The sequence below is a fragment of the Aedes aegypti genome, chromosome 3, assembly GCF_002204515.2.
Source record: "Aedes aegypti strain LVP_AGWG chromosome 3, AaegL5.0 Primary Assembly, whole genome shotgun sequence".
Taxonomy (NCBI): Eukaryota; Metazoa; Arthropoda; class Insecta; order Diptera; family Culicidae; genus Aedes; species Aedes aegypti.
Window position 1 is genome coordinate 178,998,616 of NC_035109.1, and position 72,089 is coordinate 179,070,704.

The following is a 72,089-nucleotide window of genomic DNA, read 5'->3' on the forward strand; positions in this document are numbered from 1 at the left end:
CGAGCCGAATTACGAAAGAAAGACAAACCACCATTACACATCCCCGAGGAAAAAGCCAAGAAGTCACCATCGCAAATCAACCGAAAAGAAGTGAACTCACCGTTTCCAACTAGAATTGAACAAGCCAGAGATCAATCATCGTCAACCAATTCCAACCGACGAAATCCAATGGGAATCTGATGATTATCGTTGCGATATCTTCTTCTTTCTGGCGTTACGTCCCCACTGGGACAGAGCCTGCTTCTCAGCTTAGTGTTCTAATTAGCACTTCCACAGTTATTAACTGAGAGCTTACTATGCCAATGATCATTTTTGCATGTGTATATCGTGTGGCAGGTACGAAGATACTCTATGCCCAGGGAAGTCGAGAAAATTTCCAACCCGAAAAGATCCTCGACCGGTGGGATTCGAACCCTCAGCTTGGTCTTGCTGAATAGCTGCGCGTTTACCGATACGGCTATCTGGGCCCCCGTTGTGATATCACCACATCCAATTAGGCTAATTGCCTTGGTTTATCCAGGTAAATACGTGAACTTGTATATGTCCTGCCGTAGCTAGACCACTTTTCGGTTCTACATCATTCTTTTCTTCGTAACAACAAAACCACTATCGACGTTCTACGATCAACCAACACTGCACTACCGAGCGAGGAACCAAAACAAAACAACGATAACCCGATAGCACCAGCTAATGTGAAGCCCATTCAAGACTTTCTTCTTCGTCATCATCCATTCGACAGCAATTGAAAGGAATTTCAATGCCACTGGAATACCACTGATGATCTGATAAATCACATTGTGGTATTATCACCGAGAACTCGTCAATCACTCCGATCACTAAATCATCTGGATTTATTCTGGAGTTTAAGGCACGACGTGATATCGATACCAGCGCCAATGTTCTGCTACCGATTTTGCACTGCCGCATCAAATAATCGAAAAGGTGAAAACCAACTACCGATGGCACCAAGAAGGAATCATTCATCGTTTGAAGTTTCATACACTGGACCACTAAACAAATTGATGACACTTGATTGCAACTGAAAATTATTAATTTTGATCACAATAAACTAAAACGATACTGACGGCTACTGGAACGATCGACCGTTAAAAATAGCACCAGCGAAAACAACACTCACGACCGGAGAGAACGACCAAAACAACCACCACCGGAGGAGACGAAATCGCACACTGTGTGCGATTAGGATTGACTGGGACGATTGGTGTCAGCGAGTTGCTTGCTTGTACAGGTCAGTGCTTAATGTATTACACCAATCGTACACGGAGAAATATTTTTACCTAATTTTTGAGTTAACTTTACCCAAAATTAAGTATATCGATTATAGTTTCAACCCAAAATCTCTCGGTTTTCTCTTTCTCTCACACGAATGTTGTCAAAAATAGAGAGAGCTGCATCTACCCAATGGGGGTACTTTGGCCCAATAAGCCAAATTTGGGTAAATGCAACTTTTCTTATTTTTGGGTCGAAAGAACTCAATTTTGCGTTAAATCAACCCAAAATTGAGTTTATTTTTCTAATGGAATTAAAGCCAAACTACCTAGTGGGGACCTTGGAAATTTAGCCAAAATTGAGTTATTGGGCTCAACTACGGAATTGCGTTGAAACAACCCAAAATTGAGTTGAATTCCGTCTCCGTGTATAAGTCTTGTCGGAGCGTGAGCAAATAGATAGCTACATTTGAATATTTTTTCGTCACTGTGGATGTGGTTGCACCAACATACTTTTCGTGGAGCATAATCGAGGGGCCCGCAAATGCGAATTGGCGATTGATGCTTTCACTATTGAGAAAAAACAGTTCTGTACCGTGATATTCCGGCACACAATTCGAGGCGCAGAAACAGCCTTCCCAGGACGTACCTGTGGAGAGGGTGGAAATTCCTGCTTGTTCAGGTAAATATAAGAATTATTCTACAGTGTATGTCTAGCCGAGGCTAGGATTAGCAGAATTCTACATCCACGTTTTCTTGTGTCCAAAACTATCCGAGCATACAAATATGTTTGTGGACAGATTGAACGAGGTTACTAGTGCCGGCCAGGTGACGGTTCGGCTGGAAAAGCTAGATGAACTGTGGGAGAAGATCAACGATGTGATCCTGGACATCGAGACCCACGAAGAGTTTGCCGAAGAGGACGAGATCTCTTTCAAGAAGCGGACTTCGGCAGCAAGTATTACAACACCAAAGCCTTGCTACTGGACAAAATCAAGGAGTTAGAGGAGCCGTTTGGGAATAATCAATCTGTTCAAAACCTGAATGTGTCGTAGCAACCTACCATCGAGCACGTGCGGCTGCCTCAGATCAAGTTGCAGACCTTCGACGGCAACGTCAATGAGTGGTTGAGCTTCCGTGACCTGTATACGTCGCTCATTCATTTGAAGGTAGACTTGCCGGATGTGGAAAAATTCCACTACCTGAAAGGATGTTTGGAAGGTGAAGCAAGGGCGCTTGTGGACCCTTTAGCAATCACGAAGGCCAACTACCAAATCGCTTGGGACATCCTAACGAAGCGGTACAATGATAGCAAGCAGCTGAAGCGGCGGCAGGTTCAGGCATTGTTTAGTCTTCCGAAGCTGACCAGCGAGTCGGCGTCGGAGTTACGGTCCCTACTGGAGGGATTCGAGCGAACTGTTCAAACGTTGGACCAGCTAGTTCAGTCCGGCGATTATAAGGATTTGTTGCTACTGGATATCCTATGCTGTCGCATGGATCCAATAACGAAGAGAAGCTGGGAGGAGTTCTCTTCGACCAAAGAGCAGGATGCCATCAACGATCTGATCGAGTTTCTACAGCGAAGAGTCAGAGTTCTTGAGTCCCTTCCCGTAAAATTAACGAATGGCAAATCAGAGTTTCCACTACAGGAATTGGGTCCTAAAGCCCTGTCCCAATTTTAGTGCCAAACGCTTAAGTTTAGGCCAAAAACACATGTTTACTCAATTTTCTAATGTTTTCCGTTGGTTTAAGCCCAAAATTTTTTTTTTTAGATTTTGTCACATCCTTTGGCTTAAACTCAAATTTTGGGTGTATTTTGTTTTCCGTGTCCCTTACGAAATGTCAGATAGGAACAACCCCAGTGGTCGAACTAAAGCCCCTGTGGTGTTTTTGCCGACTAAGCGAACGTCAAACATGATCAAAAGTGTCAAGGTTCATTTATGGACCAAATTTTTAAATTAAAGTTTAAACATGATACAGCCATTATTTGAGCGCGAAAAATTGCTAAAGTAATTACAGTAACATGCTTTTTCGTGTTATTAAATAAAAACAAGATTTCATTACACATTTTAGGACCCAATTAGAGCCGTTACACTTCCGAACGAGTTACAGCCAACTCCAGTCAACAATTCGAAGCTGTGTAGCGTGCTATGAAGACCACCTCCTTTACGAATGTCCAACTTTCCAATTGATGATCATAACGGATCGTGACATGTTGTTGCGAACCAACAAACTCTGCCGAAACTGTTTCAGGCGAGGACATCGAGCAGAAGAATGCCATTCTCGGTTCAGATGTCGGACATGCAATGGTAAACACCACACTATGGTCTGCTTCAAGCCTACCGACAACGTTAGTAGCAACGGATCCCCATTCGTCCAAACTTCTACAGCAGGCAGTAGTAACCGATCGCCAGGGAGGCCGAAGATTCCCCATGGAACGCCTACCCTGGTAGAATCCAGAGTTGTGGAAGGACCACAACCAAACAGATTCATAACCAGTAACATGGCGATATGTTCGAAAGAACTACCAAGGGGCGGTCCATTAATTACGTAAGGGTTTATGGGGGGAGGGGGGTCTGAGATTTCTTACGTGCTATACAATTTATTTTTAATTTTCATACAAAAAATCTTACCATGGGGGGAGGGGGGGTTGAAAAACCCCGAAAAATGTCTTACGTAATAAATGGACAGCCCCCAACCTGGCTTTCTCATGAGAGAATATCGCGGTACCCAAAAAGGTTTTGTCGAAGACAAGAGAATCATCAGCTGAGTCCTACATCCGACCATTGGCGTACAGAAAAGGAATCAGACAAAGGGGTATACCATTGCAGAGTATTCTGGGGCACTCAGAATTCAACAAAGAGAAAGAATAGCAAGCTGGTAAGCTACCCGAATGCAGCAAAGACTGCAAATGAACGATATCCAAGAGTTGATAGTAAATCCAGCGGCATTGGTGTTGTAAATCGGAGAAGATAGACTACCTAGATTTAACAACGAGGTGTTCAGGACTAGTGTAGTATCTATCTGGGAATACAATGACGACCCAACAAAGACATCGATGAAGAGGAGAGTGAGTCCCAATCAGATGAGTTGTAGCGAAGAAACCGATGAACCGGAGTTTCCAAATACCACCGGTTATCAACTGGAATAATGGTCAACCCAATTAAACAAACCTGAGATGGCCAATCCGACAATTCAAGCCAATTCGAGGAATCAAGGCTAAACCCAATCCAGGAAGGAAGAGGAGCCTGCAAGAGCAGACAATCCGAAGGAATACGTAGAAGGAGACCAGTCCACATGTGCACGAGAGTTTGTTCTTCTTTCATTTCAGAAATCCCAGTCATTTCAGGGCGGGCGGGGATGTTCGAGTATCACAACGATCGGGAATCCCTTTGAAGAACCCCCCGGTGTAGCATAACCGATCTTTGAACGAATTACTTCGTCACCCAACTATCATCAGTGCGAATTACGTCGACAAATGGCTCAGACGGAGCCTAGATCCCGGTTCAGAATCGAATCCCCTATATATGTGTAATTGTTAGTTAGTTTAATAAATGTAGTGTCATAAATAAATGTTGTGTTTATGTGAAATAATGTGTAATGGACTTAATAGATTGTGAATTTGCTAATTTGATGTGTTGAGTGGATAAAACCCCGAGAAACCCCATCAAGAATCGTGATTGTGAAGCACTGTTTTTCATTATTTTGGATACACCAATACATTTTGGACTCTCAAAGTATATATTTTGGACACCCGGCATTTTTTATCGTTTGGCGACAAAGCTCACGACACTGATTGTATAATATGCTTGCCCATAGTCTAACCAATCGAATGACAATGGAAAACCGAAGAAATTCTACGCTTTTAGTTTAGAAATTTGAAAAAAAAATTTGTTTGCATTAGAAAAATTTCTGACGGCTTCAATTTCTGTGTGTAACGTGTTGTAATGGTTGCATGGATAAACAGATTAAGTTATATTAATTTCAGATAAAATAAACACATGTTCTAGGTACAAACGGTTGATGCAAGCGCGGAATAGTCCCATCTTTCAAAATGACAAGCAAATAGAGTTGGTCTTTCGATTTAATGGCTGGTCGCTGATCATGAGTACTGTGCAAAAGGATAGGGCAAAAAACGGTCAAGGAATGATTCCGCTACCGAAATTACTTGAGCTGTACGCTGCTGAGAAGTAGAGCTCATTTCATTACATCGGGAACGCCTGCTGTACAAATCAAATGAAGCTGTCACTTTTCCGTACGGAAAAATGTGCCGCTCAATTATTCCGCAAGTAAAAGTGACATTTAGCTTATACTAGATCAGCTGTCAAAATAACTTTGGTAAAAGGAGAAATTTTACTTGAGCACTTTACGTTTCAGGTGCATACCACGGCTAAACTAGGAAATTTTGCAAGAAAATGGTCCAGGGGGTCCAAAATATATAGGGGTCCAAAATACATTAGTTACCCTATACAGGGAGTTGCGCGAAGAGACTTCTTTGAATGATTGTTCTTCTTTGTCTTCGAAAATAGCCCCTATGTTTTTCTGGTCTGCTCGATAGGTATACCTATGGGTATAATCACAAATTTCATTACGCTGAAGGGGGTGGGTGGGTGCCCTTAAGATGTTACATGTTATTCATACAAAATGCGTTACGAGGGAGTGGGTGGGTATCGAAAATGACCATTTTTGGCATTATGAAATTTGTGAATAAACCCTATAGACTGTCAAGCCGTTCGATCACGGAGAAAAACAAAAAAATGGTAATTTCAACCAATTTCCAATTAATTTCAAACAAAATCTTAGGTTCAATTTTGCACAAACAAAATTCAAGTTTGATTTTACCGCTTACATTGTTTAAAACAAACTAAGATTCAATGTTATTTTCAAAACCATAAAAGATTTGAAAACAACAAAAAATTGTTTCGAACAACCATAATATTTGTTGTTTCGTTTGACAGATATAAAATCAACCAATTTATTGGGTTGTTTCAAACTAGTTGGACCGGTTTGAAATAAACAAAATTTATTTTGGAATAAACAAATTTGGAATAAAAAAAAATATTTTGGAATAAACAAATGCGTTGTTTAAAACAAACGAGTAGCTTGTCTATATTTTGTTTTCTTGTTTTTATTTTATTTTTATTTCAAAACGCATTATGTATATTTTACTATCTGATTTATTTTTATAAAGGTGAAGAATTCAACTTACAAATTTAAATACGATTATTACCATATAAAAAATAATGTCCATGAACTTTAACATTACTCTGAATTACAAGCACCCTAGAAATTTGCAGTCGTTATCGCCTATTGCCATATTCCGATGCGAAAGTATTATGTGGAAAACTATATGTTCGAGTGCCATCAGTTGTATTATCTGCAAACAAAGTTCAATAATAATAAATTCCCATTACGGATATTATTAAAACTATATGCTTACCTATCGGTATTTCTTAGATGGGGAGACTTAATTACGGTAGCATTTTGTAATGGAATACGATGGAGCTCTGGAGATTCTTAACACCTGTTATGACCAGCTATGGCAATTGAATTATATTTACAGAATTTCGCTGTAGTTATTTACTAGTTCAATAGAGGACACCAATTTACAAATATTGAACACTGTTCCTCGTTCAGTCTAATTCAGTATTGGATTGAAACTGTTGAGTTCGAGTTGAATTGTGATTCTAAATAACACAGCAATGTTAAGAACGCGCAAGTTTATTAGAAACAACAGAAATTTTAGTTAGCAATAACTAAAAAGCTCATTTTTAAATAAACACATATTTTAATTTAAAAATACCTTAGAAAACAATTTATTTTAACAAGCTTCAAGTGAGATGAACAAAAAATTAGGTTAAATTAACCAAATCTTTAACTTGAATTTCAAACAAAATTTTAGTTGTTTCAAACTACATGGTTTTTTCTCCGTGATAGGTAGATTTGGTTTCACTCTTCGCGCAACTCGTCAGACTCTGAATCAGAGATATACCTCTATAGACCATTTTATTAAGCTAGTCACAAACAAACAGACAAAACAGTTAGAACAATTCTGGACAACCATTTCAAAAGGGCACACCGACATTTGTAAACATTAGCTTTGCAAGACGCTGTTGAGCCCAATTCAACTCGATCACGCTCACCAATACCTCTACCAGAAAGAGCTAACACCAATCTTCCTGGTAGTGGTATTGGTTTGCGTAGGCAGGCTGAAAAGGGCCCAATAGCAACATTTCTGAAAAAAGGCTCAAGACTTCTTGGGCTCTTTTCAAATATTTGTCCAGAATTATCAAATTAAATTATAGTACCGTAAACATTAACGCACAATACTAAGAATACTGATATTCACCTTATAGAAACTATTACGTCAAACTCGAACCAAATTTTAACGATTAGCGATTCTCTGTACGAAAAAACAAATGCAAGCCACAAATCAACCCAACTTTATTTTTTTTTTTTTTGGCTCAATTCGGCTCTTTCATGGGATACCCCAAATTTGGGTTGGGTTCATTCATTAATTTCATAAAGCCAAAAATGGTCATTTTCGATACCCACCCACCCCCTCGTAACGCATTTTGTATGAATATTTCGCGAATTTTGTATGGGCTGTAACATCTTATGGACACCCACCCACCCCCTTCAGCGTTATGAAATTTGTGAATATACCCTTAACTGACATATAGCTACCATTAGGTAGTTTTCGTTTGACAACAACGAAAAAACAACTCAATGGCTCGCACAGTAGACCGGATATACACCTGCATCTACGCCAGTTTATGCGGGAAGGTATAGGGGTGATTTATGGCAGAGGCTTGCTGTTTGGTTAGCAGACTGCCTATGTATCAGGCGTAAGGAAAGGCGTGCTATAATGATGAAAGAATGGAAGCCATCGGAAACGTTTCAGTCTGTCTCTGGTTCTAGCAAATGCAATGACGCCTTACCTTCTATCAAAACAAACCATATTATACAATAATCTCAAACAAATCTAGAATAATGGGAATTCAGCAAATTTGTGTAATGGATCGCCATATTTTTCGCTAAAATTCTCAATTCAGAGCAAATAAAAATAAAAATCTGAATCTTGGGATGAAGAACTAATTGTTCGGGAACTTCAAGAAAGATGTCAATTGGGATTTCCGGTAATTAACATAAACATTTCATATACATGATGTTATTATAGGTTGTTTATTTAACTCACGTAGAAATAGGAAACGGATTTTACTGATCGCCTTCTTCACATACTGAGTGGCGTTTCATGTGTGACTTCAACGTACTTTTCAGCGTAAAACCTTTGTTACAAACCGTGCACACGAAGTTCTTTTCTTTTGTATGAGTTAAGCTATGGGTCTTTAGATTTGCTTTTTCCTGAAAGCATTTACCGCAGGTTTCACATTTGTACGGCCGTTCTCCTGTATGAATACGCATATGCCTTGATAGGTTGTTACTACAGGGAAAAGCTTTGTCGCAAACTTTGCATTGGTAAGGTTTTTCCCCTCTATGAACGCGTTCATGTATAACATGTGAAGCTTGATTGTTGAAGACTTTTCCGCAAAATGAGCAAACGTAAGTTTTATAATATTTATATTTTTTGCGTGGACGATTATCAAACATTAATTCAGGGTTTCTTTCTTCGGGAGGTAAATGCATTTGTTCATGACGCACGAAGAATCGATATCCTTTGAATACAGCTTCACATTTTGAACATTTGTAATGCACTCCAGCGTGAACGGATTCATGAAATTGTAAGTGTGTTTTTTGCGTAAATTTCCGGCCACACAGTTTACAATCAAAGTTTTGTATTTTATCGTGAATTTCTGATATGTGTCGAAGTAAAGCTGCTCGACCGCTAAAATCCTTATTACACTTATCACACGGTAACCTCTTGTTAGTACCCGCATGGATTGATTCGTGCTTTTCCCATACCGTTCGACGTGAAAACCATTTCGAGCATGTTCGGCATTGAAATCGTTTAGAACCGTGTATTTTTACGTGTTGAAAATATTCGATTCCTTTCGTGAACTTTTCATGACAAGTATGGCAAGTGTAAACTTTGGCTGTCTTTTTATTGATTGTTTCAGAGCTAATTTCAGTCAAGATTTCAGTATTATTTTTAAAATGGTATGATTCGTAAACTTTGGGCGTCTTATTTTTATCGATTTGTTCAAGGCTGATTTCAGTCAAGATTTCAGTATTATTTTCAGAACTGTTTGATTCGTAAACTTCAGCCGTCTTATTTTTATCGATTTGTTCAGGGCTGATTTCAGTCGAGATTTCAGTATTATTTTCAGAACTGTTTGATTCGCTCTTGATATCCACCGTATTTTTTGTATCAAAAAGAATCTCTGTTTCATATACCATGTCAGACTCATTTTCAATCAAATAATCCAATGTTTCAAACACTTCGTCATCTGTTTCCGATTTCGACCTTATCATGGATTGCATTATCTCGTCTTTTATTGGAACACTGAATGGTACTCGTAACTTGGCATCAGTTTCCTCACATCGCTTACGAAAACCATATGCTATTTGCAAATCTGCATAACATTTAGTGCAGATATGTTGAGGCAGGCCATCGTTTTCAGAAATCTGAAATGAAATAATGTATAATCTAATGTAAAATTCCAGAAATCTGAAATGAAATAATGTATAATCTAATGTAAAATTCCTTATTTCAGAATAACCTAATTCAATAAACAATAAAAAAAAATTGATGTTCTAACCAAATATGGAATGCATTTACACTAAACGATTTCTATATCGTATCGCGATTTCAGAATAAATGAGCATGAGCATGAGCATGAGCATGAGCATAAATGGCCGTACAATTCGTAGTTGCTACTCCGTGATTGACCAGAGCAATCAAGGTTGCACAGAGATTTGATGAATGGGGCTTGGGATTAGCTTACCATTCCTCAATGTGCACAAATTGAGAGCTCAAATATTCAAAGTCAATAACGACGCCGGCCACGTCCTTACGGTCATTGGGGAAGGGAAGGAATGTTAGATAGACAACCATTGTTACTAGAGACCGAAGAATCTTCTGCATCTCCACAGTTGTCATGGGAAGGATATTGGGTTAATGGGATAAGGTAGAGATCTGGGAGTCACCAATGTTTGGTGATGCGATCCATAATATAATCACGCCTAACCGGATTCGCGATATTATTCGATAATCACATTGTACGCCGAACACGCCACGCGAGCGACGCGCAGCATGATTGATCCTGCTCACATCACCCGCCCCGAAGGAGCAAGTGACGCGAGCAAAAGACCAAACACTACTAACCCGATTCTCGATCCGCGACACTATTATATCACGCTACGCGAGCGACGCGCAGCATGATTGATCCTGCTCACATCACCCGCCCCCGCAGGAGCAAGTGACGCGAGCAAAGGATCAAACACTACTAACCTATCTCGCGATCCGCGACACTATTATATCACGCCACGCGAGCGACGCGCAGCATGATTGATCCTGCTCACATCACCCACCCCCGCAGGAGCAAGTGACGCGAGCAAAAGATCAAACACTACTAACCCGATTCTCGATCCGCGACACTATTATATCACGCCACGCGAGCGACGCGTAGCATGATTGATCCTGCTCACATCACCCACCCCCGCAGGAGCAAGTGACGCGAGCAAAGGATCAAACACTACTAACCCGATTCTCGATTCGCGACACTATTATATCACGCCACGCGAGCGACGCGTAGCATGATTGATCCTGCTCACATCACCCACCCCCGCAGGAGCAAGTGACGCGAGCAAAAGATCAAACACTACTAACCCGATTCTCGATCCGCGACACTATTATATCACGCCACGCGAGCGACGCGTAGCATGATTGATCCTGCTCACATCACCCACCCCCGCAGGAGCAAGTGACGCGAGCAAAAGATCAAACACTACTAACCCGATTCTCGATCCGCGACACTATTATATCACGCCACGCGAGCGACGCGTAGCATGATTGATCCTGCTCACATCACCCACCCCCGCAGGAGCAAGTGACGCGAGCAAAAGATCAAACACTACTAACCCGATTCTCGATCCGCGACACTATTATATCACGCCACGCGAGCGACGCGTAGCATGATTGATCCTGCTCACATCACCCGCCCCCGCAGGAGCAAGTGACGCGAGCAAAGGATCAAACACTACTAACCTATCTCGCAATCCGCGACACTATTATATCACGCCACGCGAGCGACGCGCAGCATGATTGATCCTGCTCACATCACCCGCCCCCGAAGGAGCAAGTGACGCGAGCAAAAGACCAAACACTACTAACCCGATTCTCGATCCGCGACACTATTATATCACGCCACGCGAGCGACGCGTAGCATGATTGATCCTGCTCACATCACCCACCCCCGCAGGAGCAAGTGACGCGAGCAAAGGATCAAACACTACTAACCCGATTCTCGATTCGCGACACTATTATATCACGCCACGCGAGCGACGCGTAGCATGATTGATCCTGCTCACATCACCCACCCCCGCAGGAGCAAGTGACGCGAGCAAAAGATCAAACACTACTAACCCGATTCTCGATCCGCGACACTATTATATCACGCCACGCGAGCGACGCGTAGCATGATTGATCCTGCTCACATCACCCACCCCCGCAGGAGCAAGTGACGCGAGCAAAAGATCAAACACTACTAACCCGATTCTCGATCCGCGACACTATTATATCACGCCACGCGAGCGACGCGTAGCATGATTGATCCTGCTCACATCACCCACCCCCGCAGGAGCAAGTGACGCGAGCAAAAGATCAAACACTACTAACCCGATTCTCGATCCGCGACACTATTATATCACGCCACGCGAGCGACGCGTAGCATGATTGATCCTGCTCACATCACCCGCCCCCGCAGGAGCAAGTGACGCGAGCAAAGGATCAAACACTACTAACCTATCTCGCAATCCGCGACACTATTATATCACGCCACGCGAGCGACGCGCAGCATGATTGATCCTGCTCACATCACCCGCCCCCGAAGGAGCAAGTGACGCGAGCAAAAGACCAAACACTACTAACCCGATTCTCGATCCGCGACACTATTATATCACGCTACGCGAGCGACGCGCAGCATGATTGATCCTGCTCACATCACCCGCCCCCGCAGGAGCAAGTGACGCGAGCAAAGGATCAAACACTACTAACCTATCTCGCGATCCGCGACACTATTATATCACGCCACGCGAGCGACGCGCAGCATGATTGATCCTGCTCACATCACCCACCCCCGCAGGAGCAAGTGAAGCGAGCAAAAGATCAAACACTACTAACCCGATTCTCGATCCGCGACACTATTATATCACGCCACGCGAGCGACGCGTAGCATGATTGATCCTGCTCACATCACCCACCCCCGCAGGAGCAAGTGACGCGAGCAAAAGATCAAACACTACTAACCCGATTCTCGATCCGCGACACTATTATATCACGCCACGCGAGCGACGCGTAGCATGATTGATCCTGCTCACATCACCCACCCCCGCAGGAGCAAGTGACGCGAGCAAAAGATCAAACACTACTAACCCGATTCTCGATCCGCGACACTATTATATCACGCCACGCGAGCGACGCGTAGCATGATTGATCCTGCTCACATCACCCACCCCCGCAGGAGCAAGTGACGCGAGCAAAAGATCAAACACTACTAACCCGATTCTCGATCCGCGACACTATTATATCACGCCACGCGAGCGAGGCGCAGCATGATTGATCCTGCTCACATCACCCGCCCCCGCAGGAGCAAGTGACGCGAGCAAAGGATCAAACACTACTAACCTATCTCGCGATCCGCGACACTATTATATCACGCCACGCGAGCGACGCGTAGCATGATTGATCCTGCTCACATCACCCGCCCCCGCAGGAGCAAGTGACGCGAGCAAAGGATCAAACACTACTAACCTATCTCGCAATCCGCGACACTATTATATCACGCCACGCGAGCGACGCGTAGCATGATTGATCCTGCTCACATCACCCACCCCCGCAGGAGCAAGTGACGCGAGCAAAAGATCAAACACTACTAACCCGATTCTCGATCCGCGACACTATTGTATCACGCCACGCGAGCGACGCGTAGCATGATTGATCCTGCTCACATCACCCACCCCCGCAGGAGCAAGTGACGCGAGCAAAAGATCAAACACTACTAACCCGATTCTCGATCCGCGACACTATTATATCACGCCACGCGAGCGACGCGTAGCATGATTGATCCTGCTCACATCACCCACCCCCGCAGGAGCAAGTGACGCGAGCAAAGGATCAAACACTACTAACCCGATTCTCGATTCGCGACACTATTATATCACGCCACGCGAGCGACGCGCAGCATGATTGATCCTGCTCACATCACCCACCCCCGCAGGAGCAAGTGACGCGAGCAAAAGATCAAACACTACTAACCCGATTCTCGATCCGCGACACTATTATATCACGCCACGCGAGCGACGCGCAGCATGATTGATCCTGCTCACATCACCCGCCCCCGCAGGAGCAAGTGACGCGAGCAAAGGATCAAACACTACTAACCTATCTCGCGATCCGCGACACTATTATATCACGCCACGCGAGCGACGCGTAGCATGATTGATCCTGCTCACATCACCCGCCCCCGCAGGAGCAAGTGACGCGAGCAAAGGATCAAACACTACTAACCTATCTCGCAATCCGCGACACTATTATATCACGCCACGCGAGCGACGCGTAGCATGATTGATCCTGCTCACATCACCCACCCCCGCAGGAGCAAGTGACGCGAGCAAAAGATCAAACACTACTAACCCGATTCTCGATCCGCGACACTATTATATCACGCCACGCGAGCGACGCGCAGCATGATTGATCCTGCTCACATCACCCACCCCCGCAGGAGCAAGTGACGCGAGCAAAAGATCAAACACTACTAACCCGATTCTCGATCCGCGACACTATTATATCACGCCACGCGAGCGACGCGCAGCATGATTGATCCTGCTCACATCACCCGCCCCCGCAGGAGCAAGTGACGCGAGCAAAGGATCAAACACTACTAACCTATCTCGCGATCCGCGACACTATTATATCACGCCACGCGAGCGACGCGTAGCATGATTGATCCTGCTCACATCACCCGCCCCCGCAGGAGCAAGTGACGCGAGCAAAGGATCAAACACTACTAACCTATCTCGCAATCCGCGACACTATTATATCACGCCACGCGAGCGACGCGCAGCATGATTGATCCTGCTCACATCACCCACCCCCGCAGGAGCAAGTGACGCGAGCAAAAGATCAAACACTACTAACCCGATTCTCGATCCGCGACACTATTATATCACGCCACGCGAGCGACGCGTAGCATGATTGATCCTGCTCACATCACCCACCCCCGCAGGAGCAAGTGACGCGAGCAAAAGATCAAACACTACTAACCCGATTCTCGATCCGCGACACTATTATATCACGCCACGCGAGCGACGCGCAGCATGATTGATCCTGCTCACATCACCCGCCCCCGCAGGAGCAAGTGACGCGAGCAAAGGATCAAACACTACTAACCTATCTCGCGATCCGCGACACTATTATATCACGCCACGCGAGCGACGCGTAGCATGATTGATCCTGCTCACATCACCCACCCCCGCAGGAGCAAGTGACGCGAGCAAAATATCAAACACTACTAACCCGATTCTCGATCCGCGACACTATTATATCACGCCACGCGAGCGACGCGTAGCATGATTGATCCTGCTCACATCACCCACCCCCGCAGGAGCAAGTGACGCGAGCAAAAGATCAAACACTACTAACCCGATTCTCGATCCGCGACACTATTATATCACGCCACGCGAGCGACGCGTAGCATGATTGATCCTGCTCACATCACCCACCCCCGCAGGAGCAAGTGACGCGAGCAAAAGATCAAACACTACTAACCCGATTCTCGATCCGCGACACTATTATATCACGCCACGCGAGCGACGCGCAGCATGATTGATCCTGCTCACATCACCCACCCCCGCAGGAGCAAGTGACGCGAGCAAAAGATCAAACACTACTAACCCGATTCTCGATCCGCGACACTATTATATCACGCCACGCGAGCGACGCGCAGCATGATTGATCCTGCTCACATCACCCGCCCCCGCAGGAGCAAGTGACGCGAGCAAAGGATCAAACACTACTAACCTATCTCGCGATCCGCGACACTATTATATCACGCCACGCGAGCGACGCGTAGCATGATTGATCCTGCTCACATCACCCGCCCCCGCAGGAGCAAGTGACGCGAGCAAAGGATCAAACACTACTAACCTATCTCGCAATCCGCGACACTATTATATCACGCCACGCGAGCGACGCGCAGCATGATTGATCCTGCTCACATCACCCACCCCCGCAGGAGCAAGTGACGCGAGCAAAAGATCAAACACTACTAACCCGATTCTCGATCCGCGACACTATTATATCACGCCACGCGAGCGACGCGTAGCATGATTGATCCTGCTCACATCACCCACCCCCGCAGGAGCAAGTGACGCGAGCAAAAGATCAAACACTACTAACCCGATTCTCGATCCGCGACACTATTATATCACGCCACGCGAGCGACGCGTAGCATGATTGATCCTGCTCACATCACCCACCCCCGCAGGAGCAAGTGACGCGAGCAAAAGATCAAACACTACTAACCCGATTCTCGATCCGCGACACTATTATATCACGCCACGCGAGCGACGCGTAGCATGATTGATCCTGCTCACATCACCCACCCCCGCAGGAGCAAGTGACGCGAGCAAAGGATCAAACACTACTAACCTATCTCGCAATCCGCGACACTATTATATCACGCCACGCGAGCGACGCGCAGCATGATTGATCCTGCTCACATCACCCACCCCCGCAGGAGCAAGTGACGCGAGCAAAAGATCAAACACTACTAACCCGATTCTCGATCCGCGACACTATTATATCACGCCACGCGAGCGACGCGTAGCATGATTGATCCTGCTCACATCACCCACCCCCGCAGGAGCAAGTGACGCGAGCAAAAGATCAAACACTACTAACCCGATTCTCGATCCGCGACACTATTATATCACGCCACGCGAGCGACGCGTAGCATGATTGATCCTGCTCACATCACCCACCCCCGCAGGAGCAAGTGACGCGAGCAAAAGATCAAACACTACTAACCCGATTCTCGATCCGCGACACTATTATATCACGCCACGCGAGCGACGCGCAGCATGATTGATCCTGCTCACATCACCCGCCCCCGCAGGAGCAAGTGACGCGAGCAAAGGATCAAACACTACTAACCTATCTCGCGATCCGCGACACTATTATATCACGCCACGCGAGCGACGCGCAGCATGATTGATCCTGCTCACATCACCCACCCCCGCAGGAGCAAGTGACGCGAGCAAAAGATCAAACACTACTAACCCGATTCTCGATCCGCGACACTATTATATCACGCCACGCGAGCGACGCGTAGCATGATTGATCCTGCTCACATCACCCACCCCCGCAGGAGCAAGTGACGCGAGCAAAAGATCAAACACTACTAACCCGATTCTCGATCCGCGACACTATTATATCACGCCACGCGAGCGACGCGTAGCATGATTGATCCTGCTCACATCACCCACCCCCGCAGGAGCAAGTGACGCGAGCAAAAGATCAAACACTACTAACCCGATTCTCGATCCGCGACACTATTATATCACGCCACGCGAGCGACGCGCAGCATGATTGATCCTGCTCACATCACCCGCCCCCGCAGGAGCAAGTGACGCGAGCAAAAGATCAAACACTACTAACCCGATTCTCGATCCGCGACACTATTATATCACGCCACGCGAGCGACGCGCAGCATGATTGATCCTGCTCACATCACCCACCCCTGCAGGAGCAAGTGACGCGAACAAAAGATCAAACACTACTAACCTATCTCGCGATCCGCGACACTATTATATCACGCCACGCGAGCGACGCGTAGCATGATTGATCCTGCTCACATCACCCACCCCCGCAGGAGCAAGTGACGCGAGCAAAGGATCAAACACTACTAACCTATCTCGCGATCCGCGACACTATTATATCACGCCACGCGAGCGACGCGCAGCATGATTGATCCTGCTCACATCACCCACCCCCGCAGGAGCAAGTGACGCGAGCAAAAGATCAAACACTACTAACCCGATTCTCGATCCGCGACACTATTATATCACGCCACGCGAGCGACGCGTAGCATGATTGATCCTGCTCACATCACCCACCCCCGCAGGAGCAAGTGACGCGAGCAAAAGATCAAACACTACTAACCCGATTCTCGATCCGCGACACTATTATATCACGCCACGCGAGCGACGCGTAGCATGATTGATCCTGCTCACATCACCCACCCCCGCAGGAGCAAGTGACGCGAGCAAAAGATCAAACACTACTAACCCGATTCTCGATCCGCGACACTATTATATCACGCCACGCGAGCGACGCGCAGCATGATTGATCCTGCTCACATCACCCGCCCCCGCAGGAGCAAGTGACGCGAGCAAAGGATCAAACACTACTAACCTATCTCGCGATCCGCGACACTATTATATCACGCCACGCGAGCGACGCGCAGCATGATTGATCCTGCTCACATCACCCACCCCCGCAGGAGCAAGTGACGCGAGCAAAAGATCAAACACTACTAACCCGATTCTCGATCCGCGACACTATTATATCACGCCACGCGAGCGACGCGTAGCATGATTGATCCTGCTCACATCACCCACCCCCGCAGGAGCAAGTGACGCGAGCAAAAGATCAAACACTACTAACCCGATTCTCGATCCGCGACACTATTATATCACGCCACGCGAGCGACGCGTAGCATGATTGATCCTGCTCACATCACCCACCCCCGCAGGAGCAAGTGACGCGAGCAAAAGATCAAACACTACTCTATATCGTATCGCGATTTCAGAATAAAAGGTTTTAACTACGCTAACGCTAACGCTAAAGGTTTTAACAAACATTTGAAAATTAGGTAAATTTGTTGTCACAAGTTTTATTAGGTCCTAACACCGATAAGGACTTTCCGAATAGATTATTGAAATACCCAAAAACGGCCGCTATGAAAAGCATAGATAGCGCCACGGTAGTCTTGTGTGTATGACAGAACAGCAATGCTGTCACAATGCTAAATCTCATATACGGTGGCGCCGCTGTTCTGATTGCCGCAAGAGCTACCTTCAATGATCCAGTGTTAGAGTAGGCGAAGACAACGAAAGGCACCGTCGATGGGGGTGACAATGGGTCTAGGGGGTGAGATTGGGTCAAAACGGAAAAATATGTTTTGTAAAATATTTCAGCTAATAACGCTGATATTACTAAAATTAATATTTCATATGTTAGGGAACATATTATTACACATAATTCATAACAATATACATTTTTAGAAATAGTAGTTTTTGTTTACTACATCAATAAACTTGCATGTTGAAACAGGATAAAATTTACAACATTAAATTTCTCCTGTACAAAGTATCACGCATGTACTCTAGCCTCTATCGTTGTATTAGTAGAATGTTGAAAGTCTTTTCATTACACATCACAGGTATTTTCTGGAATCTGTTTGATTTTCCCACAAAAAAATATTCTTTTTCGGTACGATGTCTAAAACATTGAAAATGGGGGTGACATTGGGTCAAGCAAGAACGATAGTAAATGAAATTCCAAGTCCATTTTTTTGACATTTTACGGTGCCGGGTGTTCTCTTTTTTCATTAGGATGTGATTATTCTTTCTATATACAGCATCTCTGAAACATCAAACAAGTCTACTTGAGTATTCCGTGCATTGAATAACAATACAACGCATTTCGACAACTTCTCAAACCAGCAACTGTGTTTCGTGCGCAGCAACATCGTAAATTTTTATCAAAAGGGTGTTTTTTTCTAAATTTGATTATTTATCAGTATTTTCATATTTCATAGAAACATCTCACGCAAGTACAAATGAGTTGGATCGCTGAAATATTGGGATTATGACGTCAACATCTGCCTGAATTGTAGTGATCGTGGAATGTCGCACCGAAATTTAACTATTTGCGAAGATTTAAAATAATCACTGTTTCAGTACACCTCTGGGGAACTGAATAGGCTTCATGGCAATGGTGATGAGACTTTGAAGACAATTTGAGGGAAAAAATAAGAAAATTTATTTAAACTTGACGATAAATGTTAGATTTACATATTTTTTCTCATAGATCTTCAATTTTTTGGTATAATCGTTCTTTAAAGTGGGTTTATTATATTTGTGAAACATCTTGGATATCTTTTTAACTTGTTTGCATCGTATTCCATCAATATTTTTCAGCTGTGAATGGTTTTGCAATCATTTTCTCAAAAACAAGTTATTTCAATTTCAATGACCCAATGTCACCCCCTCTATGGGGTGAGATTGGGTCATTTTTCATTCACTTGTGGTGCCGCTGTGAATAAATATTTGTCTTTAATCTTTTGAACAGTTGTTAATGTACCATCAAAGTACATACACACCAAATTTGAAGTTTATTGGAGTTAAATTGCGATAGTTATTCAAAATATAAATCGCACATATCCCTTTTTGACCCATTGTCACCCCCAACGACGGCAATTAATATGAGAAACCATTATCAATTAAATACTTTTACTCAGTCGCATGAAGTTTCGAAGCCTTGCAATAAAACCATATTAAAATACGTTTTATAATGTTTATTTACAGATAAGATTTCATCAATTGCTAGACTGTTGATTTTCTTCAAAAATTGAATGGCATTTCATATGCGATTTCAAAGTACTCTTCAATGTAAAAGCTTTCGAACAAATCTGGCATGCAAATTTCTTTTCCTGTGTATGGGTTAAATGATGGGTCGTAAGATGAGTTCTGGATCTAAAGCATTTGCCGCAAGTTTCACATTTATGAGGCTTCTCTCCGGTATGTATTAGGTTGTGCTTTTTCAACATCTGTTTGCAGAGAAATGCTTTGCCACAAACTTTACATGGATAAGGTTTTTCACCTCTATGCGCGCGTTCATGTAAAATATGCGAAGATAGATTGTTGAAAACTTTTCCACAGAAGGAGCAAACGTAAGTTTTATTTTTTGGAACGGCATAAGTCTTCGATTTTGGTTTAGACATTAGCTTAGGATTCCTTTCCTCGGGAAGTAAATGAGTTTGTTCATGACGCAAATAAAATATGCGAGTTTTGAATGTTGCTTCACATTTCGAACATTTGTATTGTGCTCCGGTGTGTACCGTTTTATGAGCTTGTAAATGTGTTTTTTGGGTGAAACTTTTGCCACAAATAGGACACATGAACATACGCCGTTCTTCATGAATTTGTACTATATGCCGTCTTAAAGCCTGCCTACAGCTGAAATCCTTTGAGCATAGCTTACACGGTAGTCTTTTTAGTGTACCCAGATGAGCTGATTCATGTCTTTCCCATTCCTTTTTGCGAGAAATCCATTTCAAGCACGTCCGGCATTGGAATCGCTTGGATCCATGCGTTCTTACATGTTGAAAATACTCGGTACTTTTTGTAAACTCTTCTTGGCATGTAATGCATGTGTACTTTTTGTTGTTTTTATTTTCACTACTTGATTGCTCTCCTTTAATACTAGCGCCGCGATTTTTATCGATTGTTTCAGATAATATATACTCATTATCATCTATTTCAAACGCATCTATCTTTTCATTTGTTTCGGTTGTTATGCAACCTTTGAAATCAATAGAATAGTCCGTATCTGCCAATACTTCAGCATTAACTTTTCCTTCAGGTTCTACTGTTGTTTCCAACATCTCAATTTTCACTGGTAAACTCATCAATGTCCTTAGTTTGGCATCTGTTTCCTCACAACGTTTGCGAAAGGTATAGGCTATTAGTAAATCTGCATAACATTTAGTGCAAATATGTTGCGGTAGGTAGTCGTTTTCAGAAATCTGTAAAAAATGTGATAAAAACAATTCTAAGTAAGCAAAACAGAATTATTGTTTTTTGAAAAAATATTTATTGTTTATTAGAAAAATTGTACCTACTCTCAGTATGAAGAAATATAAAACAGATTTTGTTGATTTGGTATATGGGATGTTATAGATTTTTTGGGTATTCATTAATTACAATTCATATGTAACGTCAAAAGTGACATCAAAGTGCATTTGATAACTGTGTTTTTTACAGAAAACTGACGATTGATTGCTTTTTAATTGTAACATGTTGCAGAGTCGCAATTAATTTTTTTTTTTGCCATAAACAAAATTGCAATGAACGAATGATCACTGTACAGTCTATTAGAAATATGAAATTCTGTTAAACTACAAAATAGTTTGCAAGTCATGCAAAGACGTCTTTGGTTCATGTATTGTACATTACAATCACAATGAAAAAACATTATGGTACCATTTGTTAACCTTCGGGCGCTGTCACGCTGTTGTACTTTGTACAACAGTTGTTAATTGTATGCTATCATATTGTAACCAAAATATATTCCTCAAGAATCTTCTTAAGTACAAAACTCGACAGTTTTGTTTACAGTATGACCCTTTATTATGCGGTAAAATCGACAAATATACATGGAAGCCGCATAATAATGAACGCACTGGACGCACAATATACGGTTCGAGTAGAGATTTTGAAATCGGTATTCTTAAAATCCAGATATTTTCGAAACTTGGGATCTTCAGTAAAATTGTTCTGCAGGTGGAGCGCTATCTGATGGTACCTCATTCAATTCGGAATTTGACCGCTAGGTGACACTAGTGAGTACTTTTGCCTTGCGGATAACTCAGGAGCTTGTATGTTTAGAAAAATGAAACTTTTGTTTTGCATATATTTCAGGAGCCTGATCACATAGAAAGTTGGCGTCCTCGGCAAAATTGTTTTGTAGTACAAGATCTATTATTTTTCGAGCAAGTTGATTCGAAATTTTATAACAATGTGGCGCTAGTGAGTATGACAATTTTGTTTTGCGGATATATCAGTATCCTGACCACTTGAAAACGAAAATTTCATGTTCACTAGCGCCACCTGATAGCAGAATCTCGAAATTCTTGGCTCAAATAATGATATCTCTTGAGCTACTGAACAACTTTGCCTAAAACGTTATCTTTCTAAGTGGTCAGGTTCCTGAGATAAACAAAACATAACTTTCATGCTCACTAGCCGCCTGGTGGCGGAATTTCGTATCTGAGTGACCACCTCATGTCAGCCTTCAATCTCCTTAACAACTTTGCTGAAGGTGATTTTTCTATATTTAATCTGGATCACGAGGTATTTCATGTTGAACATGGATAATCAAGGGTGTTGTACAAAGTACAACGCGCGACTACTCGCGTTACAAAAATTGGCGCGACGACCGAGAGGTTACATAGTGTAACGATAATAAAATAATAGTCTGGAGTAAGAAAGTGTGACAGTACGTGTATAATGTATTGGAAAAAGCGTGGCAGAGGAGGATGGGGAGGTCTAGAAATCCCGAAAAACGAGGGACGTCATATTTGAATAGTCTCTAATTGAAAGAGGGGTTTAAAATTGATGTCGAGTCTGACGTATGTATGCAGTTTATTTTAGAGAGCCTAAACATGGATTTCGGACACTAGAATTTACATTCTTCATTTTTAACGTATTACAAAAACGATATTTTTTTATTCACAGTCTCATTCTCCTTCCTGACAAACTAGATGACTTTTCATGTGTGATTTCAAAGTACGTTTCGAGGCAAACGCGTTGGAACAGATTTGACATGAAAATTTTTTCTCGTGTGTATGCGTTAGGTAGTGAGTTGTCAAGTGTGCTTTTATTCGGAAACATCTACCGCAAGTTTCACATTTGTGGGGTTTTTCTCCCGTATGAATAAGCATGTGATTTTTCAGCATTATGTTAGCTAAAAAGGCTTTGCCGCAAACTTGACATTTGTAGGGTCTTTCACCTGTATGTCTTCGCAAATGTAAAACGTGAGAATTAATGTGACTGGAAATTTTTCCACAGAAGGGACAAATGTAAATATCATTGGAGGATTTGTTTTGAGGTTTAACAGCTTTTGCTTTTGTTGAAGTATAATTCCTTTCTGATGGAGGTAAATGAATCTGTTGGTGACGTTTATACGATATATAGCTTTTGAATTTTGCATCACATGTTGTACAACAGTATTGTGCTTCGCTATGGACACTTTGATGAGCTTGCAAATGCGTTTTTTGAGCAAATCTAACCCCACAAATAGTACACTCAAATCTTCGATTATTTTGATGCTTTTCTATTATATGCCGAACCACAGATTGTTTGTGACTAAACTCTTTCCCACAAAGATTACACGGTACTCTTTCGGGAGTACTTAAATGTTTCGCCTCATGCCTTTTCCACACTGTTTTGCGTGAAAACCATCTCGAGCACGTTTTACACTGAAACCGCTTTGCACCGTGCGTTCTAATATGTTGGAAATATTCCATTACTTTGGAAAACTGTGCCTGACATGTATCGCAAGTAAATGTTTTTGGCGATTTCTTTATTATGCGCCGTCTGCGTTTGTTCGTAACATCTGGTTCTACGTTACATGACTCTTCTTCAATGACCAATTCCTGTTCCAATTTGCATATACCCGTATTCGGCTCTGATTCGGGTAATGATTCATGGTCGATATCGTTGAACGAGTCCAATGTTTCAAACATTTCAGGAATATCCGATTCTTTGCTGAATGACTCGCTTGCTACCAACAAAACATTTGCTATTTCACTAAGATTTGAATCTGCTTCGAGAAATATTCCATTTTTGCATTCATTAGGAGAATCTAACATTTCAAGAACTTCAGGATTATATGCGACTTCAGGTGACATTATCGAATCAAGTATTTCTATTTTTATTGGCACTTTTGAAAAAGTTCGTAGTTTTGCATCAGTTTCCTCGCATCGCTTCCGAAAGGTGTAGGATGTTTGCAAATCTGCAAAACAATTGGTGCAAATATGTTGAGGGAGACCATCGTTTTCAGTAATCTGAAAAATGGAAATAGAATACTATGAAGTTGATAGTTTTGAGCTTTATTTTGAATTGTGAGAAAAATATGGTGAAAGCTTAAAGTTGAGAGCTCTTTAATTGTCATAAATTTCCATTAACATATATATTATCGATACAATGGGTCATTAAAATAACCAACATGTTCGCTATGAAAAGCATAGATAGCGCCACAGTAGTATTGTGTGTTTGACATAACAGCAATGCGGTCACAATGTAAAATGCCAAAATTGGTTATCACGCTCAATGGTATGGGTTTCCTGGTGTAGATGTGGTTGTGAAACTCAGAGGAAAACAATATGCACTGTCTCAAAAACACCCAGAACATGAGGGATTTTTTTCAAATTGCCCCACATTTCCATATACATTTTAATGAGTCTAGTTTCTCTGGGGAAAACATAAATAAACTGTGTATGACGAGCGTATGTAAGTGTTCGCGCGTTTAAATGTCACTAAACTCTATGACGACGTCGTTGTGTTGATGCGTTAAATGCCGAAAGAGTTATCCAAGTAACATTGGTTGCTGAATTACAGCTTATTCAGCTTAAGGTGAAGATGAATCGAAGCCAAACTTCAAATTTTCAAGAGCACAAATCTGGAGAACTAAACATCCATTTTAGTTGAAAACTTAATCGATTGGTCACTCGCTGGTTTGAGTTTTCAGTTCTCCAGACTTGTGCTCTTAAAAATTTGAAGTTTGGTTTCGATTAATCTTCACCTTAAATGCTGTTTATACTGCCTCTTTTCAGCTGAGTAAACTGTTATTCAGCTACCATTGTTACCGGGGTAACTACAACAAAGCTGGTAGCAAAAATGGGCACCGAAAAAAGTTATTTTAGTGGCCAGATTTGAGAAATAAGTGACTAAAAAGTGACTTTCGATTTTCGAAAAAGTGACTAAAAGTGACTTGAAAATCAAGTCATAATCAATTTTATTTCAATTCTATTATACTGTTTTACGATCAATATCAATTCAATTCCAAAATTAAAAGATATTGCCTACATTTGTTTTAAACTTCATTGTTAATATTTTCGTACATAATCCTTTTATAGCAGATTTTCAATCTTTTCAAAATTTTGTGTCTTTTATATTACCAAAGTATGTTATTTTGTAAATTTTAATAAGAATTTGGAACATTTGTAAAATTAGAATTTTTGTCATTTCACATTTCCATTAAAACTCCAGCTCTTCTACCTCATAAAATCAATATTTTTATGCATTAATCAATATTTCAAATAAAATATGATGACAGAAAATCGAATTTGAATGTAATACTGCTTAAAACCGCGTCCTTTAAACGACGACTAAGGAAGAACAAATGGTTGATATAAGCCTGGATGACAATGCAATTTTTCATCAGTAAGTTTAATGGGAGGTACGTGTGGTCGAATTCACATTCTAAGACTTCCTCGTGAAATTACGACAAGTATCTGCTCGTTTTGCCGTAAATTTCTTATTACCTTAAAACCGCGTCCTTTAAACGACGACTAAGGAAGAACAAATGGTTGACTTTGGAATTTTGTGTATTTTTTTTGTAGCTCGGAAATTAAAATGATTTTATTTTTGGCTTAAACCTTGACTCATAACATGCATATGAGAAAAGTTTTTTATGATTTTTGAAACTTTTTTGTATTATTGAAAATTGTTTGAAAAATTGTATTCTTATATAACCTTCAAATGCCTGGGATTCATTTAACGTGTATTATAAAAAATCGTACCTTTCATATTTTTCTACGATCAACCTATCACAGAAGAAGAGCCTGATGGTATTGAAATGATTTCAAATCTGTTTTTTCCGTTAGTTACACGGAAAATAAAAAAAGTTCCAGAAAAAAATTGAAAAAATCATATTTTCAAAAGTATAGTAAAAACTCTAATTTTTATTATTGTCAAAAATCAGTAACCAGAAGAGGCTTCAAAAAAAAAATTGAAAAGGATAGGGATGTTCAAAAATAAAAATAATAAAAATCAAAAACCAAAATTCATAAATTTGCGAAGAAAAATAAATCATTGCCCAAACCGTGTTTAGAATGATTTTAGACAACGAAAAATTATATTTAGATCGAAAACAAAAATTTGGGTATTAGAGGGTTAAATTATAACAGATTTTGTATCAATTTTGTTCAGTGTGGAAGGAATTGTATTATATTTTTTTGTTATTTTAACTACTAACCCGCCAAAATTATAACATATTTTGTTCGAAAAAATGCGCTAACTGAGTAACAAAATCTGTTACAACCCTTTTGGGTTGTCTTCAGGGAAATGCCAAGAAAAAAATAATATTTATTTGTGAAAAATTTTGAAAAATTTGCGAAGAATTTCTAAAAAAAATCTTAGTGTAATTTCTGATGAAACTTGTGTGAGTAATAATGATGAATACCTACGATGATCTCTGAAAGATCTCTTGGATTCTTGAAGAATATATTTCTTGGTAAATTGTTATGATAATAAAAAATGCTGGAGAAATTTCTAGAGGAATCTAATGATGAATCCCAGATGCCATTAATCGAGGAATTCTTGGAAAAGATTTTATCCAATAATACCTTGAATTTGCTTAACTAGCTTGAGCAATTCCGCAGAGTAATTGTGGATGAATTTTTGAGAGAATCCTTATAAAAATGCCTGGATTAAATATAAAAAGACGTAGGAATTATTATAGGGTTTCTTGTAAAAATGACGATTTTTTCGAAAACTCTGCAATAAACCTTTGGGGAAGAACTTTTGTAAGACCTGCGGAAAGAATCCTAGAAGTAACGCTTGGAGAAATCTGTGAAAGAATCAGTGGAAAGACATCTGGAGGAAATACTGAGATTTTTTCTTCAGAGTAATCTCTGTGCAAATTACTGGAGGTAGTAGCGTAGGAATGCTCTAAAATGTTTAGTACCAAATTCAGAAGAAATTCCTCTAAGCTTCTATTGAAAAACTGGTGGCGTTCCTGGTGGAGTTCTTGAAATTATTCCAGAAGGAATCTCTGGATAAATAGTTACGTAATAGTCTCTGAAGGTTTCTCTGGAGCCTCTAGAATGTTGCACCAGAATTCACTGCAAGCAGATTAACTATCGCTTTCCGACGACTTCAATCGACAGTTTCTTTATGAAAAAGCGTTTTTATAAAGAGTAATTCAATAAACAATGTTTCAAATAGTCTACTTTTTCAAAACCAGTTTAAATTTTTTTGGTTATTTTGCAACAGTAAATTGATTGGTTACCAATAGTTTTACAATTCAAAAAGTTAGTTGACTTTGGAAAATATAGAAATAATCTAATAGTATTCCTCTGGTTCGGTTTGCTTCAAGTTCGTCAAAAATTAATGGAGCTCTGGAGCTACCATGGGAAAGACAAGGTTAAGGCAAAAAAGTGACTATAGATACCATATTGATTATAATATCTTTGGAGACCTTAACTAAAAATAAACACTTTTTAGAGATATGCATTGAACTAGTATCCAAGCCTTAAAAAGATCTGCTTTCCTGAAAATATACTATTTTTGCAATTCTAAGTCATACTTCCTTATTTAAACAAGTCTTATTCGGAATAATAAAATTAACTAATAATTAATTGACTGAATATCTCAAGTAGTGTTGTAATAGCGGCGTAGCCAAAAGTTTTTTTAATTGAACAAATTTTGTTTACAAAAAGGACATATTCTGCCATAATAATTACTGGTTCAAAGTAATTTCCCTGCATATAGCCGGAATCTGTTGATAATTCTAGGTTGAATAAAATTCCCTGATAATTCCAGGTTTTACCAGGTAGTAGACACCCTGCTAACTTAAAACTTAGCTTAAATTAAACAGGCCGATTCATAATTTTCTCCCAAAAATGTACAGTGAGAGGCAAAATAAAGTGCCCACCTTACCAGTTTTCGAATTTCTCTCATTGATTTGGTTCAAATTAAAGTTAACACACCTAAATCTTATGTGATATTTTATTTTTGATGTTCTTTTAAAGTTGCACTTACGAAATTTTGATTAAAAAAAGAATTTTACTTAAAGAAAAAGAAAATCAATTTGTATTGAAAAAAAGTAGTGACAAAAATAAGTGCCCACTTCCTTCTTGGCCCCAGAAAAGATGATTTAAGAAAAATAAAAAGCAATTTAATAGTTAATGTGTCCTCCTTTGGCCTTAAGGACTTGCTGGAGGCTCTTCGGCATGCTTTTCACCAGGTTTTGTAGGTGTTGTGGATCTAGTTCTTCCCAGGCGCGCTCCAAGGCTTCAAAATAATTATTTTTGTTGGTAACACCAGTTTTTTCAACCCTGGCATCGAGAATCGCCCACAAATTCTCGATGGGGTTGAGGTCTGGGCTTTGTGGAGGCCATTCCAGCGGTTTAATCCGACAAGACCGGAAAAAAGACTTGGTCTTCTTTCCAGTATGCTTCGGGTCGTTGTTCTAGAGAAATATGAATTTCTCTTCAAGGCCCGTCTGGATCAGCGAAACCTCCAGATTTTCCAGCAAGATGTTAATGTAGGAATCTGCCGTCATTATTCCGTCGATTTTCACGACGCTTCCTACTCCACTCCATGAAAAACACCCCCAGACCATCACATTTCATCACATCACACTTCCATGCGTCACCGTTCCTTGGATGTGGCGCTCCTGAAGCTCGAGCTGTCTAACCGAGAGCGGCGGGCTCGTGTGTGATGCAGAGCACCACATCCAAGGAACGGTGAAGCATGGAGGAGGAAATGTGATGGTCTGGGGGTGTTTTTCATGGAGTGGAGTAGAAAACCTCGTGAAAATCGACGGAATAATGATGGCAGATTCCTACATTAACATCTTGCTGGAAAATCTGGAGGTTTCGCTGATCCAGACGGGCCTTGAAGAGAAATTCATATTTCTCTAGAACAACGACCCGAAGCATACTGGAAAGAAGACCAAGTCTTTTTTCCGGTCTTGTCGGATTAAACCGCTGGAATGGCCTCCACAAAGCCCAGACCTCAACCCCATCGAGAATTTGTGGGCGATTCTCGATGCCAGGGTTGAAAAAACTGGTGTTACCAACAAAAATAATTATTTTGAAGCCTTGGAGCGCGCCTGGGAAGAACTAGATCCACAACACCTACAAAACCTGGTGAAAAGCATGCCGAAGAGCCTCCAGCAAGTCCTTAAGGCCAAAGGAGGACACATTAACTATTAAATTGCTTTTTATTTTTCTTAAATCATCTTTTCTGGGGCCAAGAAGGAAGTGGGCACTTATTTTTGTCACTAATTTTTTTCAATACAAATTGATTTTCTTTTTCTTTAAGTAAAATTCTTTTTTTAATCAAAATTTCGTAAGTGCAACTTTAAAAGAACATCAAAAATAAAATATCACAAAAGATTTAGGTGTGTTAACTTTAATTTGAACCAAATCAATGAGAGAAATTCGAAAACTGGTAAGGTGGGCACTTTATTTTGCCTCTCACTGTAGCTCAAAATAGTGAAAAAAAAAGTGACTTTTTGACGAAAAAAGTGACTTTAGTTGAAATGGCTTCAAAAAAGAGACTTTAAAGTGACTGGCCTCAAAAAAGTGACCAAGTCACTAAAAAGTGACTCGCTACCAGCCTTGCTACAATGATCCATTCTAAACCAGGTTCAAATGAATTCCAATAGGGTCCTAAAACCTAATAAAATATTGATTTTATTAAATAACACTATAGAGCGTTTTCGGGCTACTAGTTTGGAAAATTTTCAACAGTTCCATGCTGAAGATGTTTGGAAGATTCCCGGTCGATCCAGAATCATTTCGTAATAGAAATTTCGTATTTTTTACACGGTGTACGAATGCGAAAATGGCAACTTTGGCAAAGAAAGCTCTCAGTTAATGGAAGTAGTGGAAGTGCCCATAAGAATACTAAGCTGAGACGCAGGCTCTGTCCCAATAATGCCAAAGAAGATGATCTTGCCCTAAAAGCCATTGGTAACCGAATGTGTAGCTTATTGTTACTGAGCAAACGAATGAAATAATACATTATTTGACAATGCTATGATGAATATAAAATCCTACATCAGATAAACAAAAGTCACACTTTTATCATTGTCCATCGACCACCATTTGAAGGTGAAACAATTTGGAATCAACTTCCAAGATTACAATAAAACTTCAAAGGCACAAATCTCGCGAAGAAAGCATCCAACAACAGTGTACTTTTTATTTTGGTTTTGTGCTAGTGCTAGGAAGCTTAAAATAGGGAGGTCAGAAACGTTTGTCAATTATTTATCCAGTTTAGTGCCTTTGAAAACGTGAGTAGGCACACAAGTCGGCCATTGTAGCGACCATATTTGGATTCCGAGATGTTTCGCATGGGGTTTGTTCGCGTTTGACGTTTACACACTACCGCCATCTGTTGGCCCATCGGCTAAACATACCAATTTTAGCATTGGGCATACATATCCTCGTGACTATGATTTTGATCGCGTTTTGTTCTAAGTGTTACGTCTGTTTGTGTACATTTAAAAAAAATCCAAACATCATTGCTACGTGAAAAAACACGTAAGCGCCAAAACATGTTCATTCCGTCAAGTTTACCTGTCGAAGGTAATTACTACCGGACAACGAATGAATGTGAAATTAAACACCGGTATCTTGCATCGAATCTACCTGTAGACCTTACGTGGAAAAACACGTACCTACTTTCCAAGTTCATTGTATGGTATTCATGCGTCAGGTGAACTGAAAACGAAATCTGGTGTGGAATAACGTATGCTCTCGATGCTCTCAGGTTCATTTTGACAGCTTCGATTTCTTCATTCAGTTTGTTTTGTACTAAGTGTGAAAAGAACGGGCTGGCGCTAAGTGTGAAAATTTCTAATGTTGACAACAAAAATGCATAATGCATAAACATAAAAGAGGTAATAATTGATAAATTATTACCTAAGATCATGGTAAGCTTTGAGCACGACGTTTATGTATAGATTTGTTTGTCTTCTTTATTAGGTAAAGGGCGATTTTCATCGGATTGCACCCGCTGTTTGCTTTATAACGATTCACCTAGGATACTCGAATTCTCAACATGGCTCCGCAAGTTTATACTCATCATACAACTAGAGATAATATGTATCGACAAATTGTAATAAATATTTGAAAGTGATAGTGTTTCAATGACATATTTTTATCAACAACAACAAAAAAAAAACATTGCAAAAGAGAAAAATAATTCCGAAACAAACATTGCTACTATTCAAAGTTTCAGTAATATTCACTAGGAAAACATCTACAATCCAATGTAATGCTTTGTAAAAGGTACTAATAATTCACGTAGCTGCTTCGTGAATCTTTAGTAGAACGGAAAAAGTTCATCAGTACAGGAGTTCATTCTGTGTCACCTATGATTCACGTAGAGCCTACGTGAAAAGTGCGATGGAAAAATACTACGCATGTTTCCACGTAAGCTTGACGTGTGGATTATTTTGAGTGTATGATCCTACTCCATCTCTATTGTGGTCCATTCACTTGCCAACGAGTTACATATTCCGTTACCGATGGCTTTGAGGGCGAGATCATAAATTATGCGAAATCTATCACATCAAACATGGGGCCTTCCTTAGCCGAGTGGTTAGAGTCCGCGGCTACAAAGCAAAACCATGCTGAACGTGTCTGGGTTTGATTCCCGGTCGATCCAGGATCTTTTCGTAATGGATATTTTCTTGACTTCCCTGGGCATAGAGTATAATCGGTATAATCCTACCTGCCACACGATATACGAATTCGAAAACGGCAACTTTGGCAAAGAAAGCTTTAAGTTAATAACGGTGGAAGTGCTGATAAGAACACTAAGCGCAGAAGCAGGCTATGTCCCAGTGAGGACATTTAAAGCTAAGAAGAAGATAACATCAAAATTAGGATATTGAAGCGCAATAAAATTGTGTTATACTTAGACAAACATGTTCTTTCGATTGAGGGTTTCCCAAACTTTTTGACTTTCGCCCCCTTGATATGTTATTAAAGAAACGATATATTGTGTTTAGATTCTGATTTGCATCTTATCATTGATCAAATTATCAAATTTACGTGTTGAGTACTTGAAACGTGTTCAAAATGTTAGGAACAATTAAAATATTAAGTAACGCAAAATTTGTCAATTGAAGACCCTCTCCCTCCCCCACAAGTAACAGCTATTGTATGGAAGGTTTAAAATTATATTGAATTGTTCCTCCCCAAAAGTAGCATATTTGGAGTCAACAGTTCAGCGTCTTCAGGTAGATCACTCGCAACGTGCGTCAACGACCTATTGTTGACAGTATTCATTACTTCACATAATGTAGTACGCAGCATCAAATCTGTTGGGTGTCTTTCTTAAAGCATCGCACGTAGAGCATTTTTTACAGAGCGCACGAACCGCTTCCAACATCCTCTAAAGTGCGGAGCACCGGGTGGGATGAATTTCCACTGTACACCTCTAACACTCATCGAATCCTCGATCTGCAGTTGATCTAATGTTTTTACTAGCCTTTTTAGTTCTTGATCTGCGCCAGTAAAATTTGTCCCGTTGTCTGTCATAATGCACTGCGGTAACCCACGGATTGACATAAAGCAACGGATGGCCATAATGCAGCAATTTGTGTCCAGCAAAGGTACTACTTCAAGATGTGTAGCTGAAATCTCGTTCAATTTTGACAGATGAGCGATATTGACATATGCAAATCGACGAAAATCGGTAGTTTATATAAATAACCGAGACTCGGCAATCTATTTTTCCGGAACATTCAGCAAACAAATCTTTTTACTGAATTTCGGCAAATTGCATCTGTCAAAACCGAAAAATCAGAGCTGCCGGACACAACATGTGCTTGAAATGTTTTAAAACGTTCTTAGAAAGAGGAAGAGCACCTACATGTAAGTATTCACATGAAAAATGTTTTATGGCGTATATTTGTGCGTAATAATGATTCATTCAGACGAGTCAGCTCAGTTAATGCTATTTTTATTACATTTTCAGAAATATTTCCTGGAACTTCTACTCCTCCATGGTCGTGCTGCGATTTCTTCTTTCTTCTTTCTTTCCTGGCGTTACGTCCCCACTGGGACAGAGCCTGCTTCTCAGCTTAGTGTTCTTATGAGCACTTCCACAGTTATTAACTGAGAGCTTACTATGCCAATGACCATTTTTGCATGCGTATATCGTGTGGCAGGTACGAAGATACTCTATGCCCTGGGAAGTCGAGAGAATTTCCAACCCGAAAAGATCCTCGACCGGTGGGGTTCGAACCCACGACCCTCAGCTTGGTCTTGCTGAATAGCTGCGCGTTTACCGCTACGGCTATCTGGGCGTGCTGCGATTATGTGCTTGAAATGAAAAAGAACGAAATTTAATCTAATTTAATTAATGGTGTGATGTTTTGTAACGCAATAATACATTTGTTTTGAATAAATTTGTATTGATGATTGAAATTTGTATGTTTTTTTAATTTTTTCTTCTTATTCTTCTTTCAATTAAAAATATTATCGTTTTGTCGAATTTCGGTAGTGGTGTGCCGAGATTTTCAGCAATGGATTACTGATATTTTCGTCAAATTTTGACAGCTGGGTTGATTTAATATTTTGCAGCTCAATCGGCACTTTGAACTTTTACCGAGATTTTTGCCGAAATCTCAGCTGTTGAGTTCTCGGCAATTGGGTCCTAAAATGTTTAATGAATTCTTGTTTTTATTTAATCATACGAAAGAGCATGTTATTGCAACTACTTAAGCAAGTTTTCCAGCTCAAATAACGGCTATCACATTTTTAAATTTCAATTTAAAAAATGGTTCCGAATATGAACCTTGACACTTGTGATCTTGTTTGATATTCACTTTTTCGACAAAAATGCCACAGGGCATATAGTTTTAACACTGGGATTGTTCCTATCTGACATTTCGGAAGGGACACGGAAAACAAAATATACCCAACATTTGAGTTTAAACCAAAGGGTGTGACAAAATCTCAAAAATCATAAAAAATCTCGAAGACTTATTCAAACAGACTCAAATCAGAAAAGTTAACAAACTTTCTTTATCAATCCTACGTGTGTCACAGACGAAATTCTACACATTCCGCTCTAAACCAACTTGATTTTTCAATTTTGGAACGTTTAATATCCGGATTTACAAAACGACGAAAGTAAGATTCCCCACTTTCGCAACCTAACCGCTACTTTCGCCGCTCCGTTGTATGGGAAACAAAGTGACTTAACCACGAATGAAAACAAAACACTACTTGAGTCGATTTTACAGTGGTACAAAAACGTCGTAAGTAACTGATTGAAACGGCTTATCATTTTGTCATACAATTTTTGTGGGAAGTGATAGGAACTACCTTGAGTTTTAACGCGAGTTGATTGCATGCAAAATTTAAGCTATGTACACGGTAAAAAATGTTAAAAAGGGGATTCATTTTAAAACAGTTTTAGAAGAAAGGTTGTGATTCTTCTTAATTAATTTTCTCAAAACCGTATGAGAGTTACTTACGTCGATTTGAAAAAAGTAATCGAGAAATGTTGTTGTACTTAAACCAGTGGAAATCATTTAAAAATTGAGTAAACATGTGTTTCTGCCCTAAACTTAAGCCTTTGGTACTAAAATTGAGACAGGGCTTTAGGACTCTATTATTTTTGCCGGCCTCGGCGAAATAAATTAAATGTGTACCTTGCAAATCTGTTTCACCAGATCCGTCAGCTCGACGTCGTCATCTTCAGCACATAAAAAAGCGTGATTGTCAAAGGATGCAGTATCGCTTGGTTCGATCAAGCCATGAACCGTCCAAGTGAATATTGAATTGTTTTCAGTGGTACAATCAAACCTGCGTTGTTCGAGCCTATCAGCATACAGGGACGAGCACCTTGCACAGCAGCCATTGGTGGTAGTTCGAGATTTTGCACAGAACGAATGTAATTTGCTCTGTACCATTTTGCTTGAACTGCAGGACCAGAGATATCTAATGAGAGCATCATCGAATCTTCTTCCTTATGATATACCGTTCGTCCAACGATTATTCAGAGAAGACGTTGGCCTTTGAAGTCCAATCTTCGCAGCAACGGTAGCGTCCATCATTGACAAAGATGAACCTTCATCAAATAGCGCGAAGACTTCTTCGACGTAATTTGGACCTTTGATCCTCACTTTTCCAGCACGTTTTTACCATTCACGTTGCATACATTCGGCATACTAGGCGGGAAGCTTCTAGGTGACTCATCGCTGTGTACCAATTCGTGATGATTTTTGCCACAAACTGAACACTTTTTAGAAGATTTACAGTTTTTGCTGGCATGATCCGATTTCAAGCAAATGTAGCACGCTTTGCACGATCGGGCGGTGGTTCTACGTTGAGCTATAGAAAGTCCCCGAAATTACTTGCATTTGTCCAGATTGAAGTGGGAACATACCGAACACAGTGGACACTTCTTCGGTGTTTCCTCATCCCGGCTGTTCGCATTGCATACAACCGGTTTTGGCTTCGCTAGGTAGTTTACTTTCCTGGGACCGAACGATGGATTCAAACTGGCCAACTGGTTGTCCATCTCATCCTCCAACCAACGAGCGAAAGTGTTGAAATCCACCACGGTATCTTCCTTCATCAATGCTGCCTTATGGCGAATCCACATTTGCTTACTGAAATCAGGCAGTTTTTCAGCAAGGGTTTAAATGAGTTCTGGGTTATTATCCGCCTTGGCGTTCTGCATCGCGACCATGGTACCTACTACAGCATTGTGGAAAGTCCTAAATGATTCGATGTTGTCTTCTTTGACGCTCTTTAAATTTCGCAGTGCTTGCAATCGATTGACCACAACCCATTCCGTGCGTCCAAAGTTCAATTTCAGCATCCTCATGATCTGAGCGACGTTGTCAGGAGAAGACAACAGCGATTCCACAGTCGTGCGTGCCTTACCTTGTAACGCTTTATTCAGTCACCTGATATTGTCTCGATCTGTTGGAATTCCTCAGTGGACATTTTGAATTCAGTTTCGAAAATCATCCACTTCATGATGTCACCAGAAAACGACGGCAAGTCCTTGACGTTTCTTTCTTGCAGTGCCTTGAATGCTTCGTACAGGATTGCATTCACGCCAGGTTCGGGAATAGGTTCATCATTCGCTGCAGGCTCGCGAGACAATCGTTCTCCACGTCATTTCCGATCGGGGCTGAGACATGTTCTGCAGTTCGCTGGATTGATTTTTTCTGCTGCTGTTCACGTACAGGAGTACGAAACATGGTCGGTTGATGTGGAAGTTGAAGAAAGAAATTTTCTAGTCGCTTTGGTACTACGCCTCTAGTTTCTCTGCTAGAGCGGCGCAACTGTTGTGCCATATAAAGCCTGGTATCCACATCCTAAGTAGAGCGGTCAAGTACCAATGAGAATATATACCGAGGTGAGGAAGACGACATTTAGTGTGCGTGACATCCGTATACGGTGCAAAATGCTTCACAACTACAAGCGAGCGAGCTCCCATAAGAGGCCGGGTAAATTAGTGACGTAGTTATTTTTGTTTACGTTTTTGCTCTTACTAATACGTAGCCATTTCTTCTTCTTCCACACCTTAATATATATTCTCATTGGTCAAGTACAATTTGTTGCTAATTACCAAAGTAATTTTGACAGCTGATCCAGAATGAGCGAAGTGTCACTTTTACTTGCGGAATAATTGAGCGGCACATTTTTTCGTACGGAATAGTGACAGCTCCATTTGATTTATACAGCAGGCGTTACCAATGTTACGAAATCAGCTCTACTTGTCAACTGGATACAGCTCAAGTAATTTGGACAGTTGAAGTATTTCTTGGCCATTACTTGTCCTATCCTTTTGCACAGTACTTACGAAGTGGATACTACCCATAAACCGGCGTTTGGCATTCGAAGGACCAATGTAAAATAAAGTCGGCGGAACGGAATGGCCACAGCTTGAAGGCCACCGTCAGCACTCACCTGCCTGCAGCTGCTACAAATGTACTACTTGTGGGATTTTACCAGCCAAACTTAAATGAAATGCTTCAAAGTACTTTTAACTAATTTTATTTTACATTAAGTTTTAGAGCTAATTTAACATTAAGGTTACTAATTGTAATTGTAATTGTAATTGCTCAATCCACACCCTGGCAGACAATTATCCGCCCATCTAGACACGGGCTGGGTGAGGACCTACCAAGCCTCCCCCGTTAACATGTCCTATACCGTTTAGCACACCGGGATCTTCCACAAGCAGGCGCCGGAATTAAAGCGGTCCCACAAGCTTCAGATACATTAAATAGATATAGTCCCTCTGGCACTAAACCGAATAGCGGCCTTCATATCATCACTAGCACTGCCTATCCCGCACGCCAAACAAAATGCCGGAAGTAGCGTGCCGTGTAGAACATCCGATGTTCTGCACAGCACATCACCTCCGACACCATGCTCAACGTACAGCAAAGACATCGCTAATAAAAAGCGGAATGCGTCATTCGATTCAGTGCCAGAGGGACTATAAATGTAACGAAGAGAAAATGAAAAGATAGTAGAGATGGTTTGGTTGTTGGATTGCTGAAACGAGAAGAAATAAAGTCATTACGTTAAAACGTGGTTTTTATAGTTGAATAAATGTATCGATAGTTTCTCATCTGTTTCTTTTCCGTGTCGTAGTTGCGTCGATTCTATCCACCTCGAGTTTTGTCGTCTCCGCTCGAGCAATGAGGACCGCGATGAAATGAAAATATAAAAATATGACCATTAGTGTTTATCTATTATTTAATGTGGTTCTCATTTGCTTTTAAATACCTAAGTAACATGTGAACTCTGCCTCTATCAGAAAATTCTAATGAATTATATTTTATTCTCCTGCACTTTCCCTAACACAAAGTATTCCTATTTAGTAAGACATTTACAAGTGCAAAAGCGCAAATAAAAGTGTGGGACCTCATCGAATCATGTTGATGCCCTCAGAGCACTCATTCTTCGATTTGCGAAAAATGAGTCCGCTGAAAACACCGACCCGACTCGACGCAATCGCGCACCTCTACCAACGCCTCCGCACATGTAAAAACTTCTGCGATAAACCTGTGGTGTGAAAGAAATGCGCAATATTATTTTAATTTCAATCCTAACTGCATGACCCGTAGGCTCTATGCGTATGATTGTTCATTATATTAGCTAAATATACCAGTTATTCCTGTACATCAGAAGAAAAGAAAAACGATTAAGAATATCTTGCAGCGTAAAGTTTAAGTGATCAAATATTAATCCTTTCTTCGAACCTAATTTCATTATACATTGGGTTATGCTATGCTTCGCGTGTGATACGAACAATTAGATTTATCAATATAATGCATTAGCATCCAAACAAATACCCTAGAAAATTTTCTTATTGTCCGACAAACATTTCAAAACAATTACGAACTGCAAAAATTCAACGGTAACTTTACTCAACAAAGCTTTCATTCGATCACCCTTAAAATACACAGTCATCAGTAGACCATGCACTATAATATCCTCCTAATATAACGCAGAGCTAAAAATCCTCTCTTGCGTTACCCAATCTGAACAAGAAAACATTTTCAAATACTTCCCATAATTTGTGCACGGCAAAACAGATTCCACTTTCTACCTAGTATGAACAGCTGCCCAACTCTCCAGACCTGCGCCCTCCAAGATCCAAGGTGCTGCTGCCTTACGTTCAAAACTTCTTTCCTCAAAGTCTGTCTATCAATTCCGAACTCTATTGCATACTACCATACCAATCAGACCCTATTCCTGACAAGACACAGAGTCATAACCCCAATGTGATGGATTTACCCAGTAAATCTACAACCTTGTCCTAACCCCTCTTACGTTTCGCTATCCTCGAAAGTCACCCATATTGATGCTTGGCAAAAAATATCATTATTCAATCCACAAATCCCAAATTACACCACATTACGTTGGTCCGTTTGGCGTCGCCGGTGGATACCTGTTCTGACATTCGTTTCTTTTAAACTCCATTTCAACCATGTCCCTCCACTTTATCAATACGAATGTTGACGAATCACGATAATCTGAAGATCGTGACCAGAACGGAGGTAGGATAAATCACTAGGGACCAACTACCACCAACATTAAGGTTACTAATTTTAACTATTTTGATAAGTTTTCCTTTTCGCACGTCTTGATTGCTTGAATTTTTATTTTTTTCAGCAGCAGCTTACTTCGATTCGTTATCCGGTTGCTATGGCGCCAACGATATCCGAGCAACATAAACAGTTGCTTCCATAATGTTGGCAACAGTGCCAATAGCTTAAATTTAGGTTAGAAACACATATTTACTCAATTTTTAAACGTTTTTCGTTTGTTTAAGTCCAAAAAACATTTTTTATGGCTTGTGAGATTTTGTCACACCCCTTGGCTTAAACTCATATTTTTGGGTGTGTTTTGTTTTCCGTGTCCCTTGCTAAATTAGCCTCTGCATGCCATAAAACGTTTGGCTTTTACTGTGCGCCCTGTTTTCAAGTTGTCCGTGAGAGAGAACGAGACAACACCAACACACACGGAGAAAACGGAAAATACTATTTACCATATTATTTATGACATTCTAAACATTAGCCCACTTTAATCGATGCAACTTATAACAAATATGCTTGGCTTTAATATTTTTATACTTTATCAATCATATTCATGAGTTATAATTGTGGGGTACATTATTATTGTATATATTCGATAGTACGTGTACCCCTCGGTTTACTGTCAATTGGCATTCACTGTCAACACACGCACACTAATAACGTATGCACGCAGAAGCTCAAGTCTTCCTCTTTCTCCTTTGGACCACAGACCCGGTAAGACGTGGAAGCATCATCGTGCTGTAAGTATCGGCATCGTTGGGCAATCCTCTTTGGATTATAATGGCAAATTCCACAATGGCGATCCTGCCAGGTTAGTTGCATATTTGCAGCTAATAAATTTAAGCGAATAGAAAAATTAACCAACATGAGGATTGCTCAAAATGTCTGCAGTGAAAAGACGCGAAAAAAATCTGCTTGTGCAAGTAATTTGACACTGGTGATTGCGAAAGAAAAAGAAGCAGTTTTGTTCCATTCGTTTTTTCGTGGTGTGCGTTGGTTTGGTTACGCGTTGCTTTGAATGTGAACGCCCGAGTTTATGTTTCGTTTTGCTGTTCAATTTCGCTCAAATGCTGAGAGAGTTTTTTGTTTTACGAAGGAAGTGGTACGTGCAGAATCCAGCCATTGTAAAGTTTCTGATGAACGGCGTATAATTTTCTGCAGTGCGTAAATTTCTGTTACGCGATGGTCTTTCCTTCACGAGACGGGACGCTCGGTGAGTGCCACAAAACGTGAGATTCTGCACGAGTCGGGAAGCTCGGCGAGAAAATCAGCCACAGGGTGGGACGCTCTGTGGAGTGCTAGAAGAGCTTTGTTCGCGAGATGGCTTGGCGCTTGGCGAAATGCTTTCTATTTATCAAAATCTGCCACGAATCGGGACGATCGGTGGAATACAGGAAAGAATCTGACACACGAAGAGACGGGACGCTCTTTGAAATTATATAGTGCACTTAGAATCTGCCACGTGTCGGGACGCTCGGCGGAGATGTTGTGTTTCACAAGAGGGGACGCTCTAACAATCTGCCATGGATGGCAACATTTTAGAAGACCTTGATGAAATCGAGCAGAAAAACACAAATCTTTCGAAGTGCTTACTGGGGTGAGCAAAGCTTCGTGGGATTATAAACAAGTCAATAGCTGGTATTGGTAAGCCAGCAATCTGATCGGCCGTATCAGAAGTACGTTTGGCGCGAGATGGGACTCTTGGCGAAATGCGGCGTTGTAACAAAGCGTCAATTGTCAGTACGCTGTGCATTGAATGAAATGAAAGCTTAATGTATGGTAATACATGCGTTGCGCACTAGTTGAGCGATAGGCAGTTAGAAAAATTGAGGAAAAAGGCACAATGAATTTCAAGACTAGTGAAAGCCTACAGACGTGACCAAAAGAGTTACCTTAAAGTTCATTATTCACCTGGAAACCAGATCTAGCAGATCAGTAGTTAAAAATGTATGGAAGGGTTTGTGGTGTGTCCTGAAGAGTATATAACTATACTAGACATATCGTATGGATATATCTGTCGGTAATCTGTACTTGATATTAAGTTGATCAGTTATGTTTCATTCATGGGACTTTGTCTCGTTTTGTCTCAAATATTGAAAAGACCTAAGTTTTGTATGTAGATGTCGTTGAAACATTTCACTGAAATGTTCCAATAAACTTACAGAAACGGATGTGCATCTTAGTTTAATCGCTCCTAACGCTAATTTAGACTCTAGCAGTTTTAACGTTTATATAGTTCAAGCTCATAATAGCTAGCTCAGATGAATTTATTTGCAGTAAAATTTAAATTTGAATAATTCATGCTGTTCAATATTTGAATCACGGTGTTCACGATATTATTTCACTCTTTTGGGTAAACATAAGAGTATGATAAAACATTATTTTTATAGGAACAATAGCAAATTTAATTTTCATCACTTTTGATTGCTTCATATTTATATTGTGCATTTAATGTTACTATAAGTCTTAAGGGTCTTCTTTGGCCGATTAATTAGAGACCGCGACTATAAAACAATGATAAGCTGAAGGTGTCTGGGTTGGACTCCCGCTCGGTTCAGGATCTTTTCATAATGGAAATTACCTTGACTTCCCTGGGCATGAAGTATCATCGTAACTGCCACACGAAATACGAATGCGGAAATGGCAACTGTGACAATGAAAGTTCTCAGTTAATAACTATGGATGTGCTCATTGAATACTAAGGTGAGAAGCAGGCTCTGTCCCAATGAGGACGTAATGTCAAGAAGAAGAAGTAGTAGAAGAAGATACGCATTAAGGGCTTGGAATTCGAATCAAAATTGTACATAAAGTTACCAGATGGGAATTTGTTTCTACACTACCGTAGTGAAGAGAAACTATAAGCATTTTGCAGAAGTCATGTTGTTGCTCGTAAAACCCCAAATCATTAGTAAAGTGCCTCTAGTTTCTTGCCTGCATTTGGGTAGTTTACCTGTGACAATGTTGTCAAAAGTTCGTGCGAGATACCAAATTTAGATTGCTTGTATTTAGACCAAATTAAAGTTCTTTTAACCCATGAGGGATACTTGAAAAGCTAACGCTCGGTAAAAAAAAGCTTTGCACTGAAATTTCTCGGTGCTATCAAACGTAAACGGTGCTGATTTCAAATCCACATCCGGAGGCGGCGGTAACTCGCAGATAATATGCGCGCAATTAAAAGGCAACGTCAAAATGTAAGTAGGCTAGGATTGATTCGTTCTTCAAGGACGCGAATGTTCCAAATTTGCTAAATCTGAAACGTTTAATTATTTTTAATATCACTGCGACGGTATATCGACATTTTCGATAATCGCATTCCGTGGATTTTTCTTGCAGAGCACAATACCCACTTAGAGCTATACAAAGCCAAGTTAAGATTATCGCTCGGAGGAATCAATTTGAGTGCAAAGTAGTCATATTCAGGACGTTTGTGGATTTGTCGCTTAAGACACATAAGACGAATGACATTTTCTGACAGGATTTTTTTTAAGTGTTAAAGAGATAAATGTCTTTGCAGCTGTGTCGGGAAAAACAGTCATGGATAAAAAGCATCACGATGTTCGGCGTTAGAACGGAAATTTTTTATGCAAGAAGAAAAACGTCTATTATTAAAATTATATGGACTGGTTACTGGGATAGTGAATTTTATATTACGGTAGGCAAAATGTTATTCATAGCCCAACTATTGCTAGAACATAATTGCAATTATAAACTTGGTTGAGAATGTGACCAAAGTTGATCGTTGAGTCGGCAATTTCTCACCCTAAATTAATATTATTTTTCCTGGACCTTGGGGTTTTTTTTTTTTTTAGAGAAGGAGTGGGATGTGGGGTACATTATTATTGTATATATTCGATAGTACGTGTACCCCTCGGTTTACTGTCAATTGGCATTCACTGTCAACACACGCACACTAATAACGTATGCACGCAGAAGCTCAAGTCTTCCTCTTTCTCCTTTGGACCACAGACCCGGTAAGACGTGGAAGCATCATCGTGCTGTAAGTATCGGCATCGTTGGGCAATCCTCTTTGGATTATAATGGCAAATTCCACAATAATCAGCTGTGCATAAAGCAAAGCAGATATTATTCTGGCGACTTTGTAAAATTTGCTAGTAATTTTCTCTACCTAGTACGGAACGAAAGCCATTGCAAAAATTGCCAATTTTCACCTGTGTTTTCATAAGCTCAATTTCAAGATAAATTACATTCAAATAATCATGTACTATTCACGGTAAGTTTTTCAGCAAGCGTTCCATGTATTCGAAAATTACGACATTACTTTTCCCCCAGAAAACAAGCACGTTCTGTTTGGCCTCGGCTTAGAGCGCATCGCGGAAGCCTCCATTTTTCGATCTGGAAACGGTATTCCAGGATCTTTGCTGGCACCCTATCAACACCAAGCAACTAGAATCAATGGTAATTTAATAGTGAGAAACTGTTCCGCAAAGAATCAGACGATTGTGTTGTGTCCCGCTACTCCGAATCGGATCCGTACGATGTGCGACGTTGTTCTTGGTTCGGCATGGATAAACTGTTGGACATGTTTGAGTTTGCACGGATTCTACGGGAATATCGCCAAAATAGAATAGAAGTTTCACTTTAGTAACAGATGTAGTATATTGTTTTTATTAAATTGTTATTCATCACATATTTGCGTTTCATTTATTATTAATAAAAATAAATAAATAATATAAACACAAAACTTTTAAATGGAAATGATGAATAATACCGTTTTATGCATGACGTTAATAATTACATAATAAGCATGCTCATACATAATTGTCATTTATACTAGCAAATCATAATGTTGAAATATGCATGTCCAGGAGTGAATAGACCAAATATGGTTTTAGTATGATCTTTACGCTGCTTAGCATATATTTTTTTAACCGTGCACGGCGCACAGTAAAAGTCAGAAGAACAAAGGAATTTATGGCACGTACAGAGGCTCATGAGCCTCATGTGCCATAAATTCTTTTGTTCTTTTGACTTTTACTGTGCGCCGTGTGTTGGTGCTGTCTCGCTTTCTCTCACGGGCAACTTGAAAACAGCGCGCATAGTAAAAGTCAAACGTTTTATAGCATGCATAGGCTCATATCAGACAGGAACAACCCCAGTGTTAAAACTGAAACCCCTGTGGCATTTTTGTCGACTAAGCGAACGTCAAACATGATCAAAAGTGTCAAGGTTCAAATTTGAACCCGTTTTTTAAATTAAAGTTTAAATGCGATGTAGCCGTTATTTGAGCGGGAAAAATTGCAACAGTAGTTGCAGTAACATGCTCTTTCGTATTGATAAACAAAAACAAGATTTCATTTACAATTTTAGGACCCATTACATAAGACAATTTTTGAGATTTTTCAAACCCCCCTTTCCTCATGGTAAGATTTTTTGTATGAAATTCTAAAATGAATTGCATGGCGCGTAAGAAATCTCAAACCCCTTTTCCCCCATAACCCCTTAAATAATTAATGGACGGCCCCCAAGGACGCGAATGTTCCAAATTTGCTAAATCTGCAACATTTCTCGCATACTCTGGAATAACGCCCTAAAAGCCACTGGTAACCGCGTGTGTAGCTCGTTGTTTCTGAGCAAATAAATGAATAAGCCTCAAAACAAACATCACTGGCAGGTAGAAAATGATCCTTTTTTCACTATAGTGTTGTTAAATAACGTGTACAACCATTCAAATGCTCAGAAACAACGAGCTACACCCATGGTTACCAATGGCTTTTATGGTGAGATCATATGTTATGCGAGATTAAAGGATTTTTATCGGCACTGCGACGATACAAATGAGCAATTTAAATACTCTAAAATTAGTAACAGTCGCTTTTCAGCAGTTCCACTTTGTTCCTTAGTGAGTCGAATTCAACTCACTTTCGAGTAGATTTGAACGAGTTTGACAGAGAATTCAACAATAAGGGTTCATTAACAAATTTCATAACGCCAAAAATGGCTAATTTCAACACCGACCCACCCCCTCGTATATAGGATTTTTAAAAATTTTGTATGAGCTGTAACATAACGAGGACACTCACCCAACCCTATTCAGCGTTATGAAATTTGTGAATGGGCCCATAATAGGTGCAGTACGCTAATGGCACACCAATGCATATATTTTTCAGCGGGGTAGTTTTCGCTTACCTGAATCGAGGCACAATAACAAAGTTTTTCCGCAATTTTGTGCTCCTCATTCACGAATATGTTCATGAGGAAATCCTTCGATTCGCACACCCGACACTCAAACGCACTGTAGCTTTCCTCAAGCGGATCCATTATTGTCCAGACGCGGCGATTTTCCCGTAGAAAAACGAACTTGTATCTTGCTAAAGAAACACGCACGTCTTCACACGACTTTAGCAGCACCGATTCTGATTTATAAACGTCAAACGTTAGTCCGGTGTCTGCGATGTTTTTTGGCACGCTAAATTGAAAGTATACATTTTAATATACGGAGAGATTCCAAATTATCATTGACAAAAGCGTTCTGTGATTTATTCTTAGCGTGATAAGATTTTTGTTTACAAAATAACAGAGTCGGAGATTACAAACAAGATTACAAAGTTTTGCCAATTTCTCATAAAATAGTTAGTTTAAATCAATTTCTTCCATCAAAAATGGAGCAAATCTACAAGCCAAAAAACGATCAAATCATTTCGGTTCGGCAAGCCTTCGCTGAATTCCGACAAGAGCTCCTCCCGCCCAATTTGATGCCTAGGGTGCCTTTTGCCGAAGAGGACATCGCTGAGGCAATCGGATTCACTGGTTCGAATAACCAGTTCAACGATCTCCTGCAGTCCATCGACCTGGACTTGAACCTTTCCAGTACCAAAGATATGCGCGTCGTTCCTTTCCATCCGTCCCGAGTGCTGGCCGTTCAGAAACAGATTGAAGTGCCGGAGAAGGCGCGAAAGTTCCGCTGCGTGCAAAATGCCTTGCGTATTACCGGAAGAATCCGCAAGAATCTGGACACCAGAATTCGCTACAACAAGCACAAATACACGGAAAGCCCGCCGCTAGAGGATCCCGACTTGGATCCATTCTCAGAAATGCTCCTACAGATTCGCTTCTACGAACCTTTCAAGTACAAAACCGGTGTCCGACTTGGCCATCCGAAGTTCCATCAGGAGTTTTACGTGATCGGTTCTCAAACCCTAGCCGAGCTTAGAGACAAAGTATACTGTCATTGCGATTCAGGCCCGTTTTTCGACATCAGTGATAATCCGCACCAACCGGAACGGAAACGGCTGCAGGATGAAGCGAATCCGGGATTCTTCTTCATTCACGACACGTTCTACAACGACATGAGGAACGACCGCAATATGGACTACTCGGAGGTGATTCGGAAGTGGGCCGAGCGGCAGAAGTGTGTTGGGGAATTGAAGTGCAGGAAAATGGAAGAAACGAGATTCGACGAGCTGAGGTTCCGATTGGGATATCCGCAGGTCAGTGACGAACCATGATAATTGCTCTAGGAAGGGGGAGGGGGGTTGATTTTACAATGAGTTACAGTGTATGCACCAATGGTGCGCACTTTCAAAAACTTATAAAAAAATAGTTATTGCTGATAACATCTCACGTTAGACCGTCACAAAAGCGTGCACGCTCCTTCAAAGTGTGATAGCAGCTCAGTGTTACTTTGTGGTCACTTTTATGGCTTCATAAGGCTGATACAAATATTAATTTTCTTTTATGTCAGCCCCCCCCCCCCTCCCTTCAAAAATTTTGAAGGGGAGAAAAAAAAATGACATCAGTTAGGTTTTTTCAATTTTTAAAGTAAAAAACAAGTAAAATAACGATCCAGAGGACGTTTTTAAAAAAAGTTTAACAACTATCGTTAAAAATAAAAATTCGGAAAAATAACTTTTTTTCATTATTTATTTTGTTCCTTATTTATTTGTATCCCCCCCCCCCATCGAACCATCCAAGTGGTCTCAGACATAAAAGAAATTTAATATTTGTATCAGCCTAAATTCTGAAGGGACTTCTCATTTTTGAAAGCGTTTCTACTAAAGTCACTGTTTTCGATTCTCTAACATTCCCTAGAATGAACAGGAATGAACCATTCCCCAGAAAAGTGTATACCTATTTCAAAATTTTAAAATTACCTAGTTAAACATGTTTATTCAAAACTTCGTATAAAGTTGTTTACAGATATATGAGAAGGTAGGCATTATGGTGTTAATTCAGGGTGTCTATTCGTTCACCGAAATGAAATTCCCTGATATTTCCTGGTTTTATAAAAATAATTCCAGGTTCAAGAAATACTCTAATTGTTTATGCCTAAAACAAATTAATGACAAATGTTAAAGTGTTTTCGATTTAATAGCTATTTATACACTTCTAAACAAACTATTCCAATATCTAATATCTAATCCATCGGCGTACTAAATTCACTCGTTTCAAGAATTGTGACACTTGAGCGGGGCACGCTCCCGTATGATCCCCACGTGATCTGGACCCGCTCTAGTGTCAACATTCTTCGATCGAGCTAGTTTAGTACACCTGTGGATAAGACCATATTACAATATGCAGATGATAACAATACCAAAGCCACAGACAAACAGACGTAACACTCTAACTATTTGAATCGCACAGCAGAATAGCGCCCAATTCTAATACAGTCGAATTTCGTTCGTTGCACTACGTTTAATTGCACTTCGTTTTAATTGGGCTCCCGTTAAGTGGGCTATAGCCCACCTAAAACGAAGGCAAGTGTCACTTTCTGACATAAACCGCAATTTGTGAATGTTGGTAGCCCTGAATTTCTATTGTAATCGGTGTTTTGACAGCTCAAATCTTAGCCCGATTAGTGAAAGTCTTTCACTAATCGGGCCACGGGTTTAGTGCAACGAACGAAAGTTGACTGTATTTGGTAGATGTCCGACGCGCCACTCGTGGCGCTCACATCTCTTTTGTTCGAGTTTGACGTATGCTCACTACCGCCACCTAGTTCGCGGTTGGCCAAATAAAGTACACACTAAACACACTACGGTGAATTTCACCGTAATCTCAACAGCTGAACAGTTCGGTGAAATAAAACACCGTGTTTCGTCGGAATTTAACGGATAACGGTGATTTTTTACCGAATACTGTAAAAATTTACCGTACTCCGTTAATCTATTTCAGCGAACTGTTCAGCTGTTGAGATTTCACAGGAATTCGTAAAATAATTTATAAATTACACTTATAAGTGTGTATGTTTAGCTTTGGGCGTATATGTTCGCGTGACTATGTTTTAGCTGTTAAGTATATTTGTCTGTGGTATAACATTTAACTCTCGCATCATCTGGGATAACGCTCTAGAAGCCGCATTGGTAACCACGTGTGTAGCACGTGTGTTGTTTCTGAGCAAAGGGATTATTAAGCATTTAAACCAACACTACTGGCAGATATGGAATGATCCTTTCTTCACCATATCGTTGCTAAATAACATGAAACTCCATTTAAACGCTTAGAAACAACGAGCTACACATATGGTTACCAATGGTTTTTAGGGCGAGATCATAAGTTATGCGAGAACTATGGTAATATAAATAAATGATATTTTTTTTGCATTTCATTCGAAAAAGTTCTTAATTAATCATGATTGTTCGAAATTTTGAATTTAAAGTTGTTTAAATACCAGTTTAAATGAGTTTCTTGAAAATATGGAATTTAGAAACCTTTTCCCAGAAAAAAAAAGAAGAGATTCGGAAGGGAAGTAAAGCCGCTGGTCCCGAGATTAACTAGCACAGGGTTAAAAATCTCGTTAATAGAAAAATAAAAAAAGTAATCAAAAAAAAGACCGAAAAGAGACAAAGCAGTAATCAAAAATGGCGACTTCAATCAGCGTAATGCTGATTTTATTCGTGATTCCGAAAACGAAAACATTCTGCTTCCGGTTGCCGGTGAAAACGAATCATTACAATTTATTTTTGACAAAGCTGCATTTTTAGGTTTAAATCAAATAAATCATGTGAAAAATCGGCAAAACTGTTATTTGGACTTCTTATTCTCAAACATTATGGATGATTTCTGTGTGAATGAATCTCTTTCTCCACTATGGAAAAATGAAGCATTTCACACAGCTATTGAGTACTCAATTTTGTTCACAATAATCACAATTCTGACAACTGTGACTTTGAGAATTTCTTTGATTATAAAAACGCTAATTATGACGGAACGGAATTAAACAAAAATTAAATAGAATAGATTGGCAATCCGTTTTGAAAAACCAAGGAGATTTAGAAAGTGCAGTGACGGATTTTTATTCAATTTCGGAAATTATTCAGATGGAAGTTCCACTATTGCGGAGACGTCGTAGAAATAAGTCGAAAAATCCTGTTTGGATTAATAAGCAAATAACTAATTTAAAAAATCGTAAGCAAAAGGCTCATAAAATTTACAGGCAACAAAAATCTCGAGAAAGTTTACAAGCGATATCGGTGTTAGTCAAATACTGGTACAGGACATTTTAACAGGTCTGAAGAATTTAGATTCCACCAAAGGATCAGGGCCAGACGGAATCCCACCTATTTTACTGAAAAACTTAGCTAATGAATTTACAGCACCATTATTTTGGCTATTCAACAAGTCACTTGAAATGGGCAGATTTCCAAAAAAATGGAAAAGATCGTATCTCATACCCATTTACAAGTCTGGTAGAAAATCTGATGTTCGAAATTATCGTGGAATTGCTATTATTTCATCCATTCCAAAACTATTTGAATCAATTAGAAATAAAAATGTGTTTAGCCAAATAAAACATAGAATAACGAATACACAACATGGTTTCTATAAAGGTCGTTCTACTACAACAAACCTTTTGGAATTTGTAAATTACACTTTGAATGCAATGGATAGAGGTAACCACGTCGAAGCACTTTACACCGATTTTAGTAAGGCATTTGACAGACTAGACATTCCTATGTTGATTTTCAAGCTCAATAAAATGGGAATTGCGATGAGACTCCTCAACTGGATTGAATCGTATTTAACAGATCGCCAACAAATAGTTAGATTTGAGGGAAAAATGTCTAAACCTGTTCACGTTACATCAGGAGTTCTCCAAGGTTCGCTTTTAGGTCCATTGTTATTTATATTATTTGTTAATGATATCTCATATGTGCTTAAACATCTTAAAGTTCTTATTTATGCCGACGATATGAAACTTTATATGGAAATCAATAGCAACAACGATAGCGACATTTATCTGAATGAAATAAGTATATTTTATAAATGGTGTAGCAAAAGCTTACTTCAATTAAACGTCAAAAAATGTAATTTAATCACATATAGCAGAAAACGGAATACACCACAGATTACTGTCCCTTTAGGAAATCATATTGTTCAAAAGTGCGATAAGATGAGAGATTTAGGTGTCATATTAGATTCTAAACTTACCTTTACTGATCATTATAATACGATTATCCATAAAGCTACCAATATGTTGAGCTTTATTAAGCGTTTTACTTACAATTTTCGGGATCCATATACGATTAAAACCTTGTACATTGCTTATGTAAGATTAGTTCTAGAATATTGTAGTATTGTGTGGTCTCTACATATAAAAACACATGGTGATAGAATCGAATCAGTACAGAAGCAATTTCTTTTATATGCCTTACGCAAATTAGGCTGGACAACGTTTCCACTGCCATCATACGAGGCTCGATGCATGCTTATCGATATTCAAACCTTAAATGAGCGTCGCGAAATAGCCATGATTTCATTTGTCAATGATATTGTATCGCACCGTATTGATTCCACCAATCTTTTATCATGTTTGTATTCCTACACGCCCGCTAGACAGTTAAGAAATCGGAATTTGTTTGCATTAAATAATCATCGAAAAAAACTATAACTAAAAATTCGGCACAATGAATCGAATGATGTCTCTTTATAATCAGCATTGCACATAAATTGATCTGACCATGTCGCGAACAAAGCTAAGACAATATTTTAATTCCTTAAGATATAATAGTACATAGAATTAAGCAAACATGTAGTCTACTATTCATTGACGAAAAAAAAAAAAAACCTAACAGGAACAAGGACAAAATAAAAATATTTTGAAAACTTTTTTTTAAATTTTTTGTGGCATTACGACGACATACAAACATATCTGGTAAATGCCAGTAAATGACAATCATTCATTGATGTATTGCGACGACATTACGAGAGGGATAGGGATGGATTAATATCCATATTTGAAATTTTCACTCTTCATAAATTTTTCTAAGGAATTGGAATTGGATATCTCAAAATAGAACCGGGATTTTTCCATAAAATATCACAACAAATACCTCAAGGCTTTCATCAAAAATTCTTTCACATATTGTTTCAGATATTTTTTGAAAAAGCCCTTAGTCCTCGAGAATTTTATCCGTTCAATCAGTTTTTCTAAAACATCCTCTAAGACTCCCATTCAAAACATGTTGTAATATTCAACCTGAAACTTCTTCAAATGTCTCCAAGGATTTCTCAGGATTTTCTACAAAATTGTTCTTTAGAATTTTTATAAGATTCTGACTACGAATTTCTCTGAGGATACTATCAGGAATTACTTCAGAGATTGCTCATAGGATTTCTTCGGAAATTCCTCTATTAATTCTAATAGATTTCTCAAGAAAGTTTTCAAAACTTTTTTCTCAAGCATTCTTCCAGGAGTTTTCTCCAAGGAAATTTGAATGAAATTTCCCACACTCAAAAAAAATCCAAACATCATTGCTACGTGAAAAAAACACGTAAGCGCCAAAACATGTTCATTCCGTCAAGTTTACCTGTCGAAGGTAATTACTACCGGACAACGAATGAATGTGAAATTAAACACCGGTATCTTGCATCGAATCTACCTGTAGACCTTAAGTGGAAAAACACGTACCTACTTTCCAAGTTCATTGTATGGTATTCATGCGTCAGGTGAACTGAAAACGAAATCTGGTGTGGAATAACGTATGCTCTCGATGCTCTCAGGTTCATTTTGACAGCTTCGATTTCTTCATTCAGTTTGTTTTGTACTAAGTGTGAAAAGAACGGGCTGGCGCTAAGTGTGAAAATTTCTAATGTTGACAACAAAAATGCATAATGCATAAACATAAAAGAGGTAATAATTGATAAATTAAGTTCATGGTAAGCTTTGAGCAAGACGTTTATGTATAGATTTGTTTGTCTTCTTTATTAGGTAAAGGACGATTTTCATCGGATTGCACCCGCTGTTTGCTTTATAACGATTCACCTAGGATACTCGAATTCTCAACATGGCTCCGCAAGTTTATACTCATCATACAACTAGAGATAATATGTATCGACAAATTGTAATAAATATTTGAAAGTGATAGTGTTTCAATAACATATTTTTATCAACAACAACAAAAAACAACATTGCAACAGAGAAAAATAATTCCGAAACAAACATTGCTACTATTCAAAGTTTCAGTAATATTCACTAGGAAAACATCTACAATCCAATGTAATGCTTTGTAAAAGGTACTAATAATTCACGTAGCTGCTTCGTGAATCTTTAGTAGAACGGAAAAAGTTCATCAGTACAGGAGTTCATTCTGTGTCACCTATGATTCACGTAAAGCCTACGTGAAAAGTGCGATGGAAAAATACTACGTATGTTTCCACGTAAGCTTGACGTGTGGATTATTTTAAGTGCAGAAAGCTAAGAGATTTTTGAGAAAATTCATGACGCATTCCTAAAGGCTCAAACGCAATGATAGCGGAACGGCAACGGAAAGCGGTACGGTTCGCCAGCATGAACTATAGCATGCTAGTCGACTCAGCGTTTGTTCACTTTCATTCGTTGACAGCTCAGTCGAGATGGTGTGATTCATGCTGGCGGACCGGTTCCGGTTTCCGTTGCCGTTCCGCTATGATTGCATTTGGGCCTTAAAGCAAATTTACGGGTATCTTTTGTTACAGTTACTTATGTAATTTCTTAGGTCACCCTTGATGAAAGAGGATTTTCAGGAATACATACTCTTGAAGAGCTTTTAGAAGATTTCCAAGTTTATTGCTAAAATATTTAAAAAAAAGTAAAATCATAATATCTCGCAGGATATTGCGAAGGATCTCCTGGAACACAATGTAGGGTTGTCCCCTGAATACGGACCTGATGAAGATTGGTGCGAGGATGGAAGAGGAGATAACTCAGGGGGGAGAAGAAAAAGGGAAACGAACGCGACTGGATGTGCCTTCTGTAAGCGGTGGTTTAGACAGTGAATAAAGGATAAGTTTGCGTATAATAAAAAGTGATTCCGTTAGTTTTATTCCCTACACACATGACGAAATTACTAGAAAATTGTGTAGGAATAATCATTCTTACAATCGAAGGATTTCATAGAAATAAATTGCTGTGGTATTAAATTGTGTGGAACCTTAAATGAACTTCTCAATATCATTAAAAATGGTTGGATGACCTTCAGTAATCCTTGGATGAAATGCTGGAGAAATTCATAGAAAAAAATCTAAAGAAACTTAATAATGAAACACAGGCCGAATTGGGGGAATTATTTGAAATTTTCCTTATATATTCACTCGAATAACCCCTGAAGGAGCTTTTGGATCTATTCTTTGGAATAACCGTAGATGAAATGGCGTTGAAATTTTGGTTGGGTTTTCTTGGGAGAAATTCTGTGGGAACTTTGGATATCTCTTAGATTAACGACTGTAGAACTCGGTTGAATAGTTAACGCTCAAACGCAATGATAGCGGAACGGCAACGGAAAGCGGAACCGGTTCGCCAGCATAACATGGTTATCGACTTAGTATTGGTTCACTTTCATTCGGCGATAGCTCAATCTAGATGGTGTGATTAATGATATCTCGATGCGTGGGAAATTTCTTGCAAGAAATGCTCAAGAAAAGCATTTTTCTTTGATCGCAGTACGCAGTTGAAAATAAATGTCAATTCAAATGGAGCTCACTGTACGAAATTTCTTGACCATTTCTTGGGCAGAATTTTTTACTTTTCTTGAGCGGAACAGCATACACCCGATTCTGTTTTTGCACGGATTTTTTTTACACGGCCGTGCAAAAAAAGTTTCCATACATTTTTTTTCGGTCAAAACCTTATTTTTGCATGAAACGTCGAGAAATAGTCTTACTTTTTTGCACGGTTTTTGAAATTTTGAACTGAAAACTTTTTTTGCACGGTACGCATCCCCCGTGAAAAAACAGAATCGGGTGTACTGAGCTTTACGCAGAAAACAATTCTAAATGAGGAAATGACACGGAAAAAATATTGTCAACGCAGATTTAAACGAAGCACTTTAAGAGTATGATTTTCTGACAGCAAAATCAAAGGTTGCGAAAATTTAAGGCTTTCTGAAATTCAAAGATAGTAAAACGATACACAAATACCAAACAAAAATACAAATAGGTAAAACTATACATACAGTCGAATTTCGGTTGTTGCACTATCTTTAAGTGGGCTACGTTTTAATTGGGCTCCTGTTAGTTGGGCTCAACGGGCTGGTTGGGCTATAGCCCACCTAAAACGAAGACCAACGTCATTTTCTGACATAAGACTCAAATATCAATGTTGGTAGCTCTGTTTTTCTTATGTTCTATGTTATTTGACAGCTCGAAACTCAGCTCGATTAGTCTTTCATTAATGGTGGTAAGCTCCATCGAAGTTAATACGCCAATCGCGTATTATCCTCGATTTTACTATAGTATCGAGGATAATACGCGATTGGCGTATTAACTTCGATGGAGTTTACCACCATAAGTGGGCTACAGGTTTAGTGCAATGAACGACAGTCAACTTTCTACTTAGAAGAAATATACAGTGCAATCTACTCAATAAAGACATATGTGAACGCTTTATGTACGCCATGTTTCGCTAAGAGCAGAGTGGGCACCAAACCGTGAAATGCGGGAAAAAGACGGGAATTTTGATTCACCGGTAAAAAGACGGGAAAAGCCGGGAATTTGGATTATAGTCAGTCCTTTTATTGTTTACGTTTGAATGCTCTATTGTGCGAACAGTTTTGCTTTCCTTTTTTTTAATGTTTTTTTCTCCGGCCCTAACATTTTTTTTAAATTTTACTCTAAACGTTTTTAACCCACAACCTCTCGTAACCAATGACTTTGAAGTTAAAAAGCTGAAATTTAGCGTGACATACAGTATGGCCCATAAAAAAATGCGAAAATTGTTTGAGCGTGAATATACCATATACAAGCGTTATTTTCATTGTTTTTGATAGTGAATGTAATTTCTGATTATTGTTGTATGGGATGGTACACAAATTATGTCATGCTAAATTCCGACTTTTTGACCACCTCCCCCCCCCCCTTGTTCACGTTTTTTGTATGAGTCCTTCGAAAATTTTGTAAGGGTTGTCACACTTGGCTTGACCCGCCCCCCTTGGATCGTGACGTAATTTGTGCACGACCCCTATAGTCTGACATAACTTCGCTCTCCAGGACATTTTTTTTCATATTTTTCTTACTGTCCTAAATAATGTAAAAAAGCAAAGAAGTTCAAAGGTTTTGTCCACCCAAAGCTAGAAACAGCGTCTGATTGTCGTATACTTTGGTGATAAACTTTCCACCTTCAAAAATCACACTTTGTTGTTGAAATTTTAGTTTGTTTGGTATCAGAGGGTGGAGGAGTTCTTAGAGAACGTGTTTTTTTATAATTACAATAAAATATTTTGCCAGGGTCATAGTTTTGAAGGCATTTGCGCCTTATAGGTTTGATCTGCCTTCATTTTTTGTTATAGTTGAATCTGTATAAATAAAAATGGAATGTTGTTTGTATGTCACGAAATGGCTTACAAACGGGTCAGCGGATTTGGATGATTCTTTTTCCATTTTGTTCGTCAAGGGTTCCGACGTGTTTGTGTGTATAAAAATCCCAGGATATTCACCGGGAAAATTGAAAAAACGAGCGCGAACGCAACTGTCATTTTATATGGGACGATCAAAAGCGTTTTTCAACAGCCTACTTGATGGCAAGACGAAGTTTGCCGGGACCACTAGTAAAAAATAAATACGGAGGCCTATAACAGATTTTTAGGGTGAAATTTGTTCCTTCGGTTAGAGACAACTTATATCAATACTAGCTCATAGGTTTTGAGCAAAACGGAGCCGCTTACCACACTTATATGAAGGTTCAATCAAAGCTCTCCAATATGAGCCGTTTTAACGAAAATATGTTTAAGTCTCCACCCAAGAAACATTTGCCTATTTTATAATCATTTATTAAGCAATTTTTCACAACTACATACTGAATAGTTGCTTTATTATATTACTTTACAGCTGCTGCGCACACATTGTTCAAGCAAATCTGGCGAAATTATTAGGCTACTTATCATTTAGTGATTGTAATCATATATTGTAATGATGTTTATTCAGGTTTCACTCAGCCTAATAAGGACTGTTGATTTAACAACGCTAATTTAACAAACAACATTATTGCAGTTTAATTCAGCACCATGTTTAACAACATTTTAATTATTTCCATGTGAAACTTTTGTTCAGGCGTTGTTCACACAAATTTGGAGAAGTTATAAAGCGTGTCGTTGTATATTGACTTTATTCTACAGCTTCAAAATCGCTTTATAAGCATTTATCTCAGCTTTTATTCAACTGCCACAAGATTGATTAAAAACAAATAAATGACTAAAAATCGCTAACATCGTATATATCAATTGCAGCGTACAGTTTTACCATGAATTAATAACCACTTTGAATAATTACCCGGATACTGGATTCAAACTCGAGACCTTCCCATCGTCAGCGGTATACCTTGCCATCTTCGCCATCCTCGAATTCATATATCAGTCTTCCAGTGCCCAATATAAACCTCTGTAGTTGAACATTGATCATGCTTGAGCTTCTGTTCAACAATGTCTGATCAACACGTGCTATGTCGATCAACAACTGAACAAGCGCATTACTTCTGCTGCTGTTCAGTACTGATGCGAGCTGAATTCAGTCGGCTATTTATAGCGCACAGTGAGACAATTTATGTCAATGCTGGTCAAAAATAAAGTTTATTCACAAAGTACAAACAGTATGAAATGATTAATCGAATTTCATAATAAGTTTTAACTTGTTAAAACTTTAATTTTATTGTTCATCCAACAATACTAAAATTCATTTATTTCATTTAGTTTTTGTCGTACTTTTCCATATATTAAAGTATGTTTCAACCATTTGTATGTTAAATGTGCTCTTTTTGTTTTTCAAAATAATCCTATATCAGAAGACTGATTCAAAATATTTTCTAAACATAATTGAATAATTGTATTGAGAAAGCATCAGTTATTATTGTATACAATATGTTTTTATATATTAGTTAGTTAGTGACGAATTCGAAAAGGGCGAAAAGCCACTCAAATAGAGATAAATAATAATAATAATAGTAAGTAGAACATTGTAATACATTAGCAATACAACGCAATTTTTAAATATTTTGTCCAATTTTCGAAAATTTTGCTATGGTGTGACCTCTTTTGTAAGGCTTATTTGTTGCTGAACAATGCGTTTATTAATCGTTATTTTGACCTTCTTTGGATTAACTGTTCGGATGATATAGCTATGTTGTATTAAGATTTTATAAAATACCTATTCAGCTTTAAATCATGTTCATGTTAAGCATGGAAACAGCTGAAGTGCGAAGCAACCAAAACGTTAGTTCGTCTCCTGTACACAATTATATTTGTTTGGTGGAATATTGGCTCTTTAATAGAAGGAAAAATGACTTGTTCAACTCATTAGTAAAACAACCTTGACAAGTCGGCAGAGATTCTTTGGAGAAGTTTAATAAGTGTTGATTCTACTATTATTCATTCCAATGACAAATGTTGAACATTGTCTTAAATTTGGATCAAATAGCATCTTCTCAGCTCTTTTAGGGTATTTTTTCAGCTGTCACCATTATTCAACAATAATTAAATATGTATGTTTATTTGTGACTCGGGATTGTTAGTTGGGTAACCACTTTCATGTAATTATTGTTAAATTATTATGTATACTTCGATTATCATTAAACATGTTATGGTTAGTAACTTTTTCCGATATCAATAACCCTTTACCCTCATTAATCCATAGTCGCCTACATGTCTTAGATTTGATTTGAAAAACATTTGAAACATTTGAAAATAACATAAAAAGACATGATATGTTTTGCTTGAATAAAAGCATACTCATATACTGTTATTCGCATTGTTTTTAAGTTTTACTAATCATGTTGGTCAACATTTTAAGTATAAGACGCTGAAACTTCTGTACGATTTGTTGTTAATCAAATGTTCAATATTTTACTAAAATGATGGCTATAACCTATAGAAGCTTTTAATCAGTCAATTGTTAAACTTCTTATGTGTTGTAGAACAAAAGCTACTATATTTGCATTTTCGGAGGTTTATTCAGCTCGTATTCAAAACACAAACTTCAAGTGGAATACCAGCTTTTTTATAAGCGGAAATTAATTTTATTCAATTATTGATTCAACTAAAAATTTGTTCAGCAATGGTTGCTGGTATGCAGCTTGTATTAAACACGTAAGTATCTTAAAAGCTACCAATTGTTCCTTGGGCAATGACCCAGCTATGAACCAATTCTATCATTTGATATGGGCGTATGCTAAAGACAAGGCCTGTGAAGAATCTCACGCCATCGTTGGTGTTTTAGAAGCTTTCATCACACAGTTAATGAACTCGACGTTCGCATGATAAAATTTGAAGGTATGCTTCCAATTCCTCTCTGGTAAGGTGAAAGTAACAGATAAAAATCATGTCCAAAGCAAAAAAACTGAGCCTAAATAGATTAAACAATACAAGTGATAAATAATATTAATGTTTCATTCACATTTTCTATGTCAAAATTACCATAAAACATGATTTGACGATTTTCGCATTTTTATGGGCCATACTGTAATTTGTGTGCTATCCCTTGCCTTTGATTTTGTGAATAGAAAAGTTATTCTAAAATATATGTTGAAATCCAAGTTAGGTCCGACGCGCTGTGAAAATTTCATTGGAATGAAGTTGCAACAAAAGAAGAACTTTAATGAAAAATATGAGAGAAATCTATTTTAAACTTTTTAGTATTATTTGATATTCTACTTATTTTCATAAATGAAATTTTGAAGCTTATAGCGCTAGAATATTCAGAATACCTAAATATTTTCAACTAGTGTTTCAAACTTTAAAGTATGCCTAACGTTTTCTGGGAAATGTTATAGAATGTCATAACTTTTAAAATCCCATTTAAATTACTTGCGCTACATCTGCATATTTATATTTTCAGTTTCAGGTTTCTCTTTAAATATGATTGGAATACAGTAAAGCAAACGAACTTTTGGTTTTGAAAACTTTCGAAAAATCACCCGGCCACACCCTATTGGGCAGCCATGATTTAACTATTTCCTAACTAAATTCCGTTTTTATCTTTCAGGTCTACCAGCATCACGGCAACTGCGAGCATATATTCCTCATTTCGGACTGTCGATTGCTATCACCAACGGACATACTAACAAGGAAGCGATACCCGATTCTGAACTCCTACGTCTTCCCTCGATCGATACCGTGCAACATTTGCGGCCATTGTGAGGCCAACTTCATCGTCAAGAACAGCGACCAGCACATTTTCGATCCGGCTTACGTGTGTCAGGCTTGCTTTGAATCGTACCACTATAAGGATGGGAAGAAAATTGGCGAGTTTGAGGCGTACCGATTCCTTGGTACCAAAGTGGCCGTGAAGGATGACGAACCCGAAGTAGAGAATCAATAGCAAGTCAAATCACATCTGGTATTTTATTTGTTATATTCGAAAAACATCCATCACACTCCCATTTTCACTCAATTAGATTTCTGCTTTTCAAGCTGTGCCCGAAGCTGCTGATTGAAATCATCCTCGACATTGTCATCGTCCCAGTTGTCCTCCCAAACGCTGAGCTCTTCCTCGTCTTCCTTGTTGCCCGTCCAATCTGTTCCAATAAACACAAACAATTTCGGTCAAATTTTGCTCCATCATTCCCTACAATAGTGTAAAGTGAGGTTACTTGCCTTCAGCGGGGAACTCCTCGAACTCGTCGTCTTCCTCCAGCAGGCCCAAATCAACCTTTGGCTTTTCCTTGTTCTCCTTGTCGGCCATGGCGGTGTGGAAATGTGAAATACTGGGGGAATTTAGCAAGAAACAGCAAATTGAGGTTCCGAATTTGCGAAGATAACTTCTAAGCTCGACTGACGACGCTGAGGAAATGATGAGATGCGAATGAAAACATCATTTTTGACGCTGACAAATGCGATACGCTGTGCATACTAAAATCAAATTATTAAGAGGGCAGTTATACACTGTAGTAAAATTCTTCACAGTAATTTTGGATTTGAGAGACAGGCTGATGGCTGATAAGTAATTTTTCGAAGTGTAAGTTTAGTATAAAATTTATAATTTAATATTTAAATATTTAATATTTTTAGCACTCACTGTAAAATGGGTTTGTGCACTGAGTAAATCCATTATTGCTAACTATCGCCATCTGTTGCAAGAAAAGGACGCAAGATTTTGTATTGCATGCAATTTCATTTCGACTGTAATGTAAATGATTCGCGATAAAACCGTTTCTTACACGTCCAAGAATTTGAAGAAAATTAAAAAATAATCAGAGGGGGTTGTGTACAAGACACGACCGCATGACGTAGCAGACCATTTATGCTTCTTCGCTCATTCTTCTTTTGACGTTAACTGGGTGTCAATTGAAAATGTAAAATGTTGCGACCGTCACGATATTATGTTAGATTTTGAACTAAAGGGATGGTACACAAATTATGTCACGCTAAATTTCAACATTTTCACCCCCCCCCCCCCCACTTTGTCACACTTTTTGTATGAGTCCTCCGAAAATTTTGTAAGGCTTGTCACGCTTGGCTCAACCCCCCCCTGGGAGCGTGATGTAATTTGTGCATGACCCCAAAGGAAGGCTGCAATCATGACAATCGACTAAATTTCATATGCAGAAAATCACTTGGTGTAGGCCCAAGTAAAAATGGTGCAAAAGTCAAACCTGAAAAAGCAGTTTTCTCTTTTTAAATAGACAAATCGAAGAAAATAAAAACACACAGCTCTCTTATTTGTCAAATAAAAAGGCTGTGTGTTTTTATTTTCATCAATTTGTTGTTTTAAAAGAAGAAAACTGCTTATTCAACTCTGATTTTTGTGTCATTTTCTCTTGCGCCTTATAATGCGCTTCCCAACCCACGTGTTTTAACGTGTTTGGTTGCGTAAGAAAGGGGTCGACATTTTCCCAATTTTCGATAGTCTATCGTCAAAAATCAAAAGTTTTCTCCATTTGAGTAAAATTTTGTATAAATTTCCGACCGATTGGTGGGAAAATATCTACCGATAAATGGCTGAGTTATCAGTGTTCAAAATCTAACATAATTTCGTGAGGGTCGCAACATTTTAGATTTTCAATTGACACCCAGTATATTGCCGTAAGACGTAGTTAACGTCAAAAATAAGCCGAGCAATAGGCCTATTCAAATGACGTCTCAAATCAGCTGATCGGGAAGCACTTTGACATTTAGCACCGGTCCTCCACCGATGTAAATAAATGCATAGACGAATCTGTCACATGAAAAGGCCTATAGCCATTGCACTGGTAAGGGATGGTACACAAATTATGTTACGCTAAATTTGAACTTTTTTGACTCCCCCCCCCCTTGTCACGTTTTTTGTATGAGTCCTTCGAAAATTTTGTAAGGCTTGTCACGCTTGGCTTGACCCCCTCCCCCCTTGGAGCGTGACGTAATTTGTGCGACCCCTAAGAAGGGTTACACAAAATTCAAAGCATTTTTAGCCTTGCGAAAGAGGACCTTGTGATTGAAATCTAATTCAGGAAAAACTTCTGCGTCCATGGGTCCTCGCGTGGCGTAGCACTAACGCATTCATCGAATTGAGAGTCGCAAGCTCGATTATCGAGTAACTTTTCCGCAAATTCATTTCAACTTTTTCATTTGATCTAATTGCAATGTATTGTTCATCGGTATAGTTTCAGATGAAGTAATGTATCTAGGGCGCAGGCTACTTGCATAACTCATATTGAAAACATTTAAGCCAAACGTAACAAGTATATAAAATGTCTGTATCCTCTTATTAAAGCGTTTTTTTTTTCTTATGTATAGGGGGCGGCCATAAATTACGTAAGACAATTTTGGCGGTTTTTCGACCCCCCTTCCCCCATGGTAAGATTTTTATATGGAAATTACAAATAATTTCTATGGCGCGTAAGAAATCTCAAACCCCCCCTCCCCTCATAACCCCTTACGTAATTAATGGACCGCCCCAAATCAACTCACATCAAATAAAATATAATATAATTTAACTCGAATAAAATTTTAATCTGCTTTATGGACCATAGTGCTTTGTGACCAAAACTTCCCACCAAAAACCTCCCCCTTCTTCTTCTTCTTTCTGGCGTTACGTCCCAACTGGGACAAAGTCTGGTTCTCAGATTAGTGTTCTTATGAGCACTTCCACAGGTATCCACTGAGAACTTTCATTGCCGATTGACCATTTTTGCATGTGTAGGGAGTCGATGCCGGTTAGGGATGGTACACAAATTATGTCACGCTAAATTTCAACTTTTTCGACCCCCCCCCCCTTTGTCACGTTTTTTGTATGAGTTCTTTGAAAATTTTGTAAGGCTTGTCACGCTTGGCTTGACCCCCCCCCCCCCCCCCCCCTTGGAGCTTGACGTAATTTGTGCATGACCCCTTATGGACCCTTTGCGTATTACGGACCCCCTACAGAAAAACGTAAAATTAACACTCAAAGCAACCTTATTCCTATAAAAATCCACCGGGGAACTTCGATTATATTGTTAGTCAGCAGTTTCAGGCAAAATATTTGGTTTGAGACGCATAAATACAGATATTTGAACAGTTTTGTAAATTAAAGTGACCAGACGTCCCGCGTTTCGCGGGACAGCGCAATTTTCAAATTGATATTACAGCGTCAAATCTATTTGTTTGACTGCAAAAAGCATTTACATCATGTTTTAGGCCTAAAATGATTGTAAAATACATATCCAATACGAAAAATATTTTATTGGGAACGAGATCTGACAGGGCGTCCCGCGTTTCGCGGGACATATATGGTCGCTTTATTGTAAATGAAACCACGCAAGAGGGTCCATAATACGTATTTCCAGGTGGGTCCATAATAGGCTCGTCGGCAGCGAGCCGGATTACATGGGAATCAAATGAAGGGTCCATAATAGGAAATGTTAAGTTTGTAAACATTCCTATTATGAACCCCGGGAGGGTCCATAATAGGCATTTGAACAACAGTTTTTCAAATGCATATATCGCTGAAAAAATTGAATGATTTTGTATGTTTCATAGGCGTACTATGAAGCAAGGACATTGAATTTGTTGTTAGACTCCATAAAACGTATAAGCGTCCGAGATATCATTGCGGAAAAGCGTCGAGAATGAATTTCGGCTACTAAGGGGTCCATTACTAGCATTGAAACCCTATATCGTGTGGCAGGTACGAAGATACTCTATGCCCTGGGAATCGAGAAAATTTCCTTTACGAAAAGTTCCTCTACCAGCGGGATTCGAATCCACAACCTCCCCCAGTCTAAAGAAAAAAAAAAACCGTTGAGTAGGAGATTCTTTCTAACCTTAAAAACCAGTAGGTAAAACAAAATTAAATAGTTTGTCTTACGAATTCATTTTATTAACGAAAATAGAACAAAACATCATTTGAAACAGATGACTGGAAAGAAATAATACGCTCGCGGCCTTAGACTCACACTCCATGAGCAGCCAGAACGACGTAACGATCAAAAAAATCTATTTAGATTTTTTGACCTTCGGTTCTTCCGACGATTTTTCGGCAGCTCGCTTCTTACTCGCTTTGCCGGTAACCATCGTAGGTTCGCCAGCGGCCTTCTTGGCTTTGGGGTTCGATTTCGCGGACTCATCTCTCTTCTTCGGGGCTCGTTTTGCGGATTCCGTTTTCTTCTGTCGTGGCTTCTTAGTCGCTTCGGAGACTCTCTCGTCGTCGCTGTCATCCGATTGGACCAGTGATGTATTCAAATATTTCGTCAATGTTTCCGAAATCGATTTTTGGTTCGAAGCGTCATCTAGCTTCTTCAGCCTGTTGGCAAAATCGTTGTGGAATCGAACGGAACCACTGAGGCCTTGACCCTTAGTGGACATTAGCACCTTCTCGTCCAGTGCCCGATGTAGATTACGGTTCAGAATGGTCTCCGTAGTTCCATACTTTTCGAAAATTTTTGATTTCAGGCTTCTCAGCGAGATTCCTTTGCGTGGCGGAAGATCTTTTTGCGCTTCATTCATGGTGAAAACGATCATTTGCATGTAGTTTAATCCCGACCGGGGAGAGCCCTTGGGAGTGTTGGCTGCCAAAATAAGGAGTTTGAGCATATTTCGCTTTCAAAATAGAAACTAGCTATTGTTACCTTTGGTTGACATAGTAGGCATTTTGCTGAGACTTTCAGTGACACGAAATTCCAGTGATATTCACACAACCAACAAGCACTAGACACGACAGAACGAAGAATGAAAATTTGCTGGCTTTTCAACTCGTCAACGTATCCACGACGACGACGCTGGCGTTGACATAAAAAGTCTCCACATGTTGAAAACTGCACGAAAATAAGAGACGTCCATTTTTTGAAAACTTCTAAAGGTCTTTTCACACCACGCACTGAATTCCACAAATCTCGAAAACTTATTCAAATAGACTCAAGTCAAAAAGTTACTAAACTTGGGCTTATTCGCAAATTTCATAACGCTGGAGGGCGTGGGTGGGTGTCCCAAGGATGTTACAGCTCATACAAAATTCGAAAAACATTCATACAAAATTCGTAACGGAGGGGTGGGGCCGGGGGGTATCAAAAATGACCATTTTCGGCGTAAGGGTTTATTCACAAATTTCATAACGCCGAAAATGATTATTTTTGATACCCACCCACCCCCTCGTTACGAATTTTAAGCGATGTACACTAGAGTCACAGACAAACAGACGTCACACTCTCATCATTGTCCATCGACCACCTTTTTAACGGTCGATTCAAAAATATTGTAGGTGGCTAATCCGCCACCTGCAGCGCTTGCGTCGTTTTTGTTCGTGTTTGACGTTTACACACTACCGCCATCTGTTGGTCCAAACACACCGATTTTAGCATTGGGCGTATATGTCTTCGTGACTATGATTTTGATCGAGATTTGTTCTAAGTGTTACGTCTGTTTGTCTGTGCTAGAGTGATGCAAATTTCGAAATTTTTGCTCCCCTATGCTTAAACGGTTTAAATTATGATAAAAAGCATCCTCCCAAAATTTGAACTGATTTGGAAGAAATTTGACTGTGCACACGCCATTTTAAGTTTATATGGAGATTAATATGGGAAACGCAAACCTTTTGTATTCAGCCCGCTATCTCTTTGTAATAATATTTTATGGAAAAGTGAACACACTCTTCTCATGTAAAATTCTTCCAGCTACAACTTTGCCGAAGATCACATTTTGATTGGACGCCAGGAAAAATTGTTATTCATCATCATAATGTGGGTTTGCCTTCAGTAAGCTTCACCAACTATTCGGCAGGCAACAATGGTGCTCCTGGCGGGAAGAATGAATCAAAGTATTGTGCATTCAGATTAACTTTAGACCAAAGTTCATAAGGGAAATTAAATATTTATCACCAACAAAAATTCGCCGAAGTTCGGCGTCGGCGTTCTACCGAAGTGCTACGCCGCCAAAGGCATTCCTTATGCGTCGGCGAAGCACTAAATTAGAATGTCGACGCCGAACTTCGCCGAAGTTTTGACTGCCGAATTTCTAATTGTCAATCGAATTGTCAATAATACAGGCTATGTTCTACAGCAAAAGAAGCAGTGTTGCTCTGAAAGTAATTGAATGATCATCTCAGCATGTTTTAGACTTTAGAATTAAAAATAACAAATTATCCTTACGTCCCAACAAAATGTAGTCTTCGACAAAGTTGTAGCTGGGAAGATTTTACATGGGAAGAGTGTGTTCGCTTTTCCATTTATTATTATGACGAGCAGATAGAAGACTGAACACAAAAGGTTTGGTTTTTTCATAGTAATTTCCATATGAACTTCAAATGGCGTGTGCACTACCAAATTTCTTCCAAAGCACTTCAAATTTTGGGAGAATGATTTTCATCATAATTGACACAGTTGAAGCATAGGGGAGCAAAAACTTCAAAATTTGCATCAGTCTAATGTACACGGTAAAAACTGTTGGAGTGCAGGTACATCACACACCCTGCAGCAAAGATGTCTTGGGTAAGAATTGTAGAGGTAGTTGAAATAGATTGTAAATATGAATATGTATACCCAGACATGAAATAAAACTGAGGAGCTGGCTGGTAGCGATATCAGTCAGTAGCCTGTGGCGTGGAAGGAATAGCCTGGTTGTTTGTGTAATCGTTTATTTCAACAGGTTATGGGCCCAGGAACGACTGGAGGACGCTGAGGCGGCTTCAATGAGGGACCACGAGGAAGCACCTGGACGAGGAGGCAGAATCTCGGTGAGGAGGTAGAGCCTGGACGGGAGGTGGCTTGGACGAGGTGCCCAAGAGTTGGAGGCCAAGATGCCGAGGACGAGGCTGAAGGTGCGAATGCTGGCTGATCGGACGATGAGCTTGGAAGAGCTGGAGGAACTCAGGAGTTAGGAGAAGCTCGGAGGACGGCGCTGTTGATCAAGAGGACGATGGTGCAGCTGGCCAGGAAAAGCTCGACTAGAAGTAGTTCGGTAGCTGGAGCTCGGTGCCAGGAGGAGCTTAGTGGACAAGAGAGCTCGGGTGGCAGATGGCGGTTTAAAGGTTATGTGATGAGGAGGAGTGTTAGAGTGCAGGTACCGGGTACCCCCGTTGGTTTGAGCACATTGAATCTGAACACTTTTTAATTTGTACCCCGCTAATTTGCGCATCGTTCAGATTAAAAATGGTTCAAACGTCATTTCGCTCATGGAACGGAGTAAAATGAAATGGAACGCTGTGGAACGGAATGCAGAATCAAAACAAAACAGCCAAAGGGGTAACCAGAAGCACGGTTCTAGTGACTAAATGTTCAAACTAAAAATGAACCCCGATGGTTTGCATGAGGTACCGTTCAAATTAGCTGGGGTGCATGGTACATCACACACCCTGCAGCGGAGATGTAGAGGCAATTGAAATAGATTGTGAATATGAATATACCCAGACATGAAATAAAACAGAGGAGCTGGCTGGTAGCGGTATCAGTCAGTAGCCTGCCGTGTGGAACGAATAGCCTGGTTGCTTGTGTTGTCGTTTATTTAAATAAAAACATGTCAAAAAGGCCCAAGTAACCAGTAAGCACGGTAACAGCATTATATGCGCATATAGGGTAATCATTTGATGCATGTCAGTTTTATATACGCATATAATGCTATTATAATGCCAGAAAAGGCGAAATAGCGTGTCATTATAGTGCCAAGATATAACCGTGCTTCTCTGCACCACTAATGCTGATATAAGACCACGTGAGATACGTCAGTTGTTTTCGCCAGGTTTTTAGGGCGAATATTTTGTGCTTTCGTGTACGCAGCCAGAGAGCTTTCGCGTATGCGACCAAGCAACTGGTACACGAGGTAAATAAATGAATGAAAACGGAAACCTCTAATAGTATGCAAAAATGTAATAAAATGATACAGATAGTACTTCTCCATATCAGAAATATTCGTTTTGGTAGTTTTCATCCTTTTGGGGACTTTCAATTGGCTTGTTTAGGGGTATCTAGTTTTTTACATATTCTGAATCTGCGTTCAAAATTGAACTAGAATCCAAAATTTCACCATTTTCCGTGACCTGGAACTATTTTTAAAACACGTTTGAAATTAGTATGGAAATCGCTTTTGAATCACCCCTTGGCAAATTTTACTTCGGGACGAGCTGTCATTATGTAAATTGAAATGTCATCGAGTCTTACAATTGAAATCTTTTTTAATCATTTATAATACAGTCGCCTCTCCACATCTCGATATCGAAGGGACCATCGAGATAGGGAGAGATCGAGACATAGAACAAAGTTTTAACGAATACTAGATTGAAAATCACCCCGTTGCCAGGAAAATCAAAAACAAACAGATGTCATTTCGTCTTCGCAAATTGTTTTGAGTCTCTAAAATCTAGTCTAGTAACCTTTGATAATGGGCATATCGACATACGGAGAGAAAATTGGGAACGAAATTCACATCGAGATGTGGAGATATCGAGATAAGGAGGATATCGAGATATGGAGAGTGAAAATGTATGCAGAGTGAAGGGACCGAAAAAATCATCGACATAGGGAGAGATATCGAGATGTAGAACATCGAGATGTGGAGAGTCGACTGTATCATCATGAAGATATTGAAATGCAATAAAATCGTGTTGTACTTAGAAAAATGTGCTCTTTCGATCAATCTACAAAAAATTGAGATTTTGTCTTCACTAAACAACCCAATTGCCACATTTTGATCCTCGTTTTATGATGATGAAATTCCTCACTTTGCGTCTCGAACCTGCGACACCCGTATTGTTGAGTTGTTGTCCTGCTCCTTTGCTCCTACGGCCACATAAGATGAATAGTATTGGAAAGAAAAATGATCAATTTAAACCATCACTTTTCCCCGTCATAAAACCTGCAATTGTATTAGTGAGAAGATTTATGTTTGACTCCCTCTTACCCCTATATGCAAACACAAAGCACGTGGTATATCTGTCAAAACACTGGATGGCATTTAAACATGCCCTGTATTCGAATATAAAGCCAATATAGTGCTTATTAAATGCCTGCATGCATCAGGCTTAGAAGCATTAATGATGATGTAATTGGGTTTCTATGCAGCGGAAGTGCTGTTATAAGGTGTGTAAGTATTTGTGGTGCTATTATAATGCATGTACGCATTTATGATGCTGATTAAGGGCTTATAATTAGTGCTTATGGTTACTTGGGGGGGAGGGGGATTCATTTTAAAACAGTTTTACAAGACAGGTTGTGATTCTTCTTAATTAATTTTCTCAAAACCATATGAATGTTACTTACGACGATTTGAAAAAGTAATCGAGAAATCTATTTATTAATAAGGTATCGTTTGAATATTACGTAACACAAGGAGGGGGTCCGTGTTACGATCCATACAAAAAATAAAATTTTACGTACAAAAGCTGTTACGGGGTGGGGAGGGTAATCTAAAATTGGCAAATTTCGCGTTACGTAATGTTTGATTAATCCCTAACTTAAATTTGACTTCACTCGCAGTCACATAGTTGAAAATTCCAAGCCCATGGCAAGGGACGACTTCTAGCGTAGTCAACATCTTGATGTGTTTACCCATTTTCGGGTAAATTGAATCGAGAGTGTAATAATTAGGCTATCCATGAGCCCGCATAAAACAAAACCGTAACACAACCACAAGACTTTCGGTTTACTTTCCTCTTATAACTGTAATGGGAATGGTACCATGAACCATAAAAGAACATTACTGGGTTAAGGTTTCGACCTTAATGGATACAGTTTTCAGAACATATCTGTTTTGGTTCGTGTTTCTGTTGAAAAAGAGTTCATCGTGTGGTACCTATATGCTTTTGCCATATCGGTTTTGGGTAGCGATTAGCAGTTCGTTCTAGTGTATTTTTTTTCGATAACAAAATTATTTCACATAAAACAGAAATATGTTCATGGGAATCATGGATCACGCATGATGATGATTTATTTTATTTGATCAATTTAATAGTATTCATAAATGCATCTTGGATAATAACGAATCGAGTCACACAATCCCACAAATACTGCCTTCAATTTTTCCTTACCATATTTTTTTTGGATTTCTACAGGCACCGCAACGTTCTTCATGATTTATCAGCTGCTTCAAACACATTTTTGTTGGATGATTATTCATCTTGTCACAGAATCATTGAAAAAGTGATCTGGGATGTTCAGTAAATCAATCCACGATTAGTTCTAGTCAGCTGCTCCAAATACAAAATAAATGCAAAACAGTTACCCAATTCACAATGTACTTCAGAAACTGTTTTTTTTCGGAAGAATTAACGCGTTACTGCAAGTTTAGACTGATGAGCCTTCCAAAATATATGAAAAAAAAAACCTTATAATTAGATCAGAAAAAGTCGGCACCAGAAACTAATTTCTGTAAATAAACATGGCTGTCGACTTTTCAGTTCGAGAAACTGGGATACCGGTTCAGCTTCGGGAACGAACATTAACACTAATGGTACTTCTAAGGTTCAAAACTGTTCTCTCACTGCGGGATTATTTCGAACAATATATGGATAATACTAGTTTTTTTTGTTTATTTTTGTTTTAAATTTATTTATTAGTGTTTTAAATTTATTTAGTGTTTTAAATTTATTTATTAGTATCATTCCAAACATAACATTCATTTCTTATATCTAGGTGTTCTGTGCTATTAGACAACACTATCATCCTAATTTGGCAAAACAAATTTAAGATTTTATTATCATATTACATTTCATTTGCCGTAGTTGTTAAGATTTTTTACAGGTGAGTTGATTTCACCTGCTAATAAGAGAAAAAAAAACGTTTTCAATTTTTTTTAACCTAACTTAACCTAAACATATAACGCATTAATCGTGGCAATAGAAGATTGTAACGATACCAGGGAGGAAGCCTCAGAATTATTTTCAAAATTTTATTTTGAATTCTCTGCAGAGCTTTCTTTCTGGTATTACAACAGCTAGTCCATATTGGTACGGCATACAACATGGCTGGCCTGAAAATTTGTTTGAATATCAAGAGCTTGTTCTTAAGACAAAGTTTTGGGTTTCTTTTAATAAGTGGATATTTTACATATTTGTTACATTTGGCTTGAATGCCCTCAATGTGATTTCTGAAAGTTAAATTCTTATCTAGCATGAGCCCTAGATACTTAACTTCATCTGACCAATTTATTGGAACCCCTTTCATCGTGACAACATGTCTACTTGAAGGTTTCAAATAAAGAGCTTTTGGTTTATGTGGGAATATTATTAGTTGAGTTTTGGAAGCATTATGAGAAATCTTCCATTTTTGCAAGTATGAAGAAAAAATATCCAAAATTTTTCGTAATCGACTACAGATGACACGCAGGCTTCGTCCTTTGGCGGAGAGGCCTGCGTCATCCGCGATCAAAGATTTTTGACAGGTAAGTCAGATGTGAAAATATTGTATAATATTGGCTGCCTTGAGAAACACCAGCTCTTACAGGAAGTCTTTCAGATCTGGAGTTCTGATAAGTAACCTGAAGTGTACGATTTGACAGATATCTTTGAATTATTCTAACAATGTATGTTGGAAAATAAAAGTTCTTTAATTCTTTAATGAAGTTTTGCATGCCAAACACTATCGAATGCTTTTTCTATGTCTAGAAGAACAAGACCAGTAGAATAGCCTTCAGATTTATTGGAACGGATCAAATTTGTTACACGTAAAAGTTGATGAGTGGTCGAATGTCCATGGCGGAATCCTAACTGTTCATTGGCAATAATTGAATTTTCGTTGATGTGGGCCATCATTCTATTCAAAATGACCTTTTCAAAAAGTTTACTGATAGAGGAAAGCAAACCGATTGGACGATATCTAGAAGCTCCTGCAGGATTTTTGTCGGGTTTTAAAATTGGAACAGCCTTAGCATTTTTCCATTTGTCAGGAAAATATGCTAATTGAAAACATTTGTTAAATATATCAACTAAAAATGATAAGCTACTTTCTGGAAGTTTCTTGATGAGGATGTAGAAAATTCCATCATCGCCAG

The 72,089-nt window shown here is 39.4% G+C and overlaps 3 protein-coding genes across 5 annotated transcripts; 1 reads left to right on the plus strand and 2 right to left on the minus strand.

Moving 5' to 3' along the window:
• Window positions 1–8,391: 8,391 nt before the first annotated feature.
• LOC110677948 (zinc finger protein OZF-like) lies at window positions 8,392–45,700 on the minus strand. Of its 3 annotated transcripts, none has more exons than XM_021850023.1 (2): window positions 45,451–45,700; window positions 8,392–9,815 (listed from the first exon to the last, which is right to left on the minus strand). In XM_021850023.1, exons 1-2 carry the CDS (start codon window positions 45,580–45,582, stop codon window positions 8,448–8,450), a joined length of 1,500 nt encoding a protein of 499 aa, XP_021705715.1. In that variant the 5' UTR covers window positions 45,583–45,700; the 3' UTR covers window positions 8,392–8,447. The 3 variants fall into 3 exon arrangements, with proteins under 3 accessions (XP_021705715.1, XP_021705717.1, XP_021705716.1); XM_021850025.1 differs by lacking the exon at window positions 8,392–9,815 and adding an exon at window positions 19,976–21,220; XM_021850024.1 differs by lacking the exon at window positions 8,392–9,815 and adding an exon at window positions 22,802–24,262.
• Window positions 45,701–45,817: 117 nt separating this feature from the next.
• Window positions 45,818–60,056, plus strand: LOC5573565 (snRNA-activating protein complex subunit 3). Its single transcript, XM_001654647.2, has 2 exons — window positions 45,818–46,751; window positions 59,707–60,056. The coding sequence occupies exons 1-2, from the start codon at window positions 45,924–45,926 to the stop codon at window positions 60,040–60,042; spliced, it is 1,164 nt and encodes a 387-aa protein (XP_001654697.2). The 5' UTR covers window positions 45,818–45,923; the 3' UTR covers window positions 60,043–60,056.
• A 3,915-nt stretch (window positions 60,057–63,971) lies between these two features.
• LOC5573562 (histone H1, gonadal) lies at window positions 63,972–64,905 on the minus strand. The gene is made up of 2 exons (XM_001654645.2): window positions 64,745–64,905; window positions 63,972–64,684 (listed from the first exon to the last, which is right to left on the minus strand). Exons 1-2 carry the CDS (start codon window positions 64,764–64,766, stop codon window positions 64,113–64,115), a joined length of 594 nt encoding a protein of 197 aa, XP_001654695.2. The 5' UTR covers window positions 64,767–64,905; the 3' UTR covers window positions 63,972–64,112.
• Between the last annotated feature and the right edge of the window lie 7,184 nt (window positions 64,906–72,089).

What these genes read in the sequence shown, in the direction of transcription:
- LOC5573565 (XM_001654647.2), top strand. Translation starts at nt 45,924, where the DNA reads ATGGAGCAAATCTACAAGCCAAAAAACGATCAAATCATTTCGGTTCGG. An exon ending in TCCGATTGGGATATCCGCAG is followed by an intron (nt 46,752 to 59,706) that starts GTCAGTGACGAA and finishes TTTATCTTTCAG; the next exon opens with GTCTACCAGCATCACGGCAA.
- LOC110677948 (XM_021850023.1), bottom strand. Translation starts at nt 45,582, where the DNA reads ATGGATCCGCTTGAGGAAAGCTACAGTGCGTTTGAGTGTCGGGTGTGC. An exon ending in GTTATTGTGCCTCGATTCAG is followed by an intron (nt 9,816 to 45,450) that starts GTAAGCGAAAAC and finishes ATTTCATTTCAG; the next exon opens with ATTTCTGAAAACGATGGCCT.
- LOC5573562 (XM_001654645.2), bottom strand. Translation starts at nt 64,766, where the DNA reads ATGCCTACTATGTCAACCAAAG. An exon ending in GCCTACTATGTCAACCAAAG is followed by an intron (nt 64,685 to 64,744) that starts GTAACAATAGCT and finishes TTATTTTGGCAG; the next exon opens with CCAACACTCCCAAGGGCTCT.